Source organism: Natrix helvetica, assembly GCF_964273705.1.
Source record: "Natrix helvetica genome assembly, chromosome: 8".
Classification (NCBI taxonomy): Eukaryota; Metazoa; Chordata; class Lepidosauria; order Squamata; family Natricidae; genus Natrix; species Natrix helvetica.
Genome location: NC_138559.1, coordinates 26,944,960 through 27,005,907, shown reverse-complemented (window position 1 = coordinate 27,005,907; position 60,948 = coordinate 26,944,960). Strand labels below are relative to the sequence as shown.

At 48.2% G+C, this 60,948-nt stretch overlaps 4 protein-coding genes across 6 annotated transcripts in view; 3 read left to right on the top strand and 1 right to left on the bottom strand.

The window, feature by feature from the left end:
* The first annotated feature begins 215 nt into the window (after positions 1 to 215).
* Positions 216 to 28,584, top strand: USP28 (ubiquitin specific peptidase 28). Of its 3 annotated transcripts, XM_081961178.1 has the most exons (26): positions 216 to 370; positions 4,017 to 4,094; positions 4,733 to 4,847; positions 5,631 to 5,730; positions 6,103 to 6,265; positions 7,087 to 7,173; positions 7,984 to 8,121; positions 8,427 to 8,500; positions 9,555 to 9,631; positions 9,788 to 9,936; positions 12,455 to 12,582; positions 12,698 to 12,793; positions 13,555 to 13,716; positions 13,978 to 14,096; positions 14,669 to 14,739; positions 15,741 to 15,969; positions 16,555 to 16,746; positions 17,461 to 17,600; positions 17,770 to 17,955; positions 19,603 to 19,698; positions 21,671 to 21,849; positions 22,427 to 22,505; positions 22,829 to 22,908; positions 24,360 to 24,483; positions 25,449 to 25,644; positions 27,354 to 28,584. In XM_081961178.1, the coding sequence occupies exons 1-26, from the start codon at positions 308 to 310 to the stop codon at positions 27,527 to 27,529; spliced, it is 3,297 nt and encodes a 1,098-aa protein (XP_081817304.1). In that variant the 5' UTR covers positions 216 to 307; the 3' UTR covers positions 27,530 to 28,584. The 3 variants fall into 3 exon arrangements, with proteins under 3 accessions (XP_081817304.1, XP_081817305.1, XP_081817306.1); XM_081961179.1 differs by lacking the exon at positions 17,770 to 17,955; XM_081961180.1 differs by lacking the exons at positions 17,770 to 17,955; positions 19,603 to 19,698.
* Positions 28,585 to 29,334: 750 nt separating this feature from the next.
* On the bottom strand, positions 29,335 to 30,300 carry CLDN25 (claudin 25). Its single transcript, XM_081961181.1, has one exon. It carries the CDS (start codon positions 30,207 to 30,209, stop codon positions 29,532 to 29,534), a length of 678 nt encoding a protein of 225 aa, XP_081817307.1. The 5' UTR covers positions 30,210 to 30,300; the 3' UTR covers positions 29,335 to 29,531.
* Positions 30,301 to 42,093: 11,793 nt separating this feature from the next.
* On the top strand, positions 42,094 to 48,158 carry LOC309396338 (G protein-activated inward rectifier potassium channel 4-like). Its single transcript, XM_081961396.1, has 3 exons — positions 42,094 to 42,345; positions 44,188 to 45,436; positions 47,008 to 48,158. The coding sequence occupies exons 1-3, from the start codon at positions 42,130 to 42,132 to the stop codon at positions 47,361 to 47,363; spliced, it is 1,821 nt and encodes a 606-aa protein (XP_081817522.1). The 5' UTR covers positions 42,094 to 42,129; the 3' UTR covers positions 47,364 to 48,158.
* Positions 48,159 to 50,735: 2,577 nt separating this feature from the next.
* The window catches only part of ZW10 (zw10 kinetochore protein), a 16,579-nt gene continuing 6,366 nt past the window's right edge, over positions 50,736 to 60,948 (top strand). The window contains exons 1-10 of the mRNA XM_081960621.1: positions 50,736 to 50,910; positions 52,110 to 52,244; positions 53,101 to 53,202; positions 53,310 to 53,387; positions 54,364 to 54,523; positions 55,689 to 55,832; positions 57,279 to 57,470; positions 57,601 to 57,773; positions 58,792 to 58,974; positions 59,639 to 59,877. Coding sequence (XP_081816747.1) covers positions 50,794 to 50,910; positions 52,110 to 52,244; positions 53,101 to 53,202; positions 53,310 to 53,387; positions 54,364 to 54,523; positions 55,689 to 55,832; positions 57,279 to 57,470; positions 57,601 to 57,773; positions 58,792 to 58,974; positions 59,639 to 59,877 — 1,523 coding nt within the window. The 5' untranslated portion in view covers positions 50,736 to 50,793. The remainder of the gene's footprint in view (positions 50,911 to 52,109; positions 52,245 to 53,100; positions 53,203 to 53,309; positions 53,388 to 54,363; positions 54,524 to 55,688; positions 55,833 to 57,278; positions 57,471 to 57,600; positions 57,774 to 58,791; positions 58,975 to 59,638; positions 59,878 to 60,948) is intronic.

The window sequence follows — 60,948 nt, the reverse complement described above, 5'->3', positions numbered from 1 at the left end:
GTGGCAGGACCCGCGCGGCGCCTTTCGGGGGCGGCTGCACCGCCTGAAAGAACGGCGGTGGGCGGGGCCCCTGCAGGTCGCGGGGGGGCGGCGACGGGAAGAGCCTCAGCCAGGGCGGGGCCGGCGAAGGGGGCGCGGCCGGCGCGGGCCAATCGGCGCGGGCGCCCTTTTTCGCTCGCGGGAGGGCGGGGCCGGTGGGCGTCCGTTAAAGGGGCGGAGCCGCAGCTCCCCTCCCCCCGACGCCCCACCTTGGTCGCCTGGCGTCCGGCGGGCTGTCCGGTGGTCGAAGGGCCGGAGGAGGAGGAGAATGACGGCCGAGCTGCAGCAGCAGGGACAGGAGGAGCGGGCCGCGGCCGGCGGGGCGGCTCAGGTGAGGCAGCAGCGACCCCCGGGCGACCCTCCCCACAACAACCCCGCCAGGTGGGCCGGGAGGGCGGCTCCCCTCCTTTCCTAGGCCAGAAGCCTCCCCCCCGGGTCTTTCTTTCATGGGGAGGGGTCTCTCTCTGCTGGGCCTTCCCCTAAAGCAGCCTCGTATCCCCCCCCCGGGACCCCTCTCTTTTGGGGGGTGGGAGCACCTGAAGGTTGGGGAGGGGGCTCACCTGCAGCGGCCCTCTGTTAAGACCCCCTGCTCAAACAGGCTGGATACCCCTCCTCTTAAAATAAGACCCCCCAGGATACTTTCACTCTGGGCCCCTTTGGTGACACCCCCCAATCACACACACCCCAGGGACCCTTCTCTTGTGTGGGGGAGCACATGAAGGCTGGGGAGGGGGCTCACCTGCAGAACCCCTTGGGAGACCCTCCCCCTACTCAAACAGATTGGAGATGACTCCTCTTACAATAAGACCCCCCTCTAGGATACTTTGGCCCCTTTGGTGACACCCCCCAATCACCCCAGGCGGTTTATTTTATTTTATTTATTTATTTGTCAACATGTGCAAGGCAACAGGTATTAGCATAGACATGGACATTTTCACATGAGATGGGTACAGATGGATGGATATAAATAAGTAGAACATGGCCATGAACACATGAAACGAGTAGATATCATTGGGGATGTTAGGCAAGCTGGTGCCCTTATGCACGCCCCCTTTACGGACCTCTTCGGAATGGGGTGAGGTCCACGGTGGACAGTTTAAGGTTGAAGCTGTGGGGCTTTGACGATGTAACAAGGGAGTCAGGTAGAGCATTCCAGGCGTTGACCACTCTGTGGCTGAAGTCGTATTTTTGTTGCTGCCCAGCCTGGTTTCACAAGCCCCCTTTTGATCCCTGCCCTCTTGAAATGTCTCTCTGGGTGTCTTAAGAAGGATGGATTTGCTATTTCTTTTGTGTTTTTTAAGCGACATCACAATGCTTTTTAGATTCCAGCTTTGGGGGATGAAAACAAATAGATCCTCCTGGGCTCATCCTGGTGGACCAAGTTACAGAGCCACCATATTGGAGTTGCGGATGCGGGAGCTGCTGTGACCTGTTTTGGAATGCAGTTTTATCAGTTTATTATTTAGTTGCAGGGTTCCAAAAATGGGAGTAGCATTTTAAAGAGGATTGGACGCATTTTGTACGGATTGGGATGCAATGCAGAATTTAATTGAAACTCGTTACAATTTATTTAATGTGTATGCTGCTCCTCTCGCCTAGAGATAACTCTGGGCATTTTACAACAAAAGCCACAAGATGAAACCTTAAAATATTAGAATAATAACTTTTAAGTTTTAAATTGACTCAAAATTCATTAAAAAATGACAAAGCAAGGAGCAAGGTACCCATAAGGTGGTTCCGTCTTCTAGCAATAAATGATTATTTCCAAAGGACCAGACAGAACTCTTTAAGTTTTTACAGATTAACAGAGTTGGAAGGGACCTTGTAGATCATCTAGTCCAACCCTGCCCAAGCAGTAGACCCTACATCCATTTCTGACAAATGGCAGGTCCCTGGTGCCTCTGCAGGATGATGATTTTCCTAGTCTTATAGAAATGGGTCTCCAAACAATATCAAAGCCAGTAATTTATATTGCACCCCTATTGTGTTTTGTAACATTTAAATGACTAAAACTGATGGGGTGTTAATAATGGGGGTAGGATAACAAAATAATTTTCCTTGTGGGTCCTTAACCAGATTCCTCCTGGAATTCCAGGGCCAGCTAAAAATTGCAAATTGTATCACTTTGAGCTCCCAGAAGAAGTACAATTTTAGCTTAACTGGTATCACCCACTCTGTCCAATTGTCCTCTTACCAAAGAACTGCTGTGTATAATTAGCTATTTTTGCTTGTAGATTTTATTTGAGTCGTCTAATCGTTTACTTCCAAGAAATTCTTGGGATAATCATCATACTCTGAAAATACTATACAACACTCTGAAGATAGAGTTCTTCGGATGTTGAAAACATGAAAATTGCACTATAGGAAATTAGTTACACAATTTCTTAATAGCACAAGTAACTGTTAGCAGATCCTCACTGTTGTGTTTGTTGGGATACTTTTTGAGCCTTTGCTTTTTGAATATGTTCTCTAAAGATGAGATTTTTGCAACTATGTAGGCATAATGTTGGTGGTAGGCTGAGCATCAATAAGAAGAATTTTCTCTGAGTTTTTTCTCTAATGACACCTTGGAAAGTAACAGAATTGGTTGCTCATTTCTTTTTTAAGCTTTGGCACAAGCCGAACAAGAATTTAGGGCCTGTTTGACATGTAACCTGGAATTTGGCCCATTGGAGGCTGTTCTGCCATTACTCCCTAAACCCTGGTCTGTTTCCCGGTACCTCTTCACATTTTCTTTTAAACTGGTTTGTGCAAGTGCCAATATTGCTGATTGGAGCGCCCTTTTCAGAGGGCTGTGTATCTCTGACACCTCGTTGTAAATGAGAAGTGACCAGCCGCGATGGCATGCGCAGCCGGCTTAAAATAGCTTCTCCCCAAAGCCCTGCGCATTCTTTGGGCTCCTTGTATGTCTGTCTATGGAGCATCTGCTGGCAGAATTAATACTCGGCTCCCGGATTTGGGGAGAAAGAGGCCATCGGGCTGGTGTTTCGCTCACATTCTTTTCCCTTCCGAATAATAAAGTTCTAACTTGCCTTTCCAAAAGAAAACGGAAGAAGTGGGACTTTGTTTTATGAACCCTCGTTGGCCTTGAGAAGATGCTCAGGTTGGGCGTTTTGGCTTTCTGAAGCTAAGCAGCCACCTCAGTTGGGATTCTGGGATTTCCCTGTAGAGGAGAATTATTTTTAGCCAAGCCAAGCGTGTCAGACTAGGAAGATCTCCCCAAAACAAAGAGGGGGCTGCCTTCAAAGTATCTTATTTCTTTATTTAACCCATTTTTATGGCAATGGCCTTACTTTTGCAGGGACTTTGGTTGTGGGCTGGCAGTGTCACAAGAATAGGGACACCTGCTGATTGAAAGTGATCACGTTGCTGACAACACAAGCAGTCTAGATGCAAAGTTGATAGGGGCAGAGGTCTGGTGTCTTCTCCTGTATAAAGTGGGGCCATTTTATTTGGGTTTTTTTTTCTTTTGTCAATCCCACATTCATTTTATTAATTAAAAGAGTGCAAACCATTTTCACCTGAATTTTTACAGTTTTTGAACATTACATTTACAAATGGGTGTTTCTGCTTACGCTATAACACTCTGGAGAAGATCATACACACCAGGATACATGAAGGCATATAGTTATAAACATGCTTTTAAGGGATCAGCCAAATTTAAGCTTACAGTCAGAACAACTTCAGTAGCTTAAATGCAGTACAGAAAAGGCTACTTTCAACTGGCCAGAACTGGAGTAATTCGGGGAGAGAATTATTTGGTGTTTTTTTTTAAAAAAAATTAAAATTTGTTTTTATTGTTTGCTGTTGTGAGTGGCCTGGAATTAGATAAATGAAAACCCTTGTTTGGCCCATTGGCATTTGGAAAAGTCTACCAACCTTTTTTTAAAGTGCTTTCATGTTTCCTTGGCTTCATTACAATACGCCTTGCCCTCTTCCCCTTCTGATAACACCCTCTCTGTGCCACTTTAACCCAGGCCTGCAGCTTGCTCCTGAGCCAGCTGAAAGAGATCACGGGCATCCACAATCCACAGTTCCTCCAGGCGGCACTGAAGGTGAGTCCCCTTGGCTGCAATGGGCTCCTTAACCTGCTCCCCATTCAGAGGGCATCTGCTTTGAAACTAGGACTGTGGCACAGGCCTTTAATGTAGGTTCTGGAAGGCAGGCCCTCCCTGCCACCACGGCATTGCCATCCACTTTGTTTCCAGCTGCTTCTCTGCTTGTTTTGGCCCTTGAAATCCAAACCCTGCTCTCCCAGAGGGGTTATTCCCAGCCTGGACAAACCGTGGCATTTGGACAGCTGTCCACATTCCCTGCCCAAGATGCAGCTCTCCTCTGCTCCCTCTCTTCCCCCTGTGACTCACAGGCAGTGCCCTCTCGTCTAAGGGGTGCACAGGCTGGGATATGAAACCGAGCATCCAATTTTAAATGTCCTTTTTGTTCTTCCTTAAAGATAGCCATTAACAGGACAAGAGGTTTAAGAGAAAAACAACCCTAGAGCAGTGATTCTCAACCGTGGCAGCTTAATATATGTGCACTTCACCTTTAAGATGCATGGACTTCAACTCCCAGAATTCCCCAGTCAGCAGAGCTGGCTGGGGAATTCTGGGAGTTGAAGTCCCGCATCTTAAAAGTTGCCAAACTTTTAAGCAGCAGAACGTCATCCTCTCCTGCCATCTTTGTTTCTCCCCAGGCTGCAGATGGAAACCTAATGCAGGCGGTTGGCTTCCTGACCGAAGTCAGCGACCGAGAGTCCAAGGGAGACACCGCTGCTTCCGACACGGAGGAAAAGGAAAGAGAGGCCGCCAGTAAGCCCTCGCTTTCTCCTTCACAGACTTTTCCCCCATCCATCCATCCAGCATTGAGTCTTCCAAGGAAGGCTGGGTGCCGACTCTGAAAACCTACCCAGCATATTCTGTCCCTCCGGGACGGAGCCTTTATAAATAGAAGCAGAGACCAGGAAGGGCCTTCAGCTCTCTTGCTAAGCCCCAGCTGAGCCTTTGGGGTCTAGTGGAAGAGCAGTTCTCAGAAATCTCAATCGTCGGGGGTAGGCTGCGTTGAGTCACTTGTGGTGGGTGAGGGGAGGATGGTGTGAAGAGCCAAGCAAGCTGGTAAGATGTCAGATCCCAAAGGCCCCGTGATGCATCCTGATCTTTATGTGCCTCTCTGGAAGGGAGCATTGCTGTGAAATGGGAAGCGCACTTGGGCTTCTTTGGGTGGGGAGATGGAGCATTTTAACTGCACTCATAACTAAAGAAACACAGTGGCTAAGATTTGAATCCCTCGCGCCTCATAACGGAGGGAGCTCCCGTGACTTGTCCCATCTTCTGCCCACCTAGCAGCTTGAAAACACATAAAGATGCAAGTAGAAAAATAGGGACCCCCTTTGGTGGGAAGGGAACAGTGTTCCGTGCACCTTCGGCGTTGAGTCATGCCAGCCACATGACCACGGAGACGTCTCCGGACAGCGCTGGCTCTTCGGCTTTGAAACGGAGATGAGCACCGCCCCCTAGAGTCGGGAATGACCAGCACATATGTGGGAGGGGAACCTTTACCTAATAACTAATAGTGGCTGCTATCTTAACTTCCAGCTCAGAATGAAGCCCCCCAAGATCATGGCGATATTCAGGAACCCCTTTCTTCTGGCAGCCAAGATTTCTCAAAGAAGGATTTTGCTGCAACCATGAATGCGTATGTCATTGTTGTATTTGTTCTGCATTGTCGTCATTGGAAAATCTCCCAGGCTCCTGCCCTTGTCCAGGTCCCTGCTGTGTTTGCATGCCCCCAACCCCCACAGAAGAAACACGTGGCCAGATCTATTCCGATCAGAGTTTTCTGTTTTCAGGAAAGGTCCAGCTGAGCAGCATAATCTGCCTTCCTAGCAGAATAGGCTTTCCTTGAGGGCTAAAGTCTTCTGAAAGAGGGAAGGCAATTATCCTCTTGGGGACTGAGTGTTCTGTAGTAACATCTTCAAGAGCCCCAGAGATGAGTAGTGAAGGGGCCCAGTGGCTTCTAGCCAAAGAAAGACCTCCTTGCAGCGGCTGCTGTTTGTCTTTCTGGCAGAGCCCACCGGCCCAGTGCAGCCGAAAACAAAAACCGTTCCAAAAGGAAACGCTGTGAAGTTTGGGGAGAGAACACCACCCAGCGGGACTGGAGGAGGGTCAGCGGATGGCCGGTTGGGATGAAGAACATTGGGAACACCTGCTGGTTCAGTGCAGTCATACAGGTAATTTGGGGTGCTGGTACTTCTCTGGTTCTCTGCTGGCATTGACCCTCCATCAAACTCTGGCTCAGCCACCTTAAGACGAGTGGACTTTAGTTGGCTGTGGAATTCTGGGAGTTGAAGTCCACCCTTGTTAAAAGTGGCTGAGATTAAGCACCACTTCTCCAATCAACCTTTTTTTTTTCTACTTCCGTTGACGTAAGAGCGAATGAGTTCAGGCTTTCCTGCCTGCCTTCTCTTCCTGGGCTGGGATGTCACTTACCTAATGGAGCCTGTGGGAGGATGGAGAAGGTGGCACTTACCTGTTGGCAGGTGGCTGTGGCCAGCACTAGCCTCTCTTTAGGCTGAAATCCTCTTTGATGAGTATTATATAGACTTATATGAGTATTATACAGACTTGTGATGGAGAACCTATTTTGGCTCAAGTGGCAAAAGCGGGGGGAGCGCAGGTGTGCCACACCCATAATGCTGTGTGCATGACCCCAGTGCACATGCGCGAATGACCAGCGCTCCCCTCCATTTTTGGCATCCTTTTTCCACCCTCCCTAGGCTCTAGAGGCTTTATAGGAGCCTTGGGAGGGTGAAAACAGCCCCCCCCCTCCCCTCTCCCAGAGGCTTCAGGAGCTTCCCTAAAGGCTCCGGAGTGCAAAAAACGGCCCTAGAAGAAGGCCAAAGTCACCTGGCCAGCACCCGCATGCACGCTACCCAGCTGACAGGGCAATGCCTCGCGTGCCCTGACAAAAGGCTCTGTGTGCCACTTGTGGCACGCATGCCATAGGTTCGCCATCACGGATATAGGAGGTTAATTTCAGGGGTGCTGTCAGTCTCTCTTCCAGCTGCCAGAATTCCGGCACCTGGTCCTGAACTATTCGCTGCCCGAAGCCATCCTGGACAACTGCCGCAGCCGAAGTGTAAGTGACTCCTGGGTGGCGGGAGGGGAATTCGTCTTCCTGAGCCACGTTGCTCCAAAAGGGCTGGCCGAATACTGACAGCCTGCAAGGGTGGGAGATAGTTAAAAGACGAAAGAGACTTTCTGATTCCTCCAGAAATGTTAAGGACTCTCCCAGGTTCAGAATCTAGAACACAAAGCTGTGATTCAATGCTATGATGAATTTCCCCACTTTTAGTTTTCTCTAGCAAGATTGGAACCTTTTCAGTCTTCTTGGCTGTCACCCTAGTCTGAGTCTGGGCCTCTTAAGGGTCCTAAAGGTTAGAATACTGATGCTAATTGTTTGGGGGGGTCTGCCCCCCTACACTTAACTTTTGATTGAATGACCCCAGATACCTAAAGACAGACAGGTGGCAACTTGATGTGTGACCACAAACTCTGATCTAGGGAGAGACAATGCTGGGGTTGCTGACCACCCCATTAAAGGCTTTCTCTGGAACTTTTGTTGGTGGTGAATTTGGAAGAAGTCAACAGGCAATAGCCCTGGTGATGCAAATCTCTTTCCTCTCCTCTTGGCTGCAAAGCCAGCCCTTTATTGGGAGAATCCTGTCTGGAGTGAATCAATGCAGTATTCCAAGCCACAATATGCCCTCGTTAGTTCTGGCTTTAGGTGGTTTGTAAACGGAGTCTGGGTTGTATGAATTGTGGGCCACCCATCACTCCAGCAAATACAACTTCTGAAGGTGAGCTGACCACACTTTGCTGATCAAGTGAGCCTTTCTTGGCCTGTTGTTTAATTGCTTTTTTAATTGCACCTCTTCTTGTTTTGCAGGAAAAAAGGAACATCGCGTTCATGCAGGAACTCCAATATCTCTTTGCTTTAATGCTGGGAACGCGTCGCAAATTTGTAGACCCAACGACCGCCCTTGAGCTTCTCAAAGGGGCATTCAGATCTCCCGAGGAGCAACAGGTGAAGGCATCCTTGGGGTCTTCCCAGATCCCGGCTGCCCCTTGGCCCAGGATCCCACTGGCAAGGGTGGTCTCTACTTTGGCCTACGCTGTACAGCAGTGTTTCTCAGCCTGGCTGGCTTTCAGATGCATGCCCAAAATTCCCCAGCCGGCAGAGAGATTTAATTTAAAGGCAGCTCACAACTCTAAATTACAGAAACGTTAAAATGTAATTTTAAAATTAAAAATGGAAGACATCCAAAGTTATATGAAAACAGCGGAGAAAGCAAAACTAACCTTAGCTGCTTTCTCTGTCTCCTTTTTTAGCAAGATGTCAGCGAGTTCACCCACAAACTCCTGGATTGGCTGGAAGATGCTTTCCAACTGACAGTGGAGGCCGAGTGAGTCTAAAGGAGCTTTGGGGATTTCTTTCTCTGAAGCTGCCCAGTTGCCAGAATTTGCCATGGAGATTTAAACAACAACAACAACCCCAATGTCTGTTTTCCCCCCCTTTGTAGGGTGGTGTGATTCTCTCTGTGTGCTACAGCCAGGTGCCGGGCTGGGTGGGCACGTGAGCGATCCTGAGTGAAGCCAGAGTATATTTCTGACTTCAAGGAACTTGGCCTGTTCCAAGCACCTGAGTTAAATGATCAGGAACTCCAATACAGTTGGCTTGTAACCAAAGGAGCTCTTAAAATTCCCGTGGTCTCAGGTTCCCCCCCCCCCCCCCCCCCGCTCACTATGACCAGGCACTGTACATGCGAGGGAATTGACCCACAACATCCCACCCCTTGTGGCTCTTCAGGAACGGTGTGAGTTCTGGGCTGAATTCCTGGTGGTAGCTGGAGGCTCTCCGCCTAAAGGAAGACCAAGTGTGAGGAGAAGGGCTCTAATCTGCTCCTCTATGAGGGCTACACTTAGAAGGGAGGGGCATTGCATCCTGGGCTCCCATCTGCCCCCCAAGCTTGGGGAGAAGTCAATGAATTCCCTGAAGGCCAAACATGGGGAATGTGCATTGCTTAGCTTCTAAGGCCTTGGCCTTAGCCTCGTCAATCTGTTTTTTAGGAAAAAAGTGAGTTTGCTCTCAGAATAACAGAGTTGGAAGGGACCTTGGAGGTCTTCTAGTCCAACCCCCTTATACCATTCCAGACAAGTGGCTGTCTCCAGTCTCTTCTTGAAAGCCTCCAGTGATGGAGCCCCCACAGCTTCTATTAGGAAGTTTCTCTTTAATTCCAGGTTGCTTCTCTCCCTGATTAATTTCCATCCACTGTTTCTTTTCTTGCCTTCAGGTGCTTTGGAGAAGAGTCTGACCCCCCCCTCCCGTATTCCTCACGGCAGCCCCTCAAATATTGGGAACACTGCTATCCTGTCTCCCCTAGTCCTTTTTTTCATTCGACTGGGAATACCCCATTCCATACCCAATTCACGTTCCCTTGCTTTCTCCTCCTGCCACAGTAATTCCTGGGACAAATTGGAGAATCCTATGGTGCAGCTTTTTTATGGGAATTTCCTGACTGAAGGCTTTCACGAAGGTAAGTCGGAAGACCTTGAGAGTTGGCACAGATGGCTTCTCAGCGCTTTTGCTGCCTCCTCTGGGGGTCCCCCCCCCCCTTAAAAGGACAATCTGTCATTTGGGGATTTGGTTCTGTCTTCCTTAAATTGATGGGCGTCTCCCCTCCCCTATTTAGGCAAGCGGTTTTCTAAAATTGAGACCTTTGGCCAGTACCCCCTGCAGGTCAACGGCTACAAGAATTTGCATGAATGCTTGGAAGGAGCCATGGTGGAGAAGGAGAGCCAGTCGGGCCCTTCCAAGCAGGCGGCGACCTATACGCAAGAGGTGAGTGTGGTGGCATTTACACAACTCTCAGGGAGCCAGGACTGACTTGTCAGTTACCAACTTGAAAACAGGGAATATGATGTACGAGAGCATGCTGGAGTTAAGAGAATGCTGTGGAATGACTAACGGCATGCAGTGTGTGACCTTTATATTTCACATGTTGTGTCTGGGGTGCAGTGTGATAAAAATATTTTTCTTTCTGTTGAAGCCTGCCCGTAGGAAAGAGCCCGGGCCTCTGTATTTTCGGGGGATAAAACTACAGTTTTTGATTTAATGGTATGCTTTTCTCGTTTGTAACTTTGTCTTTGACTCTGAGTATATGTGGCACTCTTTTTTTTTTTCATTCTCCAAAAATCATCTACTGATTTTAACTTAATAAATCCTAAAGTAATCATGTTGCTTGCATCCGATAGACTAGAAATCTGTTTAGGACTATCCTAATTTGCTTCCTGCAGTTCCTATGGCCAGCTAAGGAATTCTGGGAGGTGAAGTCCAGGCTCCTTTGAGTCCCCAAGGTTGAGAAAAGAAAAGAATTCAGGAGTTGCACACTTCCTGGATCTGCCTAGAAGATGTTAACCAAAGCATTGTAGTTCTGTTTGTGGTCCAAAGATCGAATTTGTGGGAAACCTTTAAAGCACCCAAGAAAACCTCAAAGGTGCTTTTCCAAAAGGCAACTGGACTATGTTTGTTCCCTTGAGGAGGAAAAAGACATTTTGCTTCTCATCCAAGAAGCGTCATCAGTTCTGGTTGGATGGTGGTGGGAAATGGAAGGATTAATTCTGACAGGATCCTTCCATCTCTCTCCCCAACCCCCACCATCCAGTCCAGGGGGCACCAACCTTTCGGACCTCAGGGACCACTAAATTCATAATTTTAAATCCCACGGACCACTAATATGAATTAGTGACGGATGGGGTCCTTCAGGCAGTTAGGTTGGCCGCCTGTTAGCGGAGAGAAGCGCCCAGGGTCAACCCTCGGATTGCTGCCGATTGCAGCTAGGAATCTCAAATACAGCCAAGAATGAATGTTTGTCTTGTAGCCATCCCGGGCGATAGATCGGCCGCCTCTAAATTCTCTCTTTTGAGGAGCCCAGGCGGAGTTTCACGCATTGCTCGCTGAAGCGCCTGGACTCCCAGGGAGGAAAGGAAGGACTGGAGCTACTAAACAGGCAGCCAAGCTAAGTGCCTGAAGGACCCCATCCCATCAGCGAGCGGGAGTAATGGCTTTGGTGGGCCGTATCCGGCCCTGGGGCCGTAGTTTGAGGATCCCTGACTTAGTGTAATATTTAAAAAATGCAAAGATTTTTCTGCAGACCACCAAAATTTTCTCACAGACCACCAGTGGTCCACGGACCGTCCGTTGGCGACCGCTGATCCAGTCAGAACCGATGAAGCTTCTTCGAAGAGAAAAAAACCAAGGAAGTCCGGTTTGTTTATTGTTTTTGAAAAATCCCCTTTGAGGCAACCATGACTCTCCACAGACCTTCATCCAGGAAACCCTTCCCTGTGGGAAGAATTGGAGTATTCCTCTTTCACATTTGTATCCAGGGGAATCCGAATGGCTCCTTTCCTTTCTTCTCCAGGGACACAAACAAAGAGGCAGGGGAGGCGAAAGCCTCCTTTTAAAAGGCTTCTCCCAAATGCACTGGAAAGAGTGAACGTTGCAGCCCCTGCTCATATATTCCAGTAGAACAGAGCAGCCACAAATAGCTTCCAAGGGGAGGTGCAGTTTTGATCACGAGGTTTGGGCCCGTCTGGCAGGAGATGACAGGAGTCTATTAAAAGCCGGAGTTCTTGGCAGGGATTTTTCCAGTAGGGCTTGTAGAATGGCAGTGAAATTGTTTTCATCCCATGTTCAATTTGAAATGGTTTTGTAAAAACTAGGAAAAGGCATTTGAGGGACTGAGCAGAGCCACCTAGGTAGCCGGTTGCAAAAGGGCCTCTCCAATTTTGCAATCCTCCAGAATGGATGAGGGACTTTCGCCTCTTAAAATACGGGTGTGATGAGTGTGGAGAGAAAGTGGGAATGGGAAGCACCAATTTTGCCCTTAAAATTTCCGATCCCCCACTCTTCCGAAAAAAATATATATATTGGCCCATCCATTTGCAGCATGCGGTTCTAATTCAGTGTTTCTCATCCTAAAAGGTGTGGACTTCAACTTATACCTGCTGTGCTGGCTGGAGAATTCTGGGAGTTTGAAGTTCACCTGTCCTAAAGTGACCAATTGGTTTACAGCCGTGTTTCACAACATGGCTGTAAACCAATTGAAGTTGTGTACATCTGCTTTGTGGTACTTAGCAAGTGATTCGTGGGAGGCCTTCCTATCTTGAGAAATACTGATTTTTTTTCCCCACCAAAATCATACAATCAAATTTGCTGAACTCAAACAGTGATTTCTCTTTTTCTGGGCATGAGGTGAAGTGGGATCTCAGTAATTGTTTCTCCTGCTTGTATATGGAGAACCCTGTTAATGGAAAGAATCACCCATCCATCTCAACCTGTTGTGTGTCTATTTCAGCACTGGTTTACAAAGCTCCCCCCAGTCCTGACCTTTGAACTTTCCCGGTTTGAGTTCAATCAATCCCTTGGGCAGCCGGAGAAGATTCACAACAAGCTAGAATTCCCACCAGTCATTTACATGGATAGGTAAGGGTGGTGGGGTGGGGAAGCTTTATGGCTTGAGCTTCCAAACCTGTAAAAATGGTATTGTGGGCTTGCCATAAGGGGGAGCAGGCAGCTGTCAAAGCTCTCTTTCCTTTAGGTTTATGTACAGCAATAAAGAAATTATTCAAGCGAAAAGAGAAGAGGTCGGGAAACTGAGAGACCAGATGACCATTCTCCAGCAGCAGTTGGAAAAGTAGGCAGTCTTTCTCAAACTCTGCATTTTCCCTTGCAGGATACCTGAGCTGAAGCTCAACCAGCTGGCATCTCTTGCCCACTTTCTTGCCATGAAAAAAAGCCCGGTTCAGCTGGTCCATTTGTCCTTGGAGAGGGTGAAGCTTTTTAGAAGCCTCTACCCAACCCCTACCCCACCCCCACCCCCACCCACCCACCCCCGTGTAGTTTCATTTCAGGTGTTCTGGAGAGCTACACGAGGTTGTTCTTCAGGCATGAGAGCCAACCTGCCAGCTCCTCCTTCCTGGAGGGAGAGGCTTCTGTCCCCTATAACATTTGAAGAATCTGTTGGAAGAGGCCCAGCAGCAGGACAGTAAAACGGGACTCATACTCCTTAAATATCAGTAGTCAGTTGTGATTCAATATTGGCCCCGTGTTCAAGGGGTAAAGGGAAATAAACTTTTTATCACTGATGTGATACTTTCGAGCCGTGATGGCACAGTGATTAGAATGCAATATTGCCAGGAGTTCAATCCTCACCAGGCTCAAGGTTGACTCAGCCTTCCGTCCTTCCGAGGTGGGTAAAATGAGGACCCGGATTGTTGGGGGGCAAGAGGCTGACTCTGTAAACCACTTAGAGAGGGCTGTAAAGCCACTGTGAAGCGGCATGTAAGTCTAAGGGCTGTTGCTATATGATCCCCTTGAAAGTGAAGGCCTTGCTCAATTGACTTAGGGAAGACCGATGCTTCGAAGTGGGGCTGATGATGGTTTCCTCCTAATTAGGTACCTGAGATACGGCTCTGGCTCTGACCGCTTCCCCTTGCCGGATATGCTGCAGTCCGTCCTTGAGTTTGCACGGACCAAGCTGTCCTGCGCAGCGACCATGAGAACAGCAGAAACTACGGCAGCAAACGATCCCTCGGAAACCCAGGCCAAGCCAAGCAGGTAAAACCTGGGCCAAACTTTCCATCATGGCTGCCTCCGGATCAAAACAATCAGATGGTAAACCTGATTATTTTGACCCCCAGAAATGATGCTGGTTTAGAAGCTCTAAAAAGAAAAATGTGTGTTGGTCAGCTGCCTTTTTAAAACACCCCTCCTGGGTTCCATCTCCTTGCCACCTCTGGCTTTTGAGAAGCGCCAGCAGCACCGGCCCAAAGCCCCCGTTCCCATGAGTCCATTGAGCACATCTTTCCCTCCACCCAGGGGCCCAGAGGAGACGTCGGAAGAGCCCGTTCACCCTGGAGCCATCTCCGAAGACGAGATGAGCCTGGTCATTTCCTGCCTGCAGAAGTGGAGGGAAGAGGTTGAGCAGGACATAGAAGGTTGGTGCCGGACGATTTCACATTTCACTCAAGAGCTGTTCCTGAGAGTTTCCCCTTTTGCCTCCGGCTGATTTCCATTCCGTCCCTTCCCTAAACTGGAGAAGGTGGCGAGGTGCGATTCCGTGTCCCTGTCACAGTGTTAAGTCCCTTCTTTCTGTGTGTGGGATGGGATCAGGAAGCCACAACCGATCTCTCTCTCTCGAAGCCTTTTGCCATTTTCATGGTCGGGTCGAGGGGTGAAGTTTCCTTGGTGAAGGACAAGACTTTATCTGGCCAAAGAGGACACCTTCCAACTCTTGGATCATCCAGGTCACCTCCATAGATCCGGCCGTCTTTCAGGGCCAGCCTGTCCCTGAATATGAGCATTGCCCCAGGTTGTCTCCAGGGAGGAGAACAGTCCTTCGCCTTCTTTTCCACAAAATGCTTTTCCACATGCAATTGAGGACATCTGACCACTCACAAGTCTCTTATGGGGACTGATTGCGCCAGTTGCGTCTTTAGAGATGGCTGAAGCAACTGTTTCCTTTTCTTTAAGAAAGCCTGACAGTTTAGTGTTTTGCTTTGATTCCCAGACTTGAAGACTTCCATGCGGATCCTTTCTGAGTCCATGGATCATGTCTATGCTGACCCTCAACTCTGCCAGGTAGGGCGCCTGCCTTTCTTCCTGGTTGCGTGAGTGCTTCTGACCTCGGATCGGCACCAGTTCCCCCCAAATAAAACCTTGTTGTCATTTAAGGGAGAGATCCCTGGTTTAATTAATTCTTTCCATTTTTCTGATAAGGTAATTTGTTCCTCCATATAAAATTAGCCTGGAGGTGTCAAATTAAATTTCTAGGATTTAATCTGGGAATCCCTGGGAATTCAAACACTATATTCTCCTACAAACAATGATTTTACTTTGTTTTTGAAAATGATTCCATGGCAGTCGTAGCTAAAGCACAGCCATGGAATCATGTGGAAGCACTTGTATCTGTGGAAGCACTTGTATCTGCCTGCTGTTTTTTGTTACGCATTGAAATGCAAGGTGGAACTTCTGAGTACCGGTTTGGTTCCCCTCTGTCTCTCCAAAGAGGCCACAGAGGCTGAGCATTTTGATGGAACAGCTGGAACATCCTTGTTTTTGTCTGGAGAGCTCCTGCCTTTCCTCTCTAGGACAGAGGTCTCCAACCTGGCAACTTGGGGACTTCACCGCCCAGAATTCCTCCTCAGTCAGGCTGAAGAATTCTGGGAATTGAAGTCCAGAAGTCTTTAAAGTTGCTGAGTTTGGAGTGCCCTGGTTTAGTAGATAAGAAACAGGCGCTTGGGCGTGGTCTGGATTGCACTGCCTTGAGCTCTTCCATCCTCAAGGCCTGCTAGCTGCAAGAGCCCTGTCTGGCCAATGGCTTCCATCGAGTGTCGTTGGTGGCTGCCTCTGGAGCCGACTGGCCTGGTCACGATGGTCTCTGCGGCCCCACTTGCCAACCTAGAGAGCCTTGTTGTTGCCCCAGGAAAAGAATCTGTGCTGAGCCTTGATTATATGAATGGATCATTCTTACAGGCGCAACAGCTGAGAACTTGCCTCACCAAATCTCCCCCCGGTCATGTTACTTCACCTCTCTAAAAATAAACCCGAGGGCCGATGGTGTCTGCGTTGGTGTTTTCCAGATCCCTTATCACTTGCACGCTGTCTTGATCCACGAAGGCCAGGCCAACGCTGGGCATTACTGGGCCTACATCTACAGCCTGCCTCAACAGGCCTGGCTTAAATACAACGACATTGCCGTGACGGAATCCTCCTGGGAAGAGCTGGAACGGGACTCCTTTGGCGGCTTGAAAAATGCTAGCGCCTATTGCCTCATTTACGTTAGTAAAAAACTACCACACTTTGCAGCAGGTGAGGATCTGAACTCAGTGCTTGGCGAGGCCTCTTCCCTCTTCCCAGGGTCCTCTGGATAAGCTAAAATGGGCTTCCTCAGAAGATCTGTCTTGTCCTCTGGTTGGGAGCGGAGCTTGGCCTCTCCTTTTACGCCTCCGACCTTTGTGGGGAATTGAAATGAGTGGAGGTTAAGGAGAATCTCTCTCTCCATATCCTGCTTTGATATATTTGGGATGGAAGGAGTTCAGTTCCAAGAGGAATAAATGTAGGCATCGGTAAGCAGTCCGGGTCAGTTGAAGGCAACGAGGGCAAATGAGAACGATTCTGCCTGTGCCTGTGATGATGAACCTACGGCACGCGTCCCACAGGTTCATCATCTATGGGTCTCAGAGGCAGGAAAGAGGCGGGAGCCTTTGCACTCTTCATCAAGGCAGATCCATTCTCCACCACTGGTCTCTGATGCTGGAGACCATATATAACCATCCTGACCGCCAGTAGCAACCTCATAAGAGCAAAAGGGCAACTTAGAAGTCTTGCTTTTGTTGCCCGAGAGGTGTTGAGAGGTGGGCCGACAAGGACCCTCTCCTTATCTTTCCTTGGCAGTTTATGATGACGGACAAGCGGAGAGAGAGGTGGAAGTGCTGCCTCTGGAACTCCAGTGCTACATTGAAGAAGACAACTGGAGGGTGGAGCAGGAGATGGCTGAGCTGGAAGAGCAGTCCTGCAAAATGGCCCAGGTGGAGCAGTGCCCCGAACCTCTGGAGTCCCAGAACCTGTCACCTGACTCGGGTCAAGGTGAGAAAAGGAGCCACTCTGGTCCCAGCAAACGGGGAGTTGAAAGGATTGACACGCCAAAAAGCACAAAGGGCTTTAACCCAGACTAAGAGAAACACACTTGTGGGCCCGTTCCGTCTGTTTTGGGTTCTCGCTTGCCTATGTCGGGGGTCGCAATGAGAATAAGCACTGTAAGGGTTCTGTAGTCCGCAAAGGTTGTGGCCCAGGTTCCAGAAGGAGAAGCCCCTTAGGTAGAAGGTCCTCACCGACTGCAGATTTGGGGGGTCCTGCCAACTTCAACCTCAGCAGCTCCCTGTAATATCTTTGGGAAAGCGTAAACCAGGGGTCCCCAAACATGGCAACTTTAAGACTTGTTGGACTTCAACTCTCCAGGCAGCTGGCTGGAGAATTCTGGGAGTTGAAGTCCACAGGTCTTCAAGTGGCCAAGTTTGAAGTCCTCTGGTCTAAGTGGAGAGATTGCAGAGGAAGGGATTACAAGAGAGTAAGTTATTCTGGCTGGAGAATTCTGGGAGTTGAAGTCCACAAGTCTTCAAGTGGCCAGGTTTGAAGACCTCTGGTCTAAGTGGAGAGATTGCAGAGGAAGGGATTACAAGAGAGTAAGTTATTCTGACTGGGGAATTCTGGGAGTTGAAGTCCACAAGTCTTCAAGTGGCCAAGTTTGAAGTCCTCTGGCGTAACCCATGGAAAATGCCTTTTTGCCCTTTCTCCTTCTAGAACACTCCTTCCCCTGTGAGTGTGGGCCGCATTCGCTCTCCTCCGAGCACGCCGTGATGGCCAAGGAGCAGACTGCCCAAGCCATTGCCAAGACGGCCGAGGTCTACAAGAAAGATGGCATCCCAGCTGCTCTTGACCAGGTGAGGGTCATCGTTAGCGGTCCTCTTCCCACCTGTCCTGCTGAGCCTCTTGCCCTCCTTGGGCCTCTTGTGCTACTACTCTGGCCTTCCTCTCACTCCCTTCTCCTCCTCCTCCTCCTCCTCTTCTTCCTCCCTCTCCTCTTCCCCCCCCCCCTTGGTGCTGCCACAGCCCAAGGAGGCAGATGCAGAGAAGGCCCCCTCAGAGGAAGCCAGCCCCACGCTGCAGGCAGAAGAGCCCCAGGAAGCGGAGCGGAGGGAGCCTTCTGCCCCACCCAGCTCTCAAGTCTTGGAAGTGGAGATTCCCAGTGTGGGGAAGATCCTAGTTAGATCGGATGCGGATGGCTATAACGAGGAGGTACCACCTATTGTTCTGACCCAGGCTTCCTGAGACAGTAAAAAGCACGTGCTTAGTCCCAAAAACCTTATTTTTATTTCAACAGCTGTGAATTAATGTTCGTTCACAGCCTGTAATGAGTCCCAAATAGTTGTAAAGAGTCCTACAGTAGTCTGCCAAAGTCCTTCAGGATAAGGCTGATAAGCACCCACCTTAATCTCCCTTGAAACGCTGCCAAAGACCTAATTGGCAAATAGCTTGGCAAGGCCACACGGAGCACAGAGTCAAAAAGCAGCTTCAGAAGGTAAACCGACCAGCATGAACTAAGTTGCTTCCTGCAAAGGCTTGCGTGCCTTTGCTCCTCCTTTATGTCTTATGGGAGGGGCCAATCACTTCCAAGCTTTACTCCCGAGTCGTCCATTCTCTCTTAACTGTTCTTGCCTTCTGGCAGCTCTGCACATGCGCGCACTGGGAACAGGCTCCCCCCCGTTCCTCTGCCTCGCTGCTGTCCGACTATGGAGGCTCCGGAGGCGGCACATAACTCCCAGATGGCCCTGGCCCCCTCTCTGCCTCCGCCGCAGAGCCCTCGTCCAGGACTGGCCCAGGTTCCTCCCCAACCTCCTCACTCTCTGACTCTGCTGCCAGCATCTGTCCTGAACAAATTTGAAATTAACTTTAGATGGCTGATGCCGGAGGGCGTACTGGTAACTTGGAGAGATAGAAGATTTAGAATAGACACGATGGAACAAGCGGAAGATTTTTACAATACTCTTGTTGGGCAGGCGGATGCCCGTTCTGTTCTTGATGGCCAGCTTCTCAAAGCGGGAAAGGGCAGCCCCTCTTCGAAACGCCCTCTCCTTTCCCCTGGAGCTTTATGGGTAGTTGGTTACCAATACACAACTGACACACAAACAGGCCCTTAAAATGTGTGTCAGGGCTCCAGGTGGTGCACCCCTAGAAAGCAGAACTCCGAGGCAGGCGAGTTCCTCAGAGGACAATTTCTGGGATACAACTGTGAAAGCCGACTCTGAAAGTCCCCGCAGCTTTCACCTAACTGAAAATAAAGGTTTCCCCTTTCCCCCAGTCGCTGGCCACGCTGTCCAATCCAGGGTCTGGCCAGACGCCTGTCGGAGTGTCCTTGGTTCCCACAGGAAAGCTTCCTTGTTTTGGGCTGTTTCCCTGCCTCTTCTTCAGCTCGGTGGCAACCCTGAAGCCCCCAAGATTCCCTTTGGGGTTGACCATGTGCTTGTGCTGCAGGAGAGGCTCCTTATTTATCGCTTTTGGTTATCCGTGGGGTCATTGGTGCTCCCTGAACCTGGTTGTCTTCTTGAAGACATTTCATGACCCAACTCGGTAACATCATCAGTAGTAGAAGTCCAATCCCCTACTGCCTTGCAGCACTGACGATGTTACCTAGTTGGGTCATGAAATGCCTGCAAGATGACAACCAAGCTCAGAGAGCCCCCCACATTTGAACCCTGTCAAATCCTCTTCTATCAGTCACCTTCCAAGGATCCGGATATGTGGGGAGCCACCCAAGCGATATCCTCCCTCAGCTGAACTCGGTTTTTTTGCCTGTGGGATGACAGAGAGCTTGTTTCAATCCAGCCCCCCTCCTCTCTCTCTCTCTCTCTCTTTCCCTTTCCTCTTCCTTCTTCTCTGTGGCAGGTGATGCTTAGCCCCGCCATGCAAGGGGTGATCCTGGCCATTGCCAAAGCTCGTCAGACCTTCGATCGCGATGGGTCTGAAGCAGGGCTAGTCAAGGTACTACTTTGCACACATGTCTCGTTTCCTCTGTCCACAAGGGATGAGGCCTCTTCTCTGGCTCTCCTCCTTCCCTTCCTCCCTCTTGGAATGGGATGGAAGGCAGAAGCAGGTGGCACCCAGGTGCCCAGCTGGAGGCCGGATTCTGCACTTTGGTCCCACCTGACCGGTCCTTTAGGGACAGAGCTTTAGTCCAATAACATTGATCCAAAACAGAAGAGGGGCACTTTCCTCCAGAGGGGATTACTTGCTCTGCCTGCTAATAGCAATAGCCCCTTAGACTTATAGACCGCTTCACAGTGCTTTTACAGCCCTCTCTAAGCAGTTTTCAGAGTCAGCCTCTTGTCCCCCCCAACAATCTGGGTCCTCATTTTACCCACCTCGGAAGGATGGAAGGCTGAGCCAATCTTGAGCCGGTCAGGATCGAACTGCTAGCAGTCTGCAGGGTTAGCCTGTAATACTGCATTCTAACCACTGTGCCATCACCTTCCTTCCTCCCTCCCTCCCTCCCCACTTAGCAATAGAACATAGACTTATATGCCACTTCACAGTGCTTTCACAGCCCTCTCTAAGCGGTTTACAGAGTCAGCCTCTTGTCCCCCCAACAATCTGGGTCCTCATTTTACCCACCTTGGAAGGATGGAAGGCTGAGTCAACCTTGAGCCTGGTGAGATTTGAATGTAGTGTATCTGTTTGGTATATGAGCCCATTTCATATTTATTAAAAATTCTAACCAGCTGAAATTCCAGAAAGCGGGACCTATCCAACTCCTTTGTGGAAATCCTTTCCACAGCTAGGGAAAAAAATACTTGCAAGATTAATTTCATGTATTGTTTATTCCTTACATACACCTTAAGGTGTCCCTTAGCACCTGAAGTGACCGTTGTCTTTTACCATTGTTGGAATTGTAGACACTTAGAATGCATCTGTGCTGTACAAGCAGCCTTCTCTGATCAACACGGAAGAGCAATAAAATAGGAAAAGGCCCCAAAATAAACAGAGAGGTGAAAAGGGCTATCATGGACAATCTTAAGCAGTAATCGCTTTATGACTGGAACGGATGAATAATTAGGACGTTTGTTAATTCTGCTATCTTAGAGATTCCTTTGCTGTCTCTGGCACCTCCAGCAGCTTCCTCTAGAGCAGGGGTGCCAACTCAATTTCATTGAGGGAGGCATCAGGGCTGGGGTTGACATTGGGCAGGCGGCTGGGCATGGCCGACTCGGGCGTGGCCAGCTTGATGCCACTCCCCAAACTGCTGGCATGTTTCCTTTTTTGCACTGGAGAGACTGGGGCGAAGCCACACGGGCTACCTCCTTACTTTTCCAGGGCGGCCCCGCAGGCCAATCCGACCACATTGTGGGCCGCACGTGGCCTGCAGGCCTTGGTTTTGACACCCCTGCTGTAGAGTCTCAACATGCCAGGGACGAAGAAACTTCCCTCCCCTTGAAATTGGCTGTTAAACAGGGGGAGAAAATCTGCATCGCGGATTCATAATGTCAGCGTTCCAAATATCATCCAGAATTAAATCAGAGTCCAAGGCAGAGCTTTCCTCAAAGTTCCAATTTATTAAGAGAGACATGTTGGTACATCTGTGGGAAACCCAAATCTGAAAGCTTCCCGGGTTTTCCTATCCAGTTGAAAGTTCATGATCTTATCCCCGCACTCGTAAGTCCATCCCATGGTCCAATCTTCCACTGCCACGTGGGCATTTCCACCCATCCAGTTCCGGTCAGGTGCAGAGGTGCGGAGACAAAGACTTTGGGCTTCTAGAAAGGAATGTTTTATTTTGACAACAACACATTCTACAATTCTACTCCTTACTATTCCCCCTCCCAATTACCCCACTAATGAAGCAGCATAGTAAAATAATAGAGAGTCCGACAGGCCAAAGATCCTAAAAGGAATATGACTGCAGGCCTGATGCATAACCAGCTAGAATGATAAACGTTTCAACCCCCGACTTCCCCAGGCATTCCGTGAAGAATATTCCAGACTGTACTCCCTCTCGAGGGAGACCCCGACACCCCAGAATGACCCCCGCCTACAACACGTCTTAGTGTACCTGCTGCAGAACGAGGCCCCCAAGCAGGTGGTGGAAAGGACCCTCCTGGAGCAGTTTGCAGACAGGAACCTCAGCTACGATGAAAGGTGGGTTCAAAGCAGGCGGCCAGGAGGCCATTTGGAGCTCCCGGTGGTGGCGTCCTTGATGCCCTCCACGCTTAGTGGTTTGCTTGCAGATGTTTCATTAGGGGAGGGGTGGGCTGCTGTTGGCATTACACCAATTTGGCGCGCGCAAAAATCCACGTGTGTGTGCGTTTGCAAATAAAAAGGTCTGTGCAAAACCCTAAAAAATGAAAAATAATTTTTTACAATGCGCAGAACCAAAAAACGATGCCACCCCCGTAGGAGAACCGGTTTGGGGGCGTGGCAGGCCTGGGTCGCTGCCAGTTCCAGCGACCCAGGCCGCCAAGTTACTACCTATTCAGCCGAACTGGTTGGAACCCACCTCTGCATTAGGGTTAGGACATAGGCTATACTACTACTACTACTACTACTACTACTACTACTACTACGCAAGAGGGACCTAAAGGAACCAGGTCCTGCGGGAGTTACTGGGAAACCACGGACCCTCCGTCTTGATGGAAGCAAATCAAATGGGAGAGGTTTGTCTAGAGGCCACATCAGCTGGACTCACAGTCTTCCTTCTCTCCCTTTGGGGAAACAGGTCAATTAGCATTATGAAGGTGGCACGAGAAAAGCTGAAAGGAATCGGCCCCGATGAGGTGGACATGGAAGAATACAAGGTAAGAAGTCCTGACTTTCAACACACACGTGGACACAACTTTTGTGAGAAGCTGCCTGGCTCCTGATTCTCTTGTCACAGCCTGCTCTGTTGAAATAACACTTTGGGGTGCTCGTTACGCCATCTCCATTGGCTTACCTTCAGCCACAGTCCACCTCTAAATCGAATCATCGGCCTCTTCTCTTGCTTGGCATGACTCGGGGACACCGGAGGTCCCTGGTGGCTTCAAGCAAGCCACGGCAGAAGCAGCAAGAAGGGAGATTTGGGGGTGGCGGGGAGTCAAACATAACAACGACCAAACTGGTGTTTTCTATTTCTGGACAGAAATGGCACGAAGACTACAGCTTATTCCGCAAGGTGTCCATTTATCTCTTGACGGGGTTGGAACTCTATCAGAAAAGCCAGTAAGTTCATCCGCGGGGATTTTAGGAAGGAATTGCTAAAGGCTTCAGGCCGGCTGAGTTGAGGTTTTGACAGACAGAGTATTGTGAAAAGAGTAGAGAGTAGAATAAAGTGGAGTGGAATGGAATTGGAATAGAAATAGAAATAGAATTCTTTATTGGCCAAGTGTGGTTGGACACACAAGGAATTTGTCTTTGCTGCATACGCTCTCAGTGTACATAAAAAGACAAGATACATTCGTGAAGAATCATCAGGTACAACACTTAATGATACTCAAAGGGTACCAATAAGCAATCAGGAAACCATCAATATCACTATAAATCGTAAGGATACAAGCAACAGCCCTGCAGTCCTAAGTGGGAGGAGATGGGCGAGAGGAACGATGAGAAGACTAATAGTAAGAGTAATGCAGCCTTAGTGAATAGTTTGACAGTGGTGAGGGAATTATTTGTTTAGCAGAGTGATGGTGTTTGGGGAAAAACCGTCCTTGTTTCTAGTTGTCTTGGTGTGCAGTGCCCTAATGCATCGTTTTGAGGGTAGGAGTTGAATCAATTTATGTCCAGGAGGCGAGGGGTCTGTAGATATTTTCACAGCCCTCTTTTTGACTCGTGCAGCGTACAGGTCCTCCATGAAAGTCATGTGTTCCAACCTGACTTGAGTCATCTACAAAGGGGCAATATTGGGTTTGGGCCACTCTGCCTCTGTTTGGTGCACTTGGCCAAATCATTACACAATTTTGTACAATCCGAGGAGAAACCACTCAATTTTAATAAGCAATAGTAAAGTTCTGCTTTTGTCCAGAGAGCTAAATCTGTGCGACTCAGAACCCCCTGAACCTCCTTAGGGTGGGAACGGAGGGAACGGAGGCAGGTGGTGCCAATTCCTCCTGCACTTGCGAAGGGCTGCCTGAAGCTGCTGTGGTTATTTACGTTTCCGCTACTCCTAACCGGATCCAAATAGTGATATATTTCCGGCGATTTGAAGTAACAGGAGGAGAATATTAAAATGTCTTTTCAGCAAACTCCCCTCGATATCAAGCCTTTTGCCACTAGAACTGTGATGGGGAACAACAGGTGGCACGCAAGCCCTTGCCCAGCTCAGCTCCACCACGTACGGGCCTCCCACCAGCCAGCTGATTTTCAGGGCTTTGCGGGAGATGCGTGTGCATGCACGGGGGTGGGGGGAGCAGGGAGGATGCGGTTTTGGTCCCAGGAGGCTGCAGGGGGGTCTTCTAGGCCCAAAATGGGACACGGGGGAGTCCTGCATGCATTGCATTATGGGTGCACTGTTGTGCGCGCACCCAGCCTTTTGGCACGCGAGGACAAAAGAGTTAGCCGTCACTGCTCTAGAATCAAAGCAAGGAAAAAGGACGGCCTGAAGGTGGAGCAGTTGTGTGTTGCAATGACTGGATGATATCACACAAGCCCAGGCGCTTCTTCTTGCCCTCTTAAAGGTACTGCGAGGCTCTGACCTACCTGGTCTACGCCTACGAGACCAACACCGTCCTGCAGGCCAAAGGAGCCAGCCGGGGTGCCGACTCCGCTCTGATCGCTCTCTACAGGAGGAACTGCCTCTTGGTGGGTACTTGGGGGACCCCTCCCCTCCTTTCCCTCTTCCAGGCTGGTGGGTTTGGGGTGTGTATGTGTCATTTGGGCTGAGGCTGAAAAGGGGACGTTGCTGGATGCTCCTTCCGTGGCAGTCCTAGACTTACAACACTTCATTTAGTGACGGTTTAAAGGCATGGTGGCGCTGAAAGGAGTGACTTACGACCACCTTTCCACACTTACGACCATTGCAGCACCCCCCAGGGTCACGTGATTTGCAGTCGGATACTTGACAACTGACTCAGATTTTTGACCATTGCCGTCTGCCAGGGTCACGTGACCCCGTTTTGCGACCTTCTGACAAGCAAAGTCAGTCAGTGGGGCAACCGGGGTCATTTAACACCTGTGGTGATTCACTTAACAACCGTGGGAAGGAAGGTCGTAAAATGGGGCCAAACTCACTCAACAAACGCCTCACTTAGTAACATAAATTGTAGTATAAATTGAGGACTACCTGTATTTTTTTTTAAAAAATGTGCCCCTCTTAATTTAGAAGTTGTTTTAACATTTAAAAGCATAGAGCCAGATAAAACCCACTTAACTTTGCGGTAATTCTTCCGGCTAGTTCCCCCCCCCCACACACTTTTTTTTAGCGCTCCCCAACAGATTCCGCAGGTGACGGATTCCCTTGATAGCTGGACTTCATCCCCCAGCATTCCCCAGCCCTCTCCAAGAGGCCAAACGCTTTGACCAACGCTGCAGTGAATGGAGTAAGTGTTTCCCAGGCTCCCCGTCTTCCGAGGCCTGGCTGGCTGGGGAACGCTGGGAGTTGAAGTCCAGCCATCTTCAGGGTCCGACCTTGAGAAATGCCGCTTGATGGAAAAGGAGCAGCCGGGCCAAAGACCCAGCCTGGGTGGCTGTAAAACGCACCGCCTGAATGCTTGGAGGGGCCTCTCTGGGAGCCTCGCCCACCGACTCCCGGTGCTGCTTTCCCGCAGAGGCTGAACGAGGCTGCGGCCGCCCTCTTCGAAAGCAACGACGGGAAGGAGGTGGACGAAGGGGTGGCCGTCCTGAATGAGCTGATCATCCCCTGCATGCACCTGATCCTCAGCAGCCACGTCTCCAGGGACGACCTGGACGCCATCGAGGTGATGAGGAGCCGCTGGTGCGCCTACCTGGGAAAGGACGTGGATGGTAAGACAGGTGCCCTGGGCACCACACCAGCTTCCTTCCGCGGCTCTACTTGTCCCTCGGGCTTCTCTTTGTTGGCACTTGTAAGAAGACGCCTGCATGTTCACCAAGCTGGCATGCACACACTCGGGTGCCCACCCCCATAATTTAATGCCCCCACACACCATGCCCCCTGCGCACCTGTGCATGACAACACCCCCTCACCCCTGGCTGCCCTACGCATCCGTGCTTTCTTAGAGCCTGGGGAGAGCAGAGGCCCTAAATGGCCTCTTTTGGGTCTGCTTTTCGTCCTCCCCTGGCTACAGAGGCTTTGTCTGAGCCTGCGGAGGGTGAAAAACAGCCCAACCGGAAGTTCTGGAACAGACTTCCGGTTTGCATGTTGGGCAGTTTTTCGCCCTCCGGAGGCTTCAGAGAGGTGAAAAATGCCCCCAAATCAAGGCCGCAAAGCAGCTGGCCAGGGCGCGGATGCCCGCTGAAGCTGACGGCAACGCTTTGTGGGCTCTCAGAAACGGCTCCCCATCACAGTAACAAGGCAGTGAGGAAGTGGGGGGGAGGGAGCGATGTGTAAATAGGAAACCACAGAAAGAAAAGCATTAACCTCCCGTCCTTTTCAGCGCATGGAATAAAGATAAGGACGTTTCACCCTCCGCTTTTTAGTTTTGCACACTTGGAATACTCAAACTTATAGGCAAATCAGAGTTTCACCCCCACCCCCGTCTCAAGGGCAACGTCTGGAAGGAGTTTCCAGGCAGCAGTAAAACAGGATGCGTTTTCTTTGATGAAAGCAGCCCGTTTGGCCCTCTCTGGGAGCTCTGTCAACCCTGCAAAGCTGATGGAAGATTGGAGGACAGGAGACAGATCCTGTGTCGTTGATCCTCCTGGGCAGATTCAAATCTCGGACCTGCGGCTTTAAGAGGAGAAGCTTGTGAAGCGCGAGCAAGTTTCAACGCCTTCCTCCGTTGAGGGAGGGAGCATGCCTGAGCTTGCTTCTTGGAGAGGAGTTGCAGCAAGCATTCTCTGTGGCCTGGAGTAGTTAAGGCGCACCTTCGCGCATCCAGGATACAGCTGGTTAGTCCATTTTGGTGGCAGCCGGCCGACCGTGGCCATGCAGAGCCGCCAAAAGTGCAGCCCATCCAGTTTTCTCAGAGAAGCCTGAAGGGGAAAAAACCCCAGAGCCGAGAGAGGCAGGTGGTTCTGCCTGAGGGAAAAGCTGGTTCTGGAGGGCAAAAAGAGCTAAATAAGGTCATCTGTATTTCCCCCCACTTTATTTATGTAGATGCCCAACGCGCCAAATGCACAACTCTGGGTAACATACAACCCCCACCACTAAAACAACACGACAACCATTGAAACCAATGAAGCGTGAAGGAAACCAAGATTGTGGGAGAATAAAAACCACCCAGAGACAAAACGGTCACCTTGCAAACTCCCCAGGGGATCTCTGAGGTTGCTGGCAGGGAGGGAACTGGCCTCCCCTTGGGGTGTCCCAGAGGACAGGAGCCACGGCTGAAAAGATCCTCCTTCCAAGTTCCTCTAGGGCGGCCAGAGGTGCCCAAACCTGAAGCCCTTTGCCAACCCTCCCTCTCCTGCCAGGCCTGAGGGACTAGCAGAGATACCTCCTCCCATCTTACGTGGAGCTACGCAAAAGCTGCCTCGAAGGGGTCAAGCGTGCCGGTGGTCCATAACGTTCTCTCTCTCTCCTCCTCCTGCAGAGACGTTGCAAATGAAGCTGGGGGAGTTCCTGCCCCGCCTGCTGGATTGCTCCCCGGAAGGCGTCGTTCTCAAGGAGCCCCCCAAGATCCGCCCCAACTCGCCCTACGACCTCTGCAGCCGATTCGCAGCAGTGATGGAGTCCATCCACCAGGCCTCCACCGTGGCCGTGAAATAAAAGAGCAGCCAGCCCTCTCGGCTCAAGCCCTGCAAGACCCCCTCAACCACCCCCCTCCCAGGAGTGGAATCCGGATGCCAGAGGATTCTGGGGAAGGATCCTGGAGGGAGGGGGACTGCACTGGAAGACTCCCACCTTCCTCCTGAACAGCTGTGCATGTGTAGGGAAGAAGGGACTGGAGGGGGGATCTTGGCCATGCCCTAGTTGCATGCAGGGTTATGGATTTTGGAACCCCCATTTGTTAATTATTGACTTGGCTTCCCGCAAGGAGCTTTGTGGAGAGCCTTTTTAGGAGAAATCTGCCATTATAGAGACAATTCCATTTTGCCAAGTCGGCGCTTTCTCTGGCCAGTGGTTCCAGGGGCTTCTTGAGAGGATTGTGGGTGGACCCTGTGGACTTTTTAAAGGCACCTGCCCCACATGTTGACCTCCCAGCATGTTAATGCGGCACCGCTGGGCTCCATGAATGCTGCCATTAATTGTGAGGAGGACTGCGTGGACAATACTGGCAAGGGGCCCTTGACCCCTGCTGACCTTCACGTACAGCAAATTCGGGCATAAGTCAAGTCATCGCCAGGGGGTTAAATAGCACACAGGGTAGCCCTGCCTGGGTGAAGGAACCTTAATTGTAAACAGTGAGCGAATACGCCCGCCAGCAGCCCCTCTGCCCTCCCAGGTAGCCGTTCTTATGGGTGAGCCGCTTGGCCTGCAGCTGTTGCCCTGGCTGCTGGTTTAAGCACTGGCATTTGTGCCAGGGGAGGAGGAAGAGGAGGACAGAGCTGCAGAGCCAGCAGAAGGCCGAGATTGGAAGCCGCTTCCTTGAACCTTCCCCCAATCACCGAAGTTTAATTACCAGGGTAGAATTGGCAAAGGATGCACTGAAGTCAGGACGAAACCAAGCTGAATAAATCACACTTTTAATGGTTATATATATTTTTTCCTCAAGATCTTTTAAAGCAATCTGTTTTTATTAGAAGGCTAACAAATTGAGATGGGAAATACAAATCTGATGAGATTTCTAGTTTCAAAGTGCAATAAATATTACCCTATTTAAAGATTTTGTGGTTTTGTTTCTATCCCTGAAAACTACAGGCAACTTCTGCTAATTTCCAGCGGTCATTCTGAAGCCTCCGGGCATGTCCCACCCCGTGGCAGATAACTTCACACACACACACAACCCAACAACCCCTTAATTTCCTTGGATTCGGAGAATAAATAAATTGCTCCATCACCTCTGGCTGTGATCCCCAAAGAGGCTGTTGTCCTGCCAGCGCATGCCTCCGATGGCAGAAGGTTGACTCGAGAACTGCTTTGAAGTTGGAAACTCTTCCTATGTGACCTTTCAAAAATGGTGGCGCAACAATCCAGCTGTTGTGTCCCCGGTTGATGAGAGGTTGCCTTAAGGAGCGCTAAGACTATTCGAAAGGAGAGTTGGCTGAACAAAACAAGGCCGGCTCCTGAATCCATCCAGGGAAGCTCACCCAGGGCCTTGGGCTGTGTACTGCTTTCTTCTGCCCCCCTTGAAACTATTATCCCTAAGTCTCTGCCCAGGATTGCTGATCCGCCTCTTACGCCAAGTAAAAGAGCTCCAATTTCTTGTAAGTGCTTAATTGCTTTTTAAAGCCTAACAATACTTGTTGAATGGACCTTTATTTTGCAGACATTCTATCCTCCACCGACATTCCTTCCATCATTAAACCCGGGTGGTTTTTACGTCATTCTTCTCCAAAAGATTAAAGGTGGGGGCAGGGAGGAGAGGAAGCATTGTCTTCTGCATAAGATACAGGACTCTCAAGGACCCTCCAGCAGCACATTACTCAATAATACAATTCTAAGTTGCACTTAGGGAGAACAAGCTACACAACACACAGCCGGGAAATGGGTGGTTCCCCTTGTTGGAGTGATTTCCCAAGCCATCCTTGGCAGAGATCACAACCGCAACTCTTAAAGGTCCCAGCCATCGTCCCATTCCAGGCGAGATCCAGGGGCTCAGGGACATGCGTCAGATGACAAGGTCCGCGTTTTTGGGGGCAGAGTGCAGCTGCTGGATGGCGAGCGTGGCTACCTCCGCTTTGTGGCACATTGCCGGCCTCTTAGATGCCTCCGGGGTCTTTAGGAAACAGGCAGCACCGATGACAAGGCAGCCACCCAAGAGGAGGAAAAATGCAGCAAACCATCCCAGGAAAAGGGCGTCCCCAAATTCCCACCTCGGGACGACATCCGGTACGGTTTGATCCCAGAAGTCTTGCACCGTGTCGTAGGCCACCCAGGAGATGGGAACAAGAGTGGTCACTCCAGAAACGCAGAAGAGGATGCCGCCTGTAACCCCAAAGTGTCTCTTCTGCCTTGGGTCGCTTGTCTTCAGGCAGTCGGATCCAAAAAGAGCCAAGGTGAATGCCAGGAAGCCCAATCCGTTGGAAGTCACCATCAGCACCCTGGAAATCTTGATCTCCAAAGGCAGGGCCAGGAGGGAAGCATAGTTCTCGCACTGCATGACCGCCTGGCTGACGCAGGTCTGCCACAGTCCCATATTCCAGATCTCCAGGTCGTTTAATTCCAAGTTGAGGCTCTTCCAGAGAGGCACGTAAGTCGTCACGCAGGACAAGACCCAACCGAAGAGGGAGACAATCAGCCCACTCAGCTGGACGGTGGTGCTCTGGTGCCGGTTCATACCTGGCATACTGTGGGGTGACCTCCTCTTAAGGTGACCTTCCAGCTTTTTGTCCAAAGCTTGGATGAAAACCTCCCTGCAGCATTTTATGCTGTCAGGAACCTGCTATAATTGGCTGTAAGGACAGAATAGATCTGATGTGGTGCCAATTCTTTCCTTTCTTAAGAACGGTATAGGTGGAGAAACTGATTCTGATAGCATTAATTCTTGGGTGTGGCCAGGAGTCTTTTTTCATACCTGGTTGGCCTTATTTCTTCCTTTAAAAAACAAAACCTCTGCTTCCTGGTTGTTGTTGTTTTTTTTAAAAAAAAACCTTCCAAGTCCAGAAAGCAGAAATCTCACACTGTTTGCTGAAGTGCAGAAGAAACCCTCTTTGCAATCCCCTTCTAACACAAGGCGCATTGCATTCAGCAAGTTGCACAAACGCAGCCATCCACAGATGATACTGAAGGACTAAACTCCTGCATCTCACTTCCTGGATGGTGTAACAAATAATGAGTTTCATTGGTTTAAGAGCTATGTCCTCGGTTCCTAAACGTTAATAAACATGCACGTCCAAAGCTGGTTGATAAAAGGAAGGCAAGCTCTTCGGGTTGCAAAAACAAAGTGGATTTCACACAAGCTGAAGTGTGTCGTCTTCCCCATGTCGCCTTCCGTAAGCCGATACACAAACAAACTCTACCTGTAAAAGGATTTTAACCTTGTTATTGCAGGATTACTCTCTCTTTCCTGCTCATCTTTCTTCTGATAGCAAGTAAGATGCTGTTGCTAATGGTTTCCCTCTTCCAGGAGTTTGACTGACTGGAAGGAATTATTGGTACTTGCTCTGCCTGTTCAGGGCTAACATCAATTATAAATAAGTAAAAAAAGAAAGCCTCACCTTTCAGGTTTCTTTTTTAAAAAATCCAATGAGCTTTTCTGGAAAAACCAACCACCGTTATCGTCTCTTCTTTCAGGCCCAAAATAAAACCTGCGCCATCCACAGCTGATCTCTCTTGAAAGATGATTCGGAGAGAGATTCCATACTTTTCAGCACCGTAAAAGAGCTGAGAAGCTCTTTTTCCAGTTATTAGAAACTATAACATTGGGATTGTTGACAGTGGCGCCAAGAAGTTACCTTGGCTGTATCGCTGGAAGGAAGAATTTGCGCCTGTAGGATTTCTGGCTGCTTTGCGTTGAGGAAAAAGGCTCTCCGGTCCAATTTATAATGTAAGCTGAGTGCTTATTTGAGCTTTTGAGCAAGGAGCTAGTCCCTGTTTCTCTCTCTCTGGGTGTGCCTGTCCCAGTCTTTCCATATTCAACACAGGTAATTATACTTCCAACAATTAGGATACGTTCAGCAGGAGAACAGACATGCCTTCATTATCTGCTTCCTCTTAACGAAACCAGTTTGCACCTCGTTGTTAATCTTTGGAAGTTGTCAGGGCTAAAGCCCACATATTTTTTTTCCACCAAGAAAAATGTAGAAGAAATGGTTTCTCAAACGGGAAGAAAGTTTTCAGATCAAAGGAGCAGCAATAGGAACAAAGGATGTCCAAATACTCCTCAACATACAACGGTTCATTTAGTGACGGTTCAAAGTTACAACGGCACTGAAAAATTGACTTGGGACCATTTTCCACACTTATGACGGTGACAGCATCCCCATGGTTCTGCGATCAAAATTCAGAAGCTTGGCAACTGATTCATATTTATGACGGGCGTAACGTCCCCGGGTCATGCGATCAACCTTTTGTGAAATTCTGAGAAGCAAAGTCAATAGGGAAGCCAGGTTCACGTAACGACCATATCACTAACTTAACAGGTGCTGCAATTCACTTAGCGACTGTGGCAAGGAAAGATTTTAAGATGGGGCAAAATTCGCTGAAATGTATCGCTTAGCAATGGAAGTTTTGGGCTCGACGGTGGTCATAAGTCAAGGACTTCCAGCACAGCATAGTCAACATACGTCTTTTCTCATTGCTTCTTTCTTCTTCTTCTTCTTCTTTTTGTGCCGTGATTTCCTCTTTCAATGTTTTAAAACAGGGGTGTCAAAACTTGGGAACTTTAAGACTGATTTCAACTCCCAGAATTCTCCAGCCAGCATAACTTACTCTCTTGTAATCTCTTCCTCTCCATTTAGATCAGAGGTCCACAAACTTGGCCACTTTAAAACTTGTGGAGTTCAACTCCCAGAATTCCCCAGCCAGCCATGCTTGGCTGGCTGGGGAATTCTGGGAGTTGAACTCCACAAGTCTTTAAAGTTCCCAAGTTTGGACTCCCTGTTTTAAAACAAAAACAAAGCCCAAATCCTATCCAGGTCCCTTTCCCTGCTGGTTTAGCCGCTTGAAACCCACAATGAAAACAGCAACCGGACAACTGATGTTACTCCAGCAGTTCTGAATCTCAGTCAGATCCCATGAAATAGAAAAACTGACCTGGGCAGGTGAGGCCAGCACGTCTCGCGAGCTCACCTGAGAAGGAGGCAGCTCAAACATGAGGGCAGAAACCGGAATGCTATAAAAAGTTTGTGGAACCAAAGGGAGAGGCTGCCATCTTTCAGGATGTATTGTGACAATGGGAAAAAGAAAAATACATTTCAGGTCAACTCGACCAGTTTGTCCCAAAACTCAGGTCCAGAATTCAGGAGTGGCAGAATGAGCGAATGACGAAATCTCACAGGGCAAAGGATGACTTGTGCAAAGAAGAAAACCCAGTAGCAGCACTAGTTTATCTTGAGGGATAAACAAAGCAGACAGCTTAAATCATACCCGGAGCAGAGCCATATATAAATCAAGTAGAATGAAATTAACACTTGAATCCCATTGACTTCTCTGGATCTACTCCAAGAACAGCCGAGAGTGGGTCAAATCCATTCATCTCAGTCTCTCTGACAGTTCCTGGGTCAAAATCTCTGCCTCTAAGGATAGCTGGCACAGGAAAACACAACCATCCATACCTCCAAGTATTAGCCATGATACTTGATGAAGCCAACTCGGCTTTAATGATCCAACCTGGAGCTCGGTCTGTATAGGATCGACTTGAGCATGTCAAAAGGCCTGGACTTCAACTCCCAGCACACTGGCTGGGGAATCCTCTGAGTTGAGGATCGGAAAGCTCTTAAGATTGATGAACATTAACATTGGACTTACAAGGGCCCATTCTGGCGAATTAAGGTATGTTGCATACTGGAGTGTCTCGAATGAAGTTTAAGCATCCATGGGGATTCTCAGTCCTCCAGATCCTGGTTGTCCCAAAGGTGCTTTTTTCTCAAGAGGCAACTGGACTTCCTTGTTTTTCTTTGAAGGCGTTTCACTTCTCATCCAAGAAGCTTCTTCAGCTCTGCTCTTCCGCTGATCCAAGAAGCTTCTCCAGTGAGCCGGAGAAGCTTCTTGGATGAGAAGTGAAACCTCTTCAAAGAAAAACTAGAAAGTCCTTTGAAGACATTTTGTTTCCCATCCAAGAAGCTTCTTCAGCTCTTCCGCTGATCCAAGAAGCTTCTCCAATGAGCCGAAGAAGCTTCTTGGATGAGAAGTGAAACGTCTTCAAAGAAAAACAAAGAAAGTGGAAAAAACACCCTCGGCAGAATGAAGTTTAAGGTGGCAGCAAACGCTCACTTGTCCCTTGTTCCCGGAGAGCACTGCCAAAGTAATTAAGATTTCCTGGGTGTATTAATAAACCTTGAGCCGTTTACAACAGAGGCTCAGAGACTATATATAACCAGCGGGTTAACTACTGCTATTTCGAGGCTTCCCCAAGAAGGTTTGACTACAGCCTGGTGGCTTTCTCTTCTCTGGCACCTGGATTTAGAACAGTGCTTGGCCATGACTTCACAGCGTCTTTAGCTTTCTTCCCCCCACCCCCCCCACACCCTGCACCAGATGCAAAGTGGTTTCTGATATCCCTTGAATGCAGCTCCCATGTCGCTGCAAACGTCTTTGTTCTTGGCAATTTGACGCTCCGGCTGGTGTTTATTTCAGGAGTTGGGATTTGGTTTGGTAGCAGCCAGCAAGGCAGCCCTCTTGCCTTGAGGTGGAGAAAGAGGGAGGGCAGCAGTCCTGGAGAAGGAAATCCCAACTGAAGCTGGGATATCCCTCCAGAAGGGATTGTAAAGCTGCACCCCTGGGTGGATTCCTCTTTCCTCCTAACCAGGTGAATTCCTGGTCAAGGGGGGCTGCTGAGGATCTCCAGGAGTCTTGCACGACTTCCAACTCCAGAGGTTGAGCCGTCTCTATTGCCTCTTGCGCAGGTTCCTTCAATCAGACATTAGTAGAGCATCCAAGCTCGCCATTCTGCCTCATCCAGATGTCTCTCCGTGTTTCATTGCAAAAAATGTTCTTAACAGAGTTGGAAGGGACCTTGTAGGGCATCTAGTCGAACCCCCCCACTCAAGCAGGAGACCCTACATCATTTCTGACAGATGCCAATCCAGTCTCTTCTTGAAAGCCTCCAGTGATAAAGCTCCCACAACTTCCAAAGGCAACTTCTGTTCCCTGGGATGATTGTTTTCACAGTCAGAAAATTCCTCCTTATTTCTAGGTTGAATCTCTCCTTGGTCAGTTTCCACCCATTATTCCTTCTCTGGCCTTCGGGTGCTTTGGAAAATAACTTGACCTCCTCCTCTCTGTGGCAGCCCCTCAAATATTGGAAGATGTTCTCCTGTCTCCCCTGGTCCTTCTCTTCTCTAGATTAGCCAGGCCCATTCCGTTCATCGTATGTTTTAGCCTCCAGTCCCTTCATCATCTTTGTTCCTCTTCTCTGCACACTTTCTAGAGTCTCCACATCTATTTTAGTGTGGTGACCAAAACTGGATGCAGAATTCTAGGTGTGGTCTTACTAGGGTTTTATAGAGTGGTATTAGTACCTCCCTTGATCTTGAGTGTATCCCTCTGTTTACCCAGTTTATATGTGTACTTTAGATTTTTCTTACCTAAGTGCTGCCATACTTTTGGCTTGCCACCTTACTAAACCGGAGAGGATTTAATATTAAAACCATTAGCAGCATCTTGAATTTCTGGAACAAGGTTTCTCAACTCTAAGACGTGAAGACTTCATCTCCTACCGTCCCAGAATCTTCTCTCCTCCCCAAATATTAATTTTGACAGAATGGAGGCTTCGCTTTATTTCTGATGGATCCTCTTAAACCTTTCTGAGGACAGGTTCTTCCCTGTGAAGTATCCTTGTAGGACCAGGGAACATCCCTAGAGGGTTGAAATTACGAAGCTGGTGACATTGGGGAAGGAAGGTGGCCACTCTGTTCCCCATATTCAGGGATGGGCTTGGTTTGCTTGTTTTAAGAGTTTAGCAGGAAAAATTGTCTGAGCGAGGACAACGAGGCCTTTGCAAATTGCAACAGTGGTCATACCTGGCTTGGGATCTGGCCAGGTTGCCTGCCAGAAGTTGTGAAAGAGTCCCGGGTGAGAGGCAAAGTCACGGGGAGCTCCACGGGGCTCCTCAGCCTACCATTGTCTTTCACCCAAGTTTTCACCACTTCGTGGTTTTGTCATTCAAACGTTCTCCCTGGAACTCCCTGGGGATTAGGCTCAAGCGTTTCGGTTAACTGGTTTTTCTTCTGCCTAGCCTTGCCTGGGTGTGCGTCTCCTTAAATGCCTTTATAGGTAGGTGTAGGAGGTGTAAAATTAGACTTTTAATCTCTCCACAGGAGTTTTTCAGGAAATTTTCCAGGTGGAGGAGATGAAACTCAGGGTGAAATCCACTTTTCCTCTCCAGCTTTCCTTCTATTCTCTATCATTATTATATACTTTGTTCATTAAACATGAAACTCAGCCAACTGAACATTCAAAAATGCATCACGAATACCATTGACTGGTGCTGATGGTTGATACAGTTTGCTGCCAGCGTCCTAGGGATCAACCAAGGACCTTCTTAAAATATAAGGTGTTCCGAGTAGCACAGTTTTTTGCAGTTCCACTGGTGTTATTGCAGGAAGCTGCAATTTGTTGATGTAAAATTCTTGGACATGGTGCCAAGTGCCCTGATGACCATGGGTATCACTCTTACATGCTTCATCCATAGCTGTGTAGTTTCGATGGCCAGGTCGCAGTATTTCATGATTTTTTCTAGTTCTTTTTCTTTGACTCTGGAATCTCCAGGAACAGCGATATCAGTAAACTGTACACTTCGGCCCTCCACAACTGTGATCTCTGGCGTGTTGTGCTCCAAATGACTATCTGTTTGTATTTGAAAGTCCCACAAGATCTTCACCTTCTCATTTTCTGTAACTCTTTCCACTTTATGTTCCCATGACTTTCTGGATACAGGTAAATCGTATTTTTTACATAATAACCAGTGGATTAATTTAGCAACTCGGTCGTGTCTAGCTTTGTACTCAGTTTGTGCAATTTTGCTGCATTCACATATTAAATGTGAAACAGTTTCGACTTTGTTATTGCAAAGTCGGCAGTTTGAGTTGTCAGTGGATTTTTGTATCTTTGAATAAATAATAATAATAATAATAATAATAATAATAATAATAATAATAATAATAATTATTATTATTATTATTATTATTATTATTATTATTATTATTATTATTATTATTATTATTATTATTATTATTATTATTATTCCCAGTGTTTCCTTTCCCGTAGGCTGTCATTCTCACAGAGTCTTAGCATTTTTCTGGGTCCCACATCTCTTTTAAAGAAGCCTGGGCAGAAGTGGGCAGAAGTGGGTTCTTCTCTCCATAGACGTCTCTCGCCAGGACGGAAGTGTTGTCAGATTAACCCTGTGGGCACCCGAGTCTCCCACCCAGCTCTCCTCCTCCTCTTCCTCTTCCTCCTCCTCCTCCTCCTCCTCCTCCTCCTCACCCCGTCCCTCTGATTAAATCATCTTGAGATAATTCTGCCTGTCATTGAAGCAGATTAACTGATGACCTTCTCCTTGCAAGGCTGAATTGAAAGGCAGTTTTCTGGCTCTCTTCCTCACTTCTGTGAATGTTGAAGGCTCCGAATGGGGGAGAGGGAGATGGCTTACCCTCCCAGGATGCATGGAAACCTTTCAGGGAGAGGGACGCGGCTTAACCTGAAGCTCTGCTCTTGAGCCCAGCTGGAGGGCTCAGGAGTCCCCAGGAAAGACCATCACGACAGATTCTGCATAACAAGAGGCCTCCCAGTAACTTTGGAGCTCCCCGATCTGTCCCTCTGATCCCATCCTGCAGCAAACATGAGGTAGGTGCACCATTCAACACCAACCATGCCTAGAGTAGAGATTATGGACCGATTATGGGCCGTTCTTTGGCATGTAAATTAATGTATGTGATCTTGCTTCCTGATTCCTTTCAATTTAGAACCCGTTTGGGCAAAAGTGATCTCTTTTCATGATGAATGTATTTATGTTGACTAGGATCATGATTTATCACATATCTTTGATGTACACGGAGAGCTTATGCACCGAAGACAAATGCCTTGTGTGTCCAGTCATACGTGGCCAATTAAGAAGTCTGTTCTTTGGTTCCTTCTTCCAAAGACAGATGCTTCCAATCTAGGGTTCCCCTGGCAATTCCTTGTATTTGTAGCAGTCAATCCTTTAGTTGCTTTAGTCAGGAAGTAGAAGGGTGAGCATCTCCATCTCTCCCCCATTTACCCCTCCCCCTGGATCTCCATCCCCCCCTCCGAGTAAAGACAGTTACTCGTGGGTTGGGGATACCTCTGGAAGCCGAGCTTTGACTCCTCCAAGGTTGCCTTCTCCTCAGCCCAAAATGGCCGTTCCTGCCATCGTCCTCCACCTTCGTCCATGTTGTCCTTGAGAAATCTCCGAAAACGTCAGCTGGGGCAAAATACAGAGCTCACTCGGGGATGGTTTGTGTCAGCTCTGCCCCATCTGAAGCCTCCTGACTCTGTTGGCGCCATCATTTGCCAGAATTCTCTCAGCTGCATGTTCTGACAGTTGCCGTCCCAACACAAGGGGGGATTCCCCGACAGGGAAGGCTAGATCGGGGACCGTCCCAGAGCCTTCCAAAACTCCAGGCCATATTCTGGTGTGACACGGTTCCCTGCATGTAGCCAAAGCAGCCGTATCGTCCCAGCTCCTGCAGGTGGGGTTCATAAACCGCAATCTGTTATTTCCTTTCCTCAAGTTGTTTTGCTTTGGGGTTTTATTGGGGAGTGGGGGATGTCCTCACCCAGAGATTGAGCCCAGGAAAGCTCTCGCCCCAAACAAATCCAGAGGGTGGCAGGGTATGGAAATTAAAAAGGAGCAAAAACTTGCACAGAACTTTGGCTATAATATTGAATTGGATAAATGGGCAAATTTGGGGGGAACAAACTTAAAAAATGACACTAACAGTTGCATACAAGGAAAATCAGTACAAAATGTTTTACAGATGGCACCTGGCACCAACATGCTTAGCTAAAATCTCAACAAATACCTCCCCAAAATGCTGGAAATGTGAATCAATACATGGAACATACTACCACTTATAGTGGATCTGTGAGGAGGCTAAATTTTTTTGGAAAAGGATAAAAAAGTGGCTAGAGGTAATAACAGGTGTTAAAATAGAGTGGAAACCTGAGGTTTTTTTATTAGGAATAATGATGCTGGTTTTGTTGTATTCGGGTCTTTTCTCGTGTAGGATTGAGATTGTCTTGGCAACGTTTCGGCAAGATCTCACTTGCCATCTTCATGCTTGAGCTTTTATATATATATATATGTATGTATGTATGTATGTATGTATGTATGTATGTATGTGTATATATATATATATATATATATATATATATATATATATATATATATATATATATATATATATATATATATATATATATATATATATATATATATATATATATATATATATATATATATATATATATATATATATATATATATATATATATATATATATATATATATATTTGTTTTCGTAGATTTCGTAGAAGACGGCAGCTCCGTTCCCATTTTAAGCCCACATTTTGAGCCCAAGCTTGAAGATGGCAGGTGAGATCCTGCCGAAACGTTGCAAACGTTTACACACACACACACACACACACACACACACACACACACACACACACACACACACACACACACACACACACATATATATATATATATATATATATATATATATATATATATATATATATAAAATGTATCCAAGTGGTTTAAACTTACTAGAGGTAATCAGCCAATATAGCAGACAGAGGAGTAAGATACGAGGATTAAGAATGGTGAAATACAAATGAAATATAATAGAAGGGGAAACAATATACGGTGAGCGATATCGATTGGCAATTGCTATTAGAAAGAACAGGAAGCTCCTGTTCGTATTGTATTGTGTAAATGTGGTATACGTCTAAGTTTTGTGTATGTGTATTTTACATGTTTGTAAATAAAATTTAAAACAAAAAATAAAATAAAATAAAATAAAATAAAAAGGAGCAAAAAAAAGACATTTGTGTGTCTGCCTGACTGCTGGATGACTCCATCCCTCCGTGAAGAGGGATCCTGGCCCCTCTTCCTCATTTGGCACATGCCCAGAGGGCTTTAAATACAGAGGAAGAGAGACGAGAATCTCCTGCCTTCACCATCTGTGAACTGCTCTTCCGGCCCGAAATTGGTTTTGCCATCTGCTCTTCACTGTCACTGGTTTGAGATGGGCAGCTGGACAAACGGAGAACACAACTCAGTAAAATGCAAGGGGAGGTTATATAAAATCCATCTTCCCATCCTCTCACCCAGTGTCACCAAACAGATAGGTTTTAAGCCCATTATTTCAACCCGTCTACAACTTGATGCAACTTTGAACCCACGCATCCAAGCACAGGCAAACTGTAGCCCCCACAAATCATTGAAAACTAGGGAGAGAAATCTCATTTTCTTTACAGATTATTTTTTAAACAAGTTTTATTGCAATTTTTTTCTTAATTTCCATCATACATACTTTATGAACAGTGTTAACCAAGTCACATCCTATACATCACATTTATAATCCTAGTTTCAATATATTTTAATCTTGCCACTTTTATCAATATTCATCTCTTTTATATAATACTTTATCTTTTCCCCTTAATCCATTTAATCTTACATATCATTGCTAAAGACCTTTTTTTGGTCTTCAACTAATTACTATTAATTCATCCTTATCATTTATTGCCATAGCTTTCTATTCCCACTTCAACAGTATTGTTCTCTTTACGTAGTTCTTTATCATTTCTTATTCAATTTTTTACACATAATTAACATCACCAAACACCTGTATTTCACAATTTTTTTAGTTTTTCCGGTTGTTTACCCTATTTCTTCTTCCCAGAAAATATCTCACAAATTCCCCTTCCCCAATCATTAACATGTTAATTTCCCAACATTATTTAAAAATTAGCATTATTTTTAAAAATTACATTAACATTAAAAAAAATAGCATTATTTTTAAAAATTACATTCAAAATTAATGGTTTTGGACTGCTTAGGATCCAGTCTCTCTCAGCCTGGGGGATCCCAGCTACCCCAGCGAGGTAGGCAGAGAAATAAGCAACCTACCATTACTTCGAAAGTCCCATGTTTCTCCACTTCTTGCTCTGTAGGTGAGTGGACAGTTATCCGGATTGACAGCCTAATCTGCCTCAGAAGACGAGTATTTAGCACTCTTATTTTAGATGGTGTTTCTGGCATAAAATTAGGGTATCAGACTTGTAGATGCTCCGACTTTACATGGGTGTATTTGAACGTTGACCTCCAAGTCCATTCCATTCAACTTGAACTTCCTTCTGTATCTTCTACAGCAGTAGGACAATCCTACTTTCTTATTTGGTCATCGGTATTGGTGCTCTTGATAGTTCAACAGGTCAAGAGCCTGAGGACCTATCCCTCAATAGGTCGATGCGCTACTTAATTATTGTACGCAGTGGCTGAGGCCCTACAAATCCATCAGTCCACAATAGTTGTCAGAATTGGACAAACCAATGTTAGAAACGTCTTCATTACCAGGAAAACTTCAAAACTCTATAGCTTTTGCAGATTCAAATGTTTGTTGCTATAGTGAAAGTTTCACATCCCTCAGCTACCATTTGGGGCATTGATAAGAGAGTTGGAACTGAAATTTAAAAACAAAATTCAAATTTATTCTGCCCCATTTTAATGCTTTGTTTACTTAAGTCCTTCATTCATCCATCTCTTGTTTGTTTTATATCCTTCCCCCTTTCTTTATATCAACCTATATAATCGATGAAACCTGGAATGTTTGAATGGTTTTTAAGTCTGATGTCTGAGTAAAGAATCGTAAATCTTGATTCAAAAACTGAATGAAAAAGAGAATTAACTTGAACATATTAATATACCCACAGATGAAACAATAATTAGAAAGGTAATCGAATGTGCAGAGATGGACAAAATGACCATGGAGTTAAAAGAAAGAGAAGAATCGGATTTCTATAAAATATGGAATAGAATTTAATAAGTGGCTAGAAAGCAGAAGCCAAAAGAGGAAATAGAAGTTTCTTTTTTGTTTTTTCTAAACTAGTATTGAATAAAAATTAACTAAAGTTACTAATTACTATCAAACTTAAAAGTATTGACCACAATGTAAATATAATGGTGATATGAACAATTAATATTATTACAAGTGTTAGTACAACTGTTATTACATCATTGGAGAAGTTAAATCCGATAGGAAGGCCATGGAGAATGGAGAACTACAAAGGCTAAGCTTGAATGCTGATACAGAAGGCTGTATAACTATTTTGTATATTGCTATGTTTGTCTTGTTTTTTTCTTTTTTTGTTGCTGTTTTTAAAGGTAAAAATGTTTAATAAAAACTGTTTTTTTAAAAGAAAGAAAGAAAAAGAAAAAGAACTTGAATCTCCTATATTCAAACAACCATTTTTCTCTTCCTTGCTACCCAAATCATGTCTTATTCTTCTCTGAAAGACTCCCTCCTTGGTGGAAACACGATGGTTGGGATTAGACCATTTGGGGGCCTGAAGTAGCCATGGTGCTTCCTAATTGCAGGAGCAACATAGAATTTCAACTCAACAATAACCCCTACATTTACAACGATGTCGAAGAGGAGCCGCTGAAGTATGACGACTCCAGGATCCGTAGGAATTCCATCCCTCCAGCTAAGATCCCCACCGCAAAGTACATGTTGGCTCATCTTCCACGGCCCCCCACAGAAACTGACAGCCATGGGATCTCTTCTCCAAAGGTAGGTGCGCTGAATGGGGTTGCTAGGTGCCTCTAGGTGCCATTCCCTTTAACTGAAGAGTCTACACAGGGTGACTCTAGATCAGGAATCTCCAACCATGGTGACTTTGTGGACTTCAACTTCCAGAATTCCCCAGCCAACAATGCTTTAAGACTTGTGGACTTTAAGACTTGTGGACTTCAATGCAGGAATTCTGGGAGTTGAAGTCCACGAGTCCTAAAGTTGCCAAGATTGGATATAACCCTGTCCCACAAAAGTGCCTTTTCAAGAGGCAACTGGGCTTCCTTTGTTTTACTTTGAAGACATTTCGCTTCTCATCCAAGAAGCTTCTTCAGTACTGAAAGTCAGAATTGAAGATGTTTCTTGGATGAGAAGCGTAACATCTTCAAGGAAAAGCAACGGAAGTCCAGTTGCCTCTTGAAAAAACACCCAATTCTGGGAGTTGAAGTCCACGTGTCTTAAGAGTTGCCAAGGTTGGGAGACCACAGCTCCAGATCTTCCTTCCATTTCATTTTCTTGTGAATGACAGCTGGTATCTCAGGATTGTTACTCTTAAAGTGACCTTAGAGGACATGTGTGGTAATTGTCTAATTAAATTATTATATTTGAATTTATATTTATAAGGCAGGTTGGAATTAGATCTGATGGCATGGGTGACCAGCCACCATTCTCTGATTTCTACATTAATGGAGAGTTTCTCAACTTTGGCAACTCTTAACATGTGTAGACTTCACACCTCTCACACTGGCTGGGGGATTCTGGGAGTTGAAATCCACACATCTTAAAGTTGTTGAGGTGAAGACACAACTGCAGGGAAGTTGTCGTCAGGAGTATCATTATGGTTTGTCCACCATGAAAGACAGGGAAGGGCTTTTGACTATACAGTCCTCACTTCTTGTTCAGCAACCATTCGAAGTTACAACTGTGCTCCACAAGAAGACTTATGGCCGGTCCTTGAGGTTGTGGCGGTCGCAGTGTCCCCACAGTCACAGGATCATGAGTGGGGCACTTGGCAACCGGTACACAGTTCCAAGGGTCACAGCTTCCCACAGTCACATCCTCACCCCTTGTGATCTTCACTGCCAGCTTCCAAGAAGTCGAGTCAAGGAGGAAAGCAGACGCCCCCTGATGTTGTGCTTAATGACGGCGCAGGATTCCTTAACAACCACAACCTGGATTGTCATTGTACACTGAAGATCGCATTGAATTTCGCTGTACAAGGGGCAAGGACAATCAAGTAAACTAAACTAGGTTCAGTTCCTTGACCAATACCTCCTCAGCAAGAAGGAATGGAGCCTTTTTCTTAAACTTAAAAGAATGAGGGTTAGCAGTATAATCTTTATTGTCATTGTACAAAATAAATACAACGAAATTGGTTGGTTTAGGGTTAGGCTGTCGGCTTCTAATGAACTACAGGTAGTCCTCGACTTACAAAGGTTCATTTAGTGACCATTCAAAATTACAACAGCACTGGAGAAAGTAACTTATGATGACCATTTTCCACACTTCTGACTGTGTCGGCATCCCCAGGGCTATGGGGTTTACCTTCGGATGCTTAACAGCTGCCTCACATTTATGACCGTCACAGTGTCCTGGGGTCATGTGATCCCTTTTTGCGACCTTCTGGCCCAGCAAAGTCAAAGGGGGGGAAAGCCAAATTCACTTAATATCCATGTTGCTAACTTAGCGACCGTGGAGATTCACTTAACAGCTGTGGCAAAAAAGGTCATCAAGGGGGGAGAAATTCCAACAATGTCTCCCTTAGCAACAGAAAATTTGGGGCACAGCCATGGTTGTAACTCGAGGACTGCCTGTCCTTTGTTTTTTTCCCTCCCCCCGCAGCCTGAAATGACGACACCTTTAGACAAGAGACCCCCGCGAGCCCAGACCATGAGCACAAACCGAAGCGCCGTGTCTTGCAACTGTCATCCCGTACCTTGCAGTTCGCACGTCCCCAATGTCAGGTCGGTCCTCCTGCAGAAGAGACTCAGCCTGGTGGAACAAGCCAGCTTCAGCGCGGTTGGGCCTCCCAAGCATCCGACTCCTTCCTCCAACAGCACAGACAAGTTGCCTAAATACTGCTGGCCCTCCAGGGCCGACCCCCTGCCCCCTTCCCTCCTGCGAGAGTTCAACGCTCAGCATGCTTTCCAGCATGCTTTCAGCGTGCCCAACATCAACTCCTCTCGGAGCAAAACCCTCACCCGCAGCGTCATCTCCATGTCCACCTCGGAGAAAGGGCAGAGCAAGATCTGCAAACTCATTGAAGATGACCGGCAGTTCGTCGGGAGGAATAAGGACCAGAGGCAACGCTACGTCACCAAAGTCGGGAAGTGCAAGGTCAGCCTAGGCAACATCCAGGAGAAGAAAAGGTTCCTCTCGGACATTTTCACCACCATTGTGGACCTCAAGTATCGCTGGTTCCTCTTCATCTTCAGCATGTGCTACATCACAACTTGGGTGGTCTTTGGCATCATGTACTACATGGACGCCTGGATACGGGACGACATCAACCACATCGGGGACCTCGAGTGGAAGTCTTGCATTGAGAACATCGACAACTTCATCTCCGCCTTGCTCTTCTCGGTGGAAAGTCAACGGACCATCGGCTACGGCTCCCGCATTGTGACCGCCAACTGTTCCGAGGGGGTCCTCTTGCTGATGGCCCAGTCCATCATCGGCTCCATGATTGATGCCCTCATGGTGGGCTGCATGTTTGTCAAGATCTCCAGGCCCAAGAAGCGCGCCCAGACCTTAATCTTCAGCAAGAGGTGCGTGATCTCCAGCCGGGATGAGAAGCTTTGTCTCATGTTCCGCATCGGAGACCTTCGGGACAGCCACATGGTGGACGCAAAAATAAGGGCCAAACTCATAAAATCCAGGCAAACCAAGGAAGGGGAGTTCATTCCGCTCGACCAATCCGAACTGAACCTGGGCTACGGCACGGGGGAGGACCGTCTCTTCCTGGTGGAGCCCCAGGTCATCTGCCACATCATCAATGAGGTCAGCCCCTTCTGGGAGATGTCTGCAGAGGCGCTGAAGAGGGAGCAGTTTGAGATCATTATCATCCTGGAAGGCATCGTGGAAGCCACCGGTGAGTGTGTCACGCAGCAGCCTCCTGCAGGGAAGGCTCAGTAGGCTGCAGCCTCAGGCGTGACGTGAGATTTGGGACAGCCCATCGCGCCTGTCACGTTTCTAAAGTTTCAGAGCTGCCTTCACACCGAGATGCTGAATAACAGAACAGAGTAACAGAAGAAGGGAGTTGGAAGGGACCTTGGAGGTCTTCTAGTCCAACCCCTGCTTAGGCAGGAAACCCTACACCACTTCAGATAAAAGGCTGTCCAGTCTCTTAAAAGCCTGCAGTGTTGGAGCACTCTCAATCTCTGGAGGCATTGTCCCACTAATTGTTCTAAATGTCAGGAAATTTCTCCTTTGCTCCAGGTTGCTTCTCTCCTTGATTAGTTTCCACCTGTTGTTTCTTGCCCTGCCCTCAGGTGCTTTGGAGAGTAGCTTGACTCCCTCTTCTTTGGGGCAGCTGCTCCAATATTGGAAGACTGCTATCGTGTCTCCCCTGGTCCTTCTTTTCATTCAGCTAGACGTACCCAGTTCCTGCAACCGTTCTTCATATGTTTTATCCTCCAGTCCCCTAATCACTCTTGTTGCTCTTCTCTGCACTCTTTCCAGAGTCCATGCTGATTTTAGGTGCATCTCTGGTGCCATTTCTTAATTCCCCATTTTATCCAGTGTTGCACCCAATCCATGCATAATGCAGTTGCCGCAACACACACCCATCCTTTACACAGGTGTTGCATATTGGACTAAGCCAAGATTTCTTTACCTAGAGGGCATTGCATAACCCACAAGTGCCTGGGTATTTTTTTTCTAATCTGCTCAATGCAGACCAAACAAATCACCCTTCGGGGAGCAGGGTTTTTCCCCATCCTGGCAGTCTTGAGCCAGGATGAGAGGAGGGAAAATACACCAAGTAAGGCTCCAAATATAAGCAGCAACACCTTTAATTGTTTGGAAACACATCAGGAAGTGAGGGGCTGTAGCACTGGATTGGATTCATTAAAATTTCGGAGCAGAATGTGAGTTATTAAATCTAAAAGGGAAGCCCACTAACGTTAACAATCTGTCAAGCCCCAAGGAAATCCAGAAATCCAGGCAGTTCGAATGCATATAAAGGTTTGTTTGTAAGCTTAAACTCCCTACAAGAATCTGAACTACTAACGTTCAGAGCAGGGGTGAAATTCAGCAGGTTCTGACAGGTTCTGGAGAACTGGTAGCGGAAATTTTGAACAGCTTGGAGAACCGGCAAGTACCATTTCTGGCTGGCCGCAGAGTGGGGAGGGAATGGAGATTTTGCTGTATTCTTCCCCTGCCATGCCCACTAAGCCACACCCACTGTCACACCAAGCCCACCAAGCCACGCCCACAGAACCAGCAGTAAAAAAAATTGAGTTTCACCACTGGTTCAGAGCCAATTGGTGGTAAATAAGAGTCAATGGAATTCAAGGTGGGCTGGATTTAGATCTTTTGTTTGTGCGAAGGGATGCCAGACTGATAACACGTTTGTCCCCTCGGCTTCTGACACCACGAATGTTGGATTCGTTCTATACCTCCCAGCTTCGCCTTGCCTTTTCACATTTTCCCTTCTTTTAGGAATGACGTGTCAAGCCAGGACGTCGTACATCGAGAACGAAATCCTCTGGGGCCACCGTTTCGAGCCCTGCATGACCCTGGAAAAAGGTGCCTTCCACGTAGACTACACCAAATTTGAGAGGACTTTTGAGGTGCAGACACCGCTGCTGAGCGCGCGCGAGATCTACGACCTGAAGGAGATGGAGAACCAGGAGCAATCAACGCTGAACTTCTACTGGGATCACCTGGCCCAGCCTTGCTGTTCTGTGGAGCCCAACCATGAGGCCCAACGAGGGGGCTGCCCCAACGAGGAGAGCCTCCCCAACTTCACGGAGAAGAGGAACAATGGGTACCGCGACCACAGTACCAGACTCTAAGCATTTCCAACCAGCTCTCGGAGAGTCTGTGAATCCACAAGGAGGAAAAGAAACAGCTGCTTTGTAACACGGCCGTGTTGCAATCCACGGCGGAATCAAATGGGAAAGCAGAGCATCATCTTTTTTGGGGCGCCATTCGGGATCCGGATCCAAAACTCGTGACTAAACCGGTCATGACTTTGGATTAGTCCTCCCATCACCGCCCTTCCCGCTCGGAGTTGGAACCGTGCCAGAGTCCATGTTGCACTCCCAAGGGACTGACTAGGAATTCTGGTTTCTGCAAGCAGAGATTACCCGTGTGGAATTGATTGCACTTTTTTTTTTAAAGGTTGGACTACTTTTGGCAGGCAAGCCTGCCCTTATACAACGTTGTGGAACTCGTCCACGGTTTATTTGAAACGTGTTTGTTTGTTTTGCCATCGGGAAAAACGGGGCTTAACTGGCGCCTGCGTTTTGCAGCCCACTCGGTCCCCCTCCTCCTCTTTGCTGTGCCCCACACTTTGCACGTACCTGGTGCTGCAGCATGGCAAGCCACTGGCCTGGCCGCAGGAATGAATGTTTTTCATCTTTTATGGTGCCATAGGAACTCTCACGGTGGGTGTTGCCCCCAACCCCTTTCTCCACCGGCTCACCTGGGCCTGCTACCTTTCTTTTATTTATTTATTTTTTGCCGAACTGATGCCTTTAGTTCCCGAACTCTCCTCCTGTACTTCTTTGCAGGGTCCCTGTGATTGTTCTAAGCGAGCTTTGCTTTTGTCCACAAGGCTATCTGGAAGGGGAAAGGACCCCACCCCCACCCCCACCCCCACCCCCGGGAAGCAATAAAGTTCCTTCTTGCACAGCACTTTGGAGCCGCAGAGTGTGTCCCTTGTGTTACATCTCTTAGACAATTGCTACTCGTTGAGGCATGTCTTACTGGGTCTCCCTGCCTGCAGTGTTCCGTGGCTCCATAGCTCAGCAATGAGCATCCTGAGATATTTGGAGACATTGCCTTGGTCAACGGAGTAGAGCAGGACAGAATAGAATTCTTTATTGGCCAAGTATGATTGGATACACAAGAAATTTGTCTTTGGTGCATACAGAATAGAGTAGAATAGAGTAGAGCAGACTAGAACAGAATAGAGAATAGAATAGATTAGAATTCTTTATTGACCAAGTGTGATTGGACACACAAGGAATTTGTCTTTGGTGCATATCTTTCAGTGTACATAAAGAAAAATAAAATGGAATACATTCATCAAGAATCATAAGATACAACACTTAGAGATAGTCATAGGTTACTAATAAGCATTCAAACCACACTAGGAAACAAATAAAGCAATATAAATCATAGAGATACAAGCAACATGGGTATAGTCACAAGTGGGAGGAAATAGGTAATAGGAAGGATGAGAAGAAGAATAGTAAAGCAGTCTTAGTAAATAACTTGACAGTGGTGAGGGGATTATTTGTTTAGCAGAGGGATGGCATTCGGGGGGAAAAAGTGTCCTTGTGTCTAGTTGTTCTGGTGTGCAGAGCCCTATAGGGTCGTTTTGAGGGTAGGAGTTGAAATGATTTATGTCCAGTGTGAGGGGTTAGGGGGTACAGGTAGCCCTCAACTTACAATGGTTCATTTACTGACAGTCTAAACTTGCAACGGCATTTTAAAAAAAGTGACTTATGACTATTTTCCACACTTAAGGCTGTTGCAGCCTCCCCGTGATCAAAATTCAGACGCTTGGCAACTGACTCACATTTATGACCGTTGAGATGGCCGAGGCTCACATGATCCCTTTTTGTGACCTTCAAACAAGCCAAGTCGGTGGAGAAGACATTCACTTAACAACCGGGTGACTAAGTTAAGCGCTGCAGGAGATTCAATGAACAATGGCGGTGAAGAAAGACGTAAAATGGGGCAAAAGTCACTTAACGGATGTTTTGCTTAATAGCAGAAACCTCGGGCTCAGTTGTGGTCCTAAGTCGAGAGAAACACAACAGATTCCGGCTTAATGAAGCCAACATTTGTGTGATCTTGTTTGGGCAAATTAATCGTGCTACATGATCTAAGGAATTCTTTGTTGATCCCTCTGGCTTTATTGATTGCGATCAGGCAAGGTCTTGTTTAAGCACAAACACACATACACACACAGGCCCCTTTCATCTTCACCAAGCCGTGTGCCAAGTGATGGATCAGGAAACTTGAGAGGCGTGGAGAAGATGGGTGATAGCCCAGAGATTGGGTGTAGAGCAAGGATCCCCAAACTTGACAACTTTGAGACTTGTGGACTTCAACTGCCAGAATTGGGTGTTTTTTCAAGAGGCGACTGGACTTCCGTTGCTTTTCCTTGAAGACGTTTCGCTTCTCATCCAAGAAGCTTCTTCAATTCTGACTTTTAGAAACGAAGAAGCTTCTTGGATGAGAAGCGAAATGTCTTCAAGGTAAAACAAGGGAAGCCCAGTTGCCTTTTGAAAAGGCTCTATTGTGGGACAGGGGTATCTCCAATCTTGGCAACTTTTAAGGCTTGTAGACTTCAACTCCCAGAATTCCCCAGCCAGCCATGCATGGCTGGCTGGGGAATTCTGGGAGTTGAAGTCTACAAGCCTTAAAAGTTGCCAGATTTGAAGACCTCTGGTGTGGAGGGAGAGTTTTCCAGCCAAATCCCTTGTCCGCCCTTCCCTTCAGCTGTGGTCTCATGGCTTAGGGCTCTACTTTCTTGGAGTAGAATCGATGCTGCTCGGGGCAGACGCTTCCCCAGCGTCTCTCCCGGTTCCAGCGGGGTCAATCATCGATCTTCACTCCTCGTATTTCTCAGCTTTCTTGGCTCAAGAGTTTTGCTCAGGTCATTAAGCCAAGAGATGCTCCGCTCCAGCAAAGGATCCGATCAGACACTGTTGCAAAATGCATCCCTGAAACCGTAATTGAATTAAGTGCATTATGAGCAATCGGGTGTTTTTAAAAAGTCTCTTTAAAGTGCAACGAGGAGTCGGGTTCTTTTCCAGGGGACCCATTTTAATTCCACTCTCCCAAAAGGCTTTTGGGGTTGGGGGCTGCACGCGGGACCCCTCATCTGGCTACCCTGGGGATCTCCAGAGCTGCTGCACTGCAAAAACCATAATCCCCAATGTTGCCCAAGGCTATCCTGCAGCTTGAGGAAGGTACGCGTCTGTGCATGGGCATCTGCTGCACGTGTCTGCGCGTCTATGCACAGGCACACAGAGGCACACATTACGTACCGGTGCATAGACGTGCATAAGCGCACCAGCGTGCCTTATTGGAGGGGGCCCAGAAACAGGCCTTCTCTATCCCAGCGTGGCTCTATGGTCACAGGGAGGAGGGGGGGAGAGAAATGGCCGGCGAGAGGCATGCCGGGAACGGTAGTCGGCGGCGCTGGGCGGGAGAGGCACGGCGCCTTCCCGTCAGGCCCCGCGCGGAGCGACCGGCGGCGGCGTTATGGCGGCGCGCGGTTCCTCGCTGGTGGAGGCCGTGCTGGCCTGCTCGGGGCTCCCGGAGAAGGAGGGCTTGAGCGGCCGTGTCAACCGCCTCTCCCGCCGGGCCGAGGAGCTCAAGGTGCGCGGGGGGGAGGTTGGGGGGGGGCAGCGCCCAGAGGGGGGTGGGGCTTACATGGGCCACGCCCCCTTCGGCGAGGGCGCCCCTGGAGGAAGCGGGGGGGGGCGCCGGCCCTCTGAGCATGTGCAGAGTTGAGACGAGAGTGGCGTGTCTGGAGTGACACGTGGCTCCCTCCCCCGCCCAGTATTGGGCCCCCTTTGCCCCCCCCCGAAAGCAACAGAAAGAGGGAGGGGCAAAAGAAAGGCAGAAAAGCAGCAGAAAAGGGGGCAGAGATACAAAGAGGAGGAGGAGGAGGATCACCCCCACCCTCCCCCGAGGCAGGTCAGCTGCGGCCAGGCGCCCCCTCCCCCCCCTTCCCCCTTCAGGCCCTAAAGGCTCTCCTTTGGGTTCCTCTCTGGCGGGAGGGCCCCAATAAAGGGAAGGATTTGAGCCCGGTTTCCTTGCAGGCGTCTCATGACCCAGCTAGGGAACGCCATCAGTGCTGGAAGGGAGGGGAGGTTGCAGGGAGGAGGAGGAGGAGGAGAAAGAGGAGGAGTTAGATGACTGTGGGGTCCTTATTGCTCTGAGCTGGGTGGTTTTAGAATAGAATAGCAGAGTTGGAAGGGACCATGGAGGTCTTCTAGTCCAACCCCCTGCTTAGGCAGAAAACCCTGCACCACTTCAGACAAATGGATCTCCAACATCTTCTTAAAAACTTCCAGTGTTGGAGCATTCACAACTTCTGGAGGCAACGTCTGTCCCACTGATTCATTGTCCTCACTGTCAGGAAATTTCTCCTGGTTGCTTCTCTAAGTTGTTTTCTTGCAGATGTCTCATGACCCAAGTAGGGAACAGCTTCAGTACTAGTGGGGAGGGGGGTTGTGGAAAGAAGGAGGAGAAGGACTGCGGGGTCCTTGGTGCTCTCTGAGCCTTTGCAGACATTTCATTACCCAGACTAGGTATCATCAGTGCTAGAAGGGGGTGTGGGGTTTGTGGAGAGGAGGAAGACAACTGTGGGATCTTTGATGCTCTCTGAGCGTGATTGTTTCCTTCCAGACATTTCGTGACCCAGGTAGGTAACATCATCACTGCTAGGAAGGAGTGGAGTTTGCTCTAAGTTTATAGTTTGCCCTGTCAATGATAGTTGGGTGGTCTTAGAGCTTCTTTGCTTGGGTTGTTTACTGGTGGCTCCTGGTCACTTCCCCTTCTGACCCTTCCAGGAGGAAGTTTGCAGCATGATCAACCAAAGGTACATGGAGTTCCTGCCCAGCGTGCAGAGCGCCAAGGACCTGGAATGCCAAGTGGAGGAGCTTTCAACTAACATGGATCAGCTGAGATCCAGGATCGAGAACGAGGTGAGGACTGTGGAGGAACCTATCTTGGTCCCATAGAAAGTGGGGGGGGGGGGGGCTGTGCCTGGCCATTCGTTGTATTCACAGTTACTGAGAAAGGTGTTTTTAACCCCGGCTGCTGTGTTTGATTTTTCTTGCCATTTATATTTTTTAAAATACAGGTTCGCCATTATTTTGAGATGGGCAGCCGTATAAAATCGAATGAATGACTGTATGAATGAATGAATAAATAAATAACAAGGTTATGAAAGGGCTCTCTTCTTCCCTCCCTCTAGCCTTTCTGGTTTTTTTAAAAAAGTTTTTTATTGAGCACAAAATTAAAACATTAGACACACAGGGTAACCGTCCTGGCAAAGTCTTTGCCATACATACTAAGACAGGAGTGTCCAATCTTAGCAACTTTAAGACTTGTGGACTTCAACTTCCAGAATTCCCCAGCCAGTTTTGCTGGCTGGGAAATTCTGGAAGTTGAAGTCCACAATCTCTGTACTAAGATATAAAGTTATACATTATAACCACCATGCTTATTTACAATTGGTCTATTCAGTGTTTACCAATCTAAAAATAACGTATTTCCAACCACACTGCTTTGTTTTTATCTTATACATTTTTCACTCTTACAGTTTCATACATAATTCTAGTGTCCATTCTATAAATCTTAGTCATTTCTTATTTTGAGTCTTTCCTTTTTTGTTCCAACCATCGATAAAATTGATCCCAGATCTTATAATATTCCTTCTTAGCCTTCCTGACTGTCATGTTGTATGTGCCTCCTAAAGACAAGCAGAAACCTCTCATTGCCTACTAAGAGGGGTTCTTTTTCTGCAAACCCAAGAGATGAAATCTGGTGTTTCCCCAGGTCCAGCAAGATCTCAACGTGGCCATCGCGGACTTTGCTGACCTGAAGCAGCAGCTGGAGAGGGAGATGCTGGTCCTGAGTGTGCTGAAGCAGCTCCAGGAGGTAAGATAGAGGGAGAAGCTCAGTCCCTCTTCCCGTTTTGGTCGTCTTGATTTGAGGCAGGCTCTTAGGTTACTGGCGTTCCCCTTTTCTGCTTCCTTTGCCTTCAGATTGACACCGCTCTCAAACAGTTCGGTACCTTGCTGCCTCTGAAGAAGTACACGTCAGCTGCTGGCCACCTGAACAAGGTAGTTCCTGGGGATGGACGGATACCTCTTTCTGTCCCTCTTGGGTGTTAACCCCAAAGTAGACCTGGCTGAGGCCATCTTGGGTTCAGGGTTCAGGGTTGCCACAAAGCAGAAGAGGGGGACAGGAAAGGGGGAATAGTGAGCTGGGCTTTTGTAGTCAAAACAGAAAGTTTTTCCTATGGGGAAGCAAGGTCATTCCATCAGGTGGCTGGGAGGAGAGAAGCAACCGGCCAGCAACACTATTGGACAATGGGACCAATGACTGGGGGGTGGGAAGGGGGAACTTTCACTTTTTAATTATCAAATTTTTCAGAGTATAAGACACACCTTTTTCCCCCCAAAAAGGGTGAAAATCTGGGTGCGTCTTTTACACTGTATACAACATTTTTGGCCTACCAAAACTCCACCCTCTTCGCAAAAATGGACACGCAGAGGGTTTGAGGGGCCTGCAAAGTGTTCCTGGGGGCTGGGGAGGGCAAAAACGAGTGAAAAATGGGCCATTTTTGCCGCCCCCCCCAGCCCCCAAGAGTACTCTACAAGTCTCCCAAAGCATATGCATGCCCTTTTTTTGCAAAATATGGGCCAGTTTTTGCAAAAAAAACAGGCTGTTTTTTGCTCATTTTTGCCCCTCCCAGCCCCCAGGAGCACTTTGCAGGCCTCTTAAACTCTCTGCATGCCCCTTATTTCACAAAAAACGAGGCATGCAGAGTGCAAAAACTTTAAAAAAAAATTACCTCTTCAAAATCTCATACTCCGGTGCGTCTCGTAGTTCGAATACTACGGTAGGTGAAAACTGGGGGTTCCGAATCGGTTTGCGCCAGTTGTGCCAGAATGATGTTCTTTGAGGAATCTACCAGCCTCAAGAGTTCTGCTTTCAAGGGCGCATCCCTTGAGTGGCTTCCCAGACTCCTTGAAAGTGGAACGGCTCTTGGCAGCCTGTGTGTGACTCCGCCGCCTTTTCCCCGTTTCCTGCCAGGCCCGGAGGAGCCTGAAAGCCATGGAGTCCCGTCGTGGCTTTGAGCTGAAGATCCTGAAGGCGCTCGGCCAGGAGCTCACCATCCAGACCCAAAACATCCTGTGTCTCTTGGACGAGGAGTGGCAGCGGATGGTGGTGTGGAAGCTTCCCCAGTCGCAAGGTGCAGGGGCTGGGTGCCTGGGCCCGCTCTGCGCCTCCTGCTTGAGGGCTCAAGGGGCTGCCTGGGGAATCCTGGGAGTTGAAGTCCACGAGGCTGAAAAGCAGCCAAGGTTGACAAACGCTGCCCTAGAGTCATTTCCATCCCTCTCGCTGAGCAACTCTGATTTCAGACTTGCTGTTTCTGGGGTTGCTAAAGACTGAGGGAGTCGGAATATAATTTTATCGTATTTTGTTCCAGTCTCATTTTAAATTGGGCATTTATTCCAGTTTCAGGGTTCTTATTGGATTTTAGTCATCATTTGTGTTTGGAACTCTGCACTGTGACATGGCCCATGGCAGGGGTGAAATCTAATTTTTTTTTTTTTTGGCCACCGGTTCTGTGGGCGTGGCTTGGTGGAGGGGGGTCATGTGACTGGGTGGGTGTGGCTGACTTTTTCACTTTTTTAAAAAATAGCTTTTATTAAACATTTTTACCTTTAAAAACAGAAAGAAAAACACAACAAAAAAAAGAAAGAAAAAACAAGACAAACATAGCAATATACAAAATAGTTATACAGCCTTCTGTATAGGCATTCAAGCTTAGCCTTTCTCCATTCTCCATGGCCTTCCTATCGGATTTAACTTCTCCAATGATGTAATAACAGTTGTACTAACACTTGTAATAATATTAATTGTTCATATCACCATTATATTTACATTGTGGTCAATACTTTTAAGTTTGATAGTAATTAGTAACTTTGGTTAATTTTTATTCAATACTAGTTTAGGGGAAAAAACCACAAAGACTTCTATTTCCGGTTTCTATTTCCTGTTTGGCTGAATAGGCAGGAAAATAATGGTTTAAAAAGCGAGGGTGGGGGGTGGGGGGGAAGCTTCCAACAATTGCTTGGCTTATAGCTGAGCCATGCGATTCCTTGGAAGCTTTTTTTTTTTTTTACTACCGGTTCGCAGAACCAACGACAATCATCCCTACTGGTTAGGCCAACCCGGGAGAATGTCACCCACGGGCTAATCAGTAAAGTAAAGCAATGAATGGACTGGGGGCTGCAGCTACTGGCTTGGGATGACTGGAGGGAGAAGCCAGCTTGCCGTTCTTTCAGCTCTTTTGCCACTTTGGAACCGTGGTTTGCTGTAACCCGGACGGTGATCTCCCGCTCTCCCTGTAGACCTGAGCTGCCTGGAGGCAGCTACCCAGACAGAGCTGCACCTGCGTCTCCCCACGGAAGAGGCGGCCACAGACCCAGGCGTTTCCACGGTCCTGCAGGCTTTCGCCATCCTGGGGGAACTGGAGATGAAGTTCAAACATTTTGGTAAGTCCTTCCTCTTCCAGCAGCAGCAACTTCCTGAGTGTGACAGAGGTTTGGTTTCTGCTCTTGGTGTCCAGATGTTCTAAATTTGCACCTCAGCCGTAGCTTCCTCCTTTGGGGTCCTGTTCCCCTCTATCTCCCAGAGAGAAATGTGTCGCTCTCCAGTTAACTGAAGATAAAGAGGCGGCAGCAATGCTTTGTGTGATATACAGATTGTTCAGAGTTGGAAGGGACCTTGTAGGTCATCTAGTCCACCCCCCCACCCGAGCTGGCGACCCGGCACTATTTCTGACCGATGGCGGTCCAGTCTCTTCTTGAAAGCTTCCAGGGATGAAGTCCCACAACTTCTGCAGGCAACTTGGTTGATTGTTGTCACTGTCAGAAAATTCCTCCTTATTTCCAAGTTGAATCTCCCCTTGGTTAATTTCCATCCATGGTTTCTTATCCTACCTTCAGGTGCCTTGGAAAATAGCTTGACCCCTCCGCCCTCCTCTCTGTGGCCACCCCTCAAATATTGGAAGACTGCTTTCGTGTCTCCCCTGGTCCTTCTTTTCACTAGATTAGCCATGTCCAGTTCCTGCAACCGTCCATCGTATGTTTTAGCCTCCAGTCCCCTAAAACCATTCTGGTTGCTCTTCTCTGCACTTTTTCTAGAGTCTCAACATCTGTGGGCCATCCAGGGGAGCTACGTAATTTTTACGTAAAGCAAACGGGTTCAAAGGAGCCTCTCACTTAGGGCAGGAGGTGAAACAAAAGCAGCAAATGCCTCTAATACGGCTGCTCCCTTCTTTGGAGGGCACGGCTTTAAAATTCTTTATTGTCTAGTCCAAAAGGAAGCCTGTTCTCCCTCCCCCCCTCCCCCCTGGCCCCGACTCTTTGTCTTCCTCCAATCTCCACAGGCTGTTCTTGTGGGAATTGCCCCCTCCCCTTCAGCAGAGCGAGGACAGATGGCTACAGGCCACATTGAGAAGTGCTCTCGGTGTCAGGCTTCCAAATAGCATCCAAAAGTAAATCAGAGTCCGAGGCAAAAGATTCCTCAAAGTTCCAGTTTGTTAAGAGAGCCATGTTGGCACATCTGGGAAAACTGGAATCTGAAAGCTTCCAGGTTTTCCCACCTAATTGAAAGTTCAAGATCTTGCCCCCCCTCCCACACAAATCCATCCCATGGTCCAATCTTCCATTGCCATGAAGACAGATTCCTCCCATCCAGTTTCGGCAGGTGCAGAGACAAAGATGACCTTGAGTTTCTAAGAAGAATGTTGTTATGGCTACATATTACCCAAGTCCATATAATCCCCCCCTCCCATTTTCCCACCATAGAAGTTGAATAGTAGAAAGTGTGGCAGGCCTGAATTCCGAAAGAAAAGGTGGTTTGCAGGCATGACGGTCGCACTGCTCTCTCCTTCAAGCGTGTCTCACTGCCCTCCCTCTCCCTCTCCCTCTCGCCAGGACAGTTACTGCTGAAGCACATCCTCAAGCCTTTGGTCTGTTGCCCCTCCTTACGGCTCTCGGTGGAAGATCTCCCCGATGGCGTCACGCTCAAATTTGAGTCTGTGGGCTCCAGCCTGGGTCATCCGTCCCCTTTGGAAGTGTTTGCCAAGCTCAAATTGGTGTTCAAAGTCCTCCACCAACACCTGCTGGGTAAGGACCTGATCCCACACTGGCTTGAACCAGGGGTGGGGGGCATAGGAGACGGACCCCAGGAGGTCCCCGTTGGCTCCTGTCGGGTGAAGATTGCCGAAGGAACCACGGAGCTTTCTCCCTTCTCCAGACACACCGCTGGGCCGTTGCGAGGGAGAGGAAGGGGAGGAGACCGGCCCCAGGCCCGTTTTGGCCGAGGTGCTGGGCAACGTGATTTGGAAGAAGATGTCCGACTGCCTCATTTGCGACTGCTTGGTGCACTCCATCCCCAGCAACAGCAGCCAGCTTGCCCAGTACACGGAGGTGGGTGCTGCGACCTTTGGCCTCTGGGACCACCTCCCGTCTCTCTCTGGGCTGCTTCTTAAATTAGGGGGGAGGAGGAGGAGTTTTGCCCGGGAGACTGAAGTTAAATACCGAAATTACACTTTTCTTAACACAGGTAGTCCTGACTTGCTGTATTTTTCGGAGTATAAGACGCACCTTTTTCCCTCAAAAAAGAGAGTGAAAATCTGGGTGCGTCTTATACACTGAATACAGCATTTTTGGCCTCCCGAAAACCCCGCCCTCTTTGCAAAAATGGATGTGCATAGCCTTTAGGAGGCTTCCTGGGGGGCTGGGGAGGGCAGAAATGAGCGGAAAATGAACCGTTTTTTGCTCAATTTTGCCCCTCCCCCAGGAGCACTCTATAAGCCGCCTAAAGGCTATGCATGCCACCTTTTTTTTTTTTTTAACAAACAAAGGGTCTGTTTTGGGGAGGTTTGCAGAGTGCAAAAACTTTTTTTTAGTTTGCCTCTTCAAAACCTTGGAGCGTCTTATACCCCCCAAAATACAGTACATTCAGAGTTACAGCGGCAGTTTCCCAGAGTTACAACCTTTGCGGCCTCCCTGTTGCCACATGAATCAAAATTCAGACACTTGGCAACTGACCTAGGTTTATGACGGTCCAGGTCGCGTGATTCTCCTTTTACAACCTCTTGATGAGCCGTGGGGAAGCCAGGTTTCACTTAAGAACTGGGGTAACTAACTTGTCAAAGTGCGGTGATTCCCACAACGGCTGTGGCTGGAAAGGTCGTAAAATGGGGGCAAAACTCACTTCACAGATGTCTCCCTTGTGGTCGTAAGTCGAGGACTCCCTGTAGCCTTTCCAAAGAGCGAGCCGGCTGAAGGTTTCTCAGCCACAATGAAGGGCTTTTGGGGGGCTGAATAGTTAAATATCGCTGTGGCCTGCCTGTTTTTTGGGGATGGGTGGGGGAGGGGGCAGCATAAACCCACCTACATCAGCTGACCTTTCTATACCCCCCCTCCCCCTCCCCCCCCCCAGGTTATTACAGCCACAGAAGACTTTGAAAAAGCCTTAAAAGACATGAACTTCCTTCCGGAGGATTCCATGGACTTGTTGACCTACGCCCGCAATGTGAACTGCCATTTTGCCAACAAGAAATGCCAAGATGTCATCATGGCAGCCAGAAACCTGATGACCTCAGAAATACACAACACCGTGAAGGTAGTGGAGCATGGGAGTGGTTCACTTAAAGCGGGGGCTGGCTGGGAACTCTGGGAGTTGAAGTCCACAAGTCTTAAAGTTCCCAAGTTTAAAGCTGACTTAAAGCCACCGGATCCCCTGTTCTCTTGTCCCCGTCTGTCTTGAAAAAAGATACCGTGACAAGGTCTTATTTTCTTTTGACCCCCAAAATAAGCGGTTGATCTTGTTTTCAGTGAGGTCTTATTACTTTTGAGGTGCAGGAGGCGGCGAGTGTGGTCACCTCGTGGCTGCTGCTATGCTGCAATATTTGGGGGGGGGGTCTTATATTCAGGGAAACAGGGTGCTTGGTGTATAAGTCAGACTTGTGTGTGTGTGTGAGAGAGAGAGAGAGAGAGAAAGAGAGTCCTTGTCAAATTAAGATCTGTTTTAAGCAAGAAATATTCTCAAGATTGACCCACTTGGCCCACCTGTCTCCAGGCTGTATTACCTGGTGGCAGGTAGTTTTGAGAGCAAAACCAGGTTGGAAGGGAGAAGAACCACCTGCATTTTTGCCTTTGGCATCTGCCAGGCTCAGATCTCCCCCCCCCCCCCCCCCATATTCTGAATCCATGCAGGGGGAGGGGGGCTCCATGTTTAGGAAAGTTTCCCAGAACCAAGCCAAGGGAACCTCCCTTTCCTTCCCCAGGTCAGCCCAGACTCCATGCTAGCTCTCCCTGCCTTGCCTGCCTCTGGAGCCGGGGACCAGCCAAAGGTGCCGGAAGGGTCCGAGCTGCTTCTCAAGCAGGTGACCAACTTGGAGAACAAGACCAAGCTGAGCCGCCACACCTTTTCTTTCCCCACCTGCCGCATCAGCGACTCGGTCCAGAGATTGATGGCTTTGGCCTATCAGACACTCCAGGAAGCCTCTGCCAGCACTGACCAATGGTGAGATTCAGCTCCCACCTAGGCTTCCTCCTCTTCCTCCTTCTTCCTCTCCCTCCTCCTCCTCTTCTTCTATCTCTTCCTCTATCTCTTCCTCCTCCTCCTCTTCATGATGCCTTTATTACATAGTGCCAATCAAGGAAGCAGCTATGCTAACGGCTCCCGTGTGATACCCGGGCGGAATGAAATGACTCGTTGAAAGAAGGCTCGACTCCCCTGAAGGGATCCTTTACTCATAAATCCATTTATGAGCCAGGATTTGTAGTCCACAAGTTCTTCAGCTGGACCCACAGGCGGCTTTCATTTTGTGCGCCCTCCACAGAGTCCCTGCCGTGAATGACCTTCCTGCCCACTGGGATGCAGAAATCTCCACCAAGGGTGGCAGGCTTGGTTTCTCCCAGCACTTCTCCTTCCCAAACCGTGGCTACTACAGGCCCAGAATTCATCTATTTAACTAAACCTAAATAGAAAGGCAGAAGGGACGCGGTGGCTAAGATCAGAAAGGTCGGCACTTTGGCGGTTCGAATCCCTAGCGCCACGTAACGGAGTGAGCTCCCCCTTCCTTGTCCCAGCTTCTGCCAATTTAGCAGTTCGAAAGCACCTAAAAATGCAAGTAGAGAAATAGGAACCACCTTTGGTAGGAAGGCAACGGCATTCTGTGCGCCTTCAGCATTGACTCATGCCAGCCACATGACCACGGAGACGTCTTCGGACAGCACTGGCTCTTTGGCTTTGAAACGGAGATGAACACCGCCCCCTAGACTCGGGAACGACTAGCACATATATATATATATATATGTGCGAGGGGAACCTTTAGCTTTAATTAGAAAGGTCTGGCTTTCAGGTCAGGGTAATAATGTTCTCTAAGCAGTTCTTGGTGATTTTCATGGCTACTAGCCACTCCTTGGGGTTTGCTTCTTAACCACCTTGGCGTTGGGCCTTTGGGGGTGTGAAGGCAGGCTGCTCTGGGTTGCCTCCGCAGGCTCATTCTCTGCCTCTGCTTCCTCAAGCGAGGACCTTCCGGGCTGGCTTAAGGCAGTTGGCCAATCCCCCTTTTGGGGGTCTGGAGACGCA

What these genes read in the sequence shown, in the direction of transcription:
- USP28 (XM_081961178.1), top strand. Translation starts at nt 308, where the DNA reads ATGACGGCCGAGCTGCAGCAGCAGGGACAGGAGGAGCGGGCCGCGGCC. An exon ending in GTCACCTGACTCGGGTCAAG is followed by an intron (nt 16,747 to 17,460) that starts GTGAGAAAAGGA and finishes TTCTCCTTCTAG; the next exon opens with AACACTCCTTCCCCTGTGAG. An exon ending in ACAGGAGGAACTGCCTCTTG is followed by an intron (nt 24,484 to 25,448) that starts GTGGGTACTTGG and finishes GCTTTCCCGCAG; the next exon opens with AGGCTGAACGAGGCTGCGGC.
- CLDN25 (XM_081961181.1), bottom strand. Translation starts at nt 30,209, where the DNA reads ATGCCAGGTATGAACCGGCACCAGAGCACCACCGTCCAGCTGAGTGGG.
- LOC309396338 (XM_081961396.1), top strand. Translation starts at nt 42,130, where the DNA reads ATGGTGCTTCCTAATTGCAGGAGCAACATAGAATTTCAACTCAACAAT. An exon ending in ATGGGATCTCTTCTCCAAAG is followed by an intron (nt 42,346 to 44,187) that starts GTAGGTGCGCTG and finishes CTCCCCCCGCAG; the next exon opens with CCTGAAATGACGACACCTTT. An exon ending in AGGCATCGTGGAAGCCACCG is followed by an intron (nt 45,437 to 47,007) that starts GTGAGTGTGTCA and finishes CCCTTCTTTTAG; the next exon opens with GAATGACGTGTCAAGCCAGG.